Source organism: Arachis stenosperma, chromosome 4 (genome assembly GCF_014773155.1).
Source record: "Arachis stenosperma cultivar V10309 chromosome 4, arast.V10309.gnm1.PFL2, whole genome shotgun sequence".
NCBI classification, from domain to species: domain Eukaryota; kingdom Viridiplantae; phylum Streptophyta; class Magnoliopsida; order Fabales; family Fabaceae; genus Arachis; species Arachis stenosperma.
In genome coordinates, this window is record NC_080380.1 from 13392934 (window position 1) to 13465022 (window position 72089).

A 72089-nucleotide genomic window follows, 5' to 3' on the forward strand; every position below is an offset into this window, starting at 1 on the left:
CGCTTCACTCACGTTTCGACAACGAAAGGTTAAACTGTGAATCCGAAAGCGATATACGGACAAGGCATAAAGGAGATTAAGAGATAGATAACAGATAGATATATATAACGTAAGTAAAATAGCCACTAGTCGCGACCCGCGAAGTTTAGGCCGGCTAGGGTACAGTACGAAAGTAGTTGACAACAATATATCCTAATCTCTCCAAAAGAAAACATGAGAGCCTCTATAGGCAAGTTCCAAAAGAGTTCAATACATAATATAATATTTTCAAAACAAAGATGGAGAGATTCTAATCAAAACACCAAGTAGAGGAAATAAATATCTTCGCCGTCTCTCAGACGAACCGCAGCTCACTTCTGAGCACCTGAACCTGTATCTGAAAAACAAGAGATATATACGGAATGAGAACCCCGGGCCCATGGGTTCCCAGTACGGTAAAAGTGCCAAATAAAACCAATGCACTGCAATAAAAACTCACTAAGCATCCTAAACTCCTTTTCACCAAATATCCAGCCTAGATTCTCACTAATCCATAAATAGGCATCTGACGTAAGGGGATGCTAAATCTAGTTCATATTACACATGTTTTCCCAATCCACTGATTCTTTCACGAATCGGACTCAGAACCATAAGCAAAGCCATTACCAGTTGCTCTGCCTCAGCAGCTCTATATCAATACATCATACCCTCGCCTGGAGCCAGTGAAATCACATCACTACGTCCACCCAGGGGGCTCAAATGATCTCATTCAAAAATCATCATCATTATGCAATCGCATTATCAATTCATCTCATCAAGAACAGCCCCCAACATCCACCAACACCATCATGAGGGATCTCTCAGTTGTACAAACACAAGCAATACAGTCAAGTAATACACAAATAAGGTACAAGTAGAACAAGTAGCATGTAATCAGGTAACATAGCATATATGATATAGAAATCCAAAACAAATAGGCAAACCCAAACAATTCAAACATATGCAAATGATGTATGCCTGCCCTATGGCTAATGATATCATCTGTCGGTTATCAAGCCAACCCGACGTGTCCGGCAGCTAACCCGGGCACAGTCTCTCTGTTGCGTAATAATATCATTAGAGGGAATATGTGCCCTGTCACCATTAGAGGGTATCTGCGCCCTGTCGCCATTAGAGGGTATCTGCGCCCTGTCGCCATTAGAGGGTATCGGTGCCCTGTCACCCTTACAACCAGAGAGAAAACACAAGCATTGACCCGGAGCAAGCGGGACGAACCACAACCCTTGCTACTACCCAGGTAAACTCGTATCTCAGTTAGTGGAAGTGCAATTCACAATTATCAATAATTCAGCATAAACATGCATGAATTCTCATCCATGGATCAACATCCATATCAGCCATCCGGCTCACGGTTAAATCCATAACCAGCCAATATTCATAGCATACACAGCTATTCCGGCTCACGGTTCAATCCAGAACCAGCCAATATTCATAGCATACACAGCTATTCCGGCTCACGGTTCAATCCAGAACCAGCCAATTCATAAACAATTACGGCCCTTCGGCCAATGGCATAACAAGCACTTCCACCACCATCCTCCACATCTCACATAATCCTCAATGATCCTCATTGATTATTCGTTTTCCCCTTGCTTCACTCGCAAGTTACCTCATTCACTAGCCCTTTTCTAATAGCTAGGCATATCATAAAGATTTAAGATATAAGTGGTGAGATCGGAGGCTTAGAAGTATGAGATTTGGCTTTTAAAACTCAAATATCAACTTTGGCATGAAAACAATGCCACGCGCACGCGTACTCCGCGCGCACGCGTGGATGTCCTTAAAAACTCATCGACGCGCAAGCGTCACGCACGCTAACGCGTGGATTAAAATTTGCCAAATCGACGCGCACGCGTCAACCACGCGTACGTGTGGATACTCTCGTGCCCTAGGCACAAAGCTGGCACAGTTCTGGCACAATCTGGAAAAATGGCTGGGCATTGGGTGCAGCACTATCGGCACGCCCGCGCACATCACGCGCACGCGTGGATGGCGTTTTCTGGAAGATCGGCGCGTACGCGCCAAGTGCGCCCACGCGCAAGGGGTTATTCTGCTAAAAATTTTCTAAGTTAAAAACTGCAGATTTCACAGCTTCAACCCCCAATCTTCCGACGGACATAACTTCCTCTTTTTAAATCGTTTTTCACCCGTTCTTCGAACGGCATGGACATCCCGGACCCAATTTCATTTCTAAACAGATTTGGCACAAAACAAAGATCCGTAGTCCAAGTTATGTCCCGTCAAAGTATGCCCAAAAACCATGTTTTTCATATAAAACCACAAAGTGCCATTTTCAAAACAAGCCATTTTCAACTCTTTTCAAAATCAATCAAAACATGCCAATTTCAACCCTTTTTGAAACCAATCAAAATATACCAAAATCAACATCAAGCCTCCTCAACTCATACATTAACACTTTACCCCGAATCACAAAACCATCATATAACCATCTTTACCCATTTCAAGCAAATGGCTAAATTCCAAGCATATCAACATGTCATACGTCCTTCCTCATCTCAATTTCCAACAATACTATTTCCAATCAACCATCATTATACATAATCAATATCATAATCACTATCACGTGGTTCCACCCACAAATCAACCTTAATCATTCCTCAAACATATATCACAATATATACCTCTCATGCATTATCATACCATCAAGGCATCAATAATCATACTCACATATATGACCACATAATAAATCTCAACCAAAATCAAACATACCTCATCTATACTATTTCACCCAAAATTTACCAATTTCCACACTTCAACTCCTCAAACCTCATTATTCAATAACCAACCCAATCATTCATATATTCATTATATGAAATTCATCCAATCACTTGTGTCATCATACAATGCACACATCAACTTACCTTTCTTACCTCTTTCCGGCCTCCGGCCCAAAATATACGGCCTCCGGCCCAATTTCACAATTTAAATGCATAAACCACAATTTAATACTCATTACCCAATACATCAAATTTTCAATACACAAAGCACACAAGGCCACACAATTCTCAACCCAATCATCAATTCACATTACATACCAACTATGCATATTAGCATCAACCATTTACACAATCCAAACTTAATCCTAGGGGCATCTAGCCTAGGAATTCTCATCACACCACACGGTACTTAAATGAAACTTAAACCGTACCTCTTGTAGCCAAATCAATTGAGCCTCTTCTTTGGAAGTCTCCACCAACCTTAGCTCCAAGCCTCACCAAAGCTCCACAAGCAATACCAACCTCCCAATTGTGCATCAAAATCACCAAATACACTAACATAACCAATATCACATACATACATCAACCTAGGGCTCATAAGGATGATAAATCACAAGAGTTTGAGCACTTCTTACCTCAGCCCATATGAAGTAGGGATAGAACCCACTTAGAATCCATGTTGGAGTATCCCTAAACACCCAAAATCACAAGATTTCAACACTAACTTCCCAAAAACGTGTAATAGTGGGGAAATTCGAAAACTGGGCAGAGATGAATGGAATACTCACCACAAAACTTAGATAGAATTGTAGAGGATGAGAAGAGCGACGCGTGGCCGTAAACGGCTCGTCAATCGGAGCTCCGTAGCTCAAGTTATGGTGGTTTGAAGATCAAAGAGAGTTAGGTTTTCTCTCTTCTCTTCTCTCTTCCCAATTTCAGCGCCCCACACCCCTCTTTTAGGGTAAAAATGAGCTGAAATGCTCATAACTAATGTTTATATATGTTGGGTCTTGGGCCCACTTAGGCCCAGTTCACTTATTTTTGTCCGTTGGCCCAATTTTGGACCAAAACCTTTAAGATTAGCGCTCTAAGTCGCACTTCAAATATTTCTACCTCCCCTAATTATAATTCCTCATTTCTTAATCCTATTTACTCATAATTAATTTTCTCAGCTGCAGTACCAGACAGGTCTCAGCCGGTACTGCCGGTCAAAATTCCACTGCGCGCTTTTACGCAAAAAACTATGTCTTCCGACTCGGAAAAACTCACTGAATCCAAATATCATATTTAAATCATCAAATTCCAATTGCCAAATCTTCCAACCATATTCGCTCCTACTTAACTTATTATTTAATTAAATTTCGGTTAGACCGGGTATTACATTCTACCCCCCTAACAGAAATTTTCGCCCTCGAAAATTCCATCAATCACTACGAGTACGCGAGCATAGTCTGCCTTTATATCAACGTATAACAGTTCCAAGGTCCTTTTTACTCTGCGCGCTTCCGTTGCCACACTCTGATCTCTCTATCCCTGAGGGTCTCGGTCGTTCGTTCAACGCCGACCAACAGCCTCGTCCCTTACTTTTACCGGCTCATCAACTCACACCCTATTAAATCTCGAATCATGTCATCAATAAGATTGCCGTCATCGTTAATCATAGCCATTTTTTTTTCACATCACTATAATCAATCAATGATCATCACCACACCTTAATCATACTCCATCACTATCCTCTCTCTCTCTCTGCCAAGCCAATTCCTCTAATCACAGTTCAACTCCAAGCATAATCTCCAAACTTACTTTCTTATTCTCAAACCCTCAAATTTCTTCATGACTTGCTGATATAAAGCCTCTGGCTTATCAATCAAAAACCCCTTTCATTTCTAGAAACCAAATGAGTTCGGAATAGCGAGTTAACAAAATCATAAGAGTTCGCATTTCCTTTAATAATCTATAAAAGCATTTGAGACACATCTCTTTTGTTAAAATTACTCATATCAAAAATCATCTTCAAAACCAAAACCAACACTCTTTCAAATTCTTGGGGAAAAATTTTCAACAGCACCTCTCTAAGAATTAGAGTTTACCACCCGTCACGGGTTCCCTCAAACCAATCTCAGTACCGCATCAACATTTCAATTTAATGGTTTTCACATTCTTCTTTCCAAACCGATCATTATAAACCTCAATCTAAATCCAAGGTTACCATGACCAAACATAATAGCACTCATCTCTCGAACACAACAACTTGCACTCAATCATCATCTAAATCTAATTGTGCATTAATGATAATTTCCTTATCCGCTTTAGAACCATCAAAGCTCGCAGCCGCAATCATTCCCAACTATTTGGGGATCATTACTTGCAGTAACCCTCTTAACCCTTCTAGTATTCAAACATAAGACACTATATTAAACTTTTACAACTCTTATTCGTAGCTATCCTGCGTTACTGCTTCCACAAGTTTCCGTTGCTTTATTCTGACTTCTCGTCTAGTACGAGCTTTATCACTTACTTCCTCAAGTACTCAACCACAACTTAGCATGACCGGCATTCACTAGATTTCTATCTATGATAGCCAAAACCACATACCAACTTAATCGTACCTTTAGCACGTTGTTACCAATTCCCAAACTGTCGGATCTAACGGTATCCCCCGTTGTTGTAGTGAACACACGACCTTGTTGTTGGCTCTTGGTAGTATTCCGGTTGACCTTCTTAGGACATTTCCAGGACACATGTCCAACTCCTCTACAACCATGGCAGAGTCCCAATCTACCTCGACACGGCGTTCCCGGATGATGGCTCTGACATCGCCCACCAGTCATCCCACTCTGAGGTTGCTTTCCGTTAAAGGCCTACCTAATCATTTATGCTCACCAAACCTTCTATTAAGATAACTTAAGGTTATCCAGAACAGATCATAATTTTTCATTCGACCATGTATTATGAGTGAATACCATCCTTCAGCATTATCTAAAGTGGTGAAGAATTAAGTTATCAGTTTTCTTATTACCTCAGGTACGGAAATCGGACCTGGCAATCTCCCGATCCTTCCGGTGTGGGCAATCTCTGACCAAATGTCCTAGCTTTCCGCAATTGTAACACAAACCCGAACCATAACGACACGGTCTATTTGGGTGATGACCTCCACATCTCTGACAGCTCAAAACATCCGAAGCAGCCACTATTTGTTTTTCCCTACCCTTTCCTTGGGAATTCTTATTCGTCGCAAGGTTATTTCGCCTTTGGGGAAAACGTTGTGGGTATCCTCTTCTCTTAAACTCTTGGCTCCTTGTTGGGTAATCTTGATTGTGCTCCCTGCGGTGGAACTCCCGATGGTCATTCTTCGCCTCAACAGCCTTCCTCACACATTCTTCAGCAATACGGCTCTTGTTCACAAGTTCGGAGAAGACCCTAATCTCCATCGGTCCAACGGAGTTCAGGATTTCACTTCGAAGTCCTTCCTCATACTTAATACACTTCCATTCCTCAAAGTCTCCTGGAGCTCCCTGACACATGCGGGAAAACCTGAATAGCTCCTCAAATTTGTCTGTATACTCAGATACGGACTTAGCACCTTGCTTCAGCTGTAGTAACTCCAATTCCTTGGCTGTTCTGGCGGAATTCGGAAAGTACTTCTTATAGAATTCCACTTGAAAGGCACCCCAGGTGATAGGATCATTCCCCTGCTGCAGGAGGCGTCGAGCCCCTTGCCACCAATGCGATGCTTCCCCCGTGAGCAGATAGGTAGCAAATTCAACACACTGCTCTTCAGGCACCAACTGCGCTTGCAGGGCTCGCTCCATGGCCTGAAACCAAGTGTCAGCTTCAGCTGGATTAGTGGTTCCCTTGAACTTAGGTGGATTAACCTTTAAGAAAGTTGCCAGTGTCATCGGGCCTTGAGCTCCTCTTCCACCATTGCCATTATTGTTTATCTGTTGCCCAAGAGCCTCTGCAGTGGTCTGCATAGCAGCAGCCATATTCTCCAAAGCCGCCATAAGGCTTACTGGGTTATTTAGGTTGATTTCTGGTTCCTGAGTACTCGTACGATCTCTCTCACGTCCAAGACCGGGTCCACGAGGCGCTATCTGGTTCCTCTACACACCAAACAATCGATATCAAGTTGATCAGTCTCAATATCGGAAGAATAGTGCTTCAAAGTACCAAAGGTACACTCATGGACTTCATGCTAGATGTATCAGTTAGATACCCTAACTAGCACAGGCACAGACTCAGAGTATGCATTGAAGCATAAGCAGTTCCATCCCTCAGGCTCACGAGGACGAACTGCTCTGATACCATAATGTAACACCCTAATATTCAAATTCTTATGCTCGAGTCATAAGTCAATGATATTACGGTGGTACGACTCTCAGGTGGATTTTTAATATATAAATATAGGTAATTTCGAAAGGAATATTAATCGAGAAGCCTGAAAGGAGTAGAAATAAAATCGCGAAGACGCTTCACTCACGTTTCGACAACGAAAGGTTAAACTGTGAATCCGAAAGCGATATACGGACAAGGCATAAAGGAGATTAAGAGATAGATAACAGATAGATATATATAACGTAAGTAAAATAGCCACTAGTCGCGACCCGCGAAGTTTAGGCCGGCTAGGGTACAGTACGAAAGTAGTTGACAACAATATATCCTAATCTCTCCAAAAGAAAACATGAGAGCCTCTATAGGCAAGTTCCAAAAGAGTTCAATACATAATATAATATTTTCAAAACAAAGATGGAGAGATTCTAATCAAAACACCAAGTAGAGGAAATAAATATCTTCGCCGTCTCTCAGACGAACCGCAGCTCACTTCTGAGCACCTGAACCTGTATCTGAAAAACAAGAGATATATACGGAATGAGAACCCCGGGCCCATGGGTTCCCAGTACGGTAAAAGTGCCAAATAAAACCAATGCACTGCAATAAAAACTCACTAAGCATCCTAAACTCCTTTTCACCAAATATCCAGCCTAGATTCTCACTAATCCATAAATAGGCATCTGACGTAAGGGGATGCTAAATCTAGTTCATATTACACATGTTTTCCCAATCCACTAATTCTTTCACGAATCGGACTCAGAACCATAAGCAAAGCCATTACCAGTTGCTCTGCCTCAGCAGCTCTATATCAATACATCATACCCTCGCCTGGAGCCAGTGAAATCACATCACTACGTCCACCCAGGGGGCTCAAATGATCTCATTCAAAATCATCATCATTATGCAATCGCATTATCAATTCATCTCATCAAGAACAGCCCCCAACATCCACCAACACCATCATGAGGGATCTCTCAGTTGTACAAACACAAGCAATACAGTCAAGTAATACACAAATAAGGTACAAGTAGAACAAGTAGCATGTAATCAGGTAACATAGCATATATGATATAGAAATCCAAAACAAATAGGCAAACCCAAACAATTCAAACATATGCAAATGATGTATGCCTGCCCTATGGCTGATGATATCATCTGTCGGTTATCAAGCCAACCCGACGTGTCCGGCAGCTAACCCGGGCACAGTCTCTCTGTTGCGTAATAATATCATTAGAGGGAATATGTGCCCTGTCACCATTAGAGGGTATCTGCGCCCTGTCGCCATTAGAGGGTATCTGCGCCCTGTCGCCATTAGAGGGTATCTGCGCCCTGTCGCCATTAGAGGGTATCGGTGCCCTGTCACCCTTACAACCAGAGAGAAAACACAAGCATTGACCCGGAGCAAGCGGGACGAACCACAACCCTTGCTACTACCCAGGTAAACTCGTATCTCAGTTAGTGGAAGTGCAATTCACAATTATCAATAATTCAGCATAAACATGCATGAATTCTCATCCATGGATCAACATCCATATCAGCCATCCGGCTCACGGTTAAATCCATAACCAGCCAATATTCATAGCATACACAGCTATTCCGGCTCACGGTTCAATCCAGAACCAGCCAATATTCATAGCATACACAGCTATTCCGGCTCACGGTTCAATCCAGAACCAGCCAATTCATAAACAATTACGGCCCTTCGGCCAATGGCATAACAAGCACTTCCACCACCATCCTCCACATCTCACATAATCCTCAATGATCCTCATTGATTATTCGTTTTCCCCTTGCTTCACTCGCAAGTTACCTCATTCACTAGCCCTTTTCTAATAGCTAGGCATATCATAAAGATTTAAGATATAAGTGGTGAGATCGGAGGCTTAGAAGTATGAGATTTGGCTTTTAAAACTCAAATATCAACTTTGGCATGAAAACAATGCCACGCGCACGCGTACTCCGCGCGCACGCGTGGATGTCCTTAAAAACTCATCGACGCGCAAGCGTCACGCACGCTAACGCGTGGATTAAAATTTGCCAAATCGACGCGCACGCGTCAACCACGCGTACGCGTGGATACTCTCGTGCCCTAGGCACAAAGCTGGCACAGTTCTGGCACAACTCTCTGGAAAAATGGCTGGGCATTGGGTGCAGCACTATCGGCGCGCCCGCGCACATCACGCGCACGCGTGGATGGCGTTTTCTGGAAGATCGGCGCGTACGCGCCAAGTGCGCCCACGCGCAAGGGGTTATTCTGCTAAAAATTTTCTAAGTTAAAAACTGCAGATTTCACAGCTTCAACCCCCAATCTTCCGACGGACATAACTTCCTCTTTTAAATCGTTTTTCACCCGTTCTTCGAACGGCATGGACATCCCGGACCCAATTTCATTTCTAAACAGATTTGGCACAAAACAAAGATCCGTAGTCCAAGTTATGTCCCGTCAAAGTATGCCCAAAAACCATGTTTTTCATATAAAACCACAAAGTGCCATTTTCAAAACAAGCCATTTTCAACTCTTTTCAAAATCAATCAAAACATGCCAATTTCAACCCTTTTTGAAACCAATCAAAATATACCAAAATCAACATCAAGCCTCCTCAACTCATACATTAACACTTTACCCCGAATCACAAAACCATCATATAACCATCTTTACCCATTTCAAGCAAATGGCTAAATTCCAAGCATATCAACATGTCATACGTCCTTCCTCATCTCAATTTCCAACAATACTATTTCCAATCAACCATCATTATACATAATCAATATCATAATCACTATCACGTGGTTCCACCCACAAATCAACCTTAATCATTCCTCAAACATATATCACAATATATACCTCTCATGCATTATCATACCATCAAGGCATCAATAATCATACTCACATATATGACCACATAATAAATCTCAACCAAAATCAAACATACCTCATCTATACTATTTCACCCAAAATTTACCAATTTCCACACTTCAACTCCTCAAACCTCATTATTCAATAACCAACCCAATCATTCATATATTCATTATATGAAATTCATCCAATCACTTGTGTCATCATACAATGCACACATCAACTTACCTTTCTTACCTCTTTTCGGCCTCCGGCCCAAAATATACGGCCTCCGGCCCAATTTCACAATTTAAATGCATAAACCACAATTTAATACTCATTACCCAATACATCAAATTTTCAATACACAAAGCACACAAGGCCACACAATTCTCAACCCAATCATCAATTCACATTACATACCAACTATGCATATTAGCATCAACCATTTACACAATCCAAACTTAATCCTAGGGGCATCTAGCCTAGGAATTCTCATCACACCACACGGTACTTAAATGAAACTTAAACCGTACCTCTTGTAGCCAAATCAATTGAGCCTCTTCTTTGGAAGTCTCCACCAACCTTAGCTCCAAGCCTCACCAAAGCTCCACAAGCAATACTAACCTCCCAATTGTGCATCAAAATCACCAAATACACTAACATAACCAATATCACATACATACATCAACCTAGGGCTCATAAGGATGATAAATCACAAGAGTTTGAGCACTTCTTACCTCAGCCCATATGAAGTAGGGATAGAACCCACTTAGAATCCATGTTGGAGTATCCCTAAACACCTAAAATCACAAGATTTCAACACTAACTTCCCAAAAACGTGTAACAGTGGGGAAATTCGAAAATTGGGCAGAGATGAATGGAATACTCACCACAAAACTTAGATAGAATTGTAGAGGATGAGAAGAGCGACGCGTGGCCGCAAACGGCTCGTCAATCGGAGCTCCGTAGCTCAAGTTATGGTGGTTTGAAGATCAAAGAGAGTTAGGTTTTCTCTCTTCTCTTCTCTCTTCCCAATTTCAGCGCCCCACACCCCTCTTTTAGGGTAAAAATGAGCTAAAATGCTCATAACTAATGTTTATATATGTTGGGTCTTGGGCTCACTTAGGCCCAGTTCACTTATTTTTGTCCGTTGGCCCAATTTTGGACCAAAACCTTTAAGATTAGCGCTCTAAGTCGCACTTCAAATATTTCTACCTCCCCTAATTATAATTCCTCATTTCTTAATCCTATTTACTCATAATTAATTTTCTCAGCTGCAGTACCAGACAGGTCTCAGCCGGTACTGCCGGTCAAAATTCCACTGCGCGCTTTTACGCAGAAAACTATGTCTTCCGACTCGGAAAAACTCATTGAATCCAAATATCATATTTAAATCATCAAATTCCAATTGCCAAATCTTCCAACCATATTCGCTCCTACTTAACTTATTATTTAATTAAATTTCGGTTAGACCGGGTATTACACCTGCTAGCCCTCTTTCTTTCTCTCTCGCTCATAAAACAAAGAACCCAACACTAAATACCCCTCTCTCCGAGTTACAACGCCGCTAGCCCCGCCGTCTCCTCTTCAAGGGTATCCTTGCATTGCTTGGTCTGCTCAGGGTTGCTGTTTGCGTCGCCGTCTTTGCCCTCGTCGTCAAGCCCGCCGATGACCGCTCTGAAGTTGTGTCTCTGTCATTGTGCCATCGCAACCAGAAGTGGTCTCTACAGATTGGTCCTCTTCTCGCCGTTGCGCTCGAAGCTCTTCTCCTTAATTACCATCGTGAAGGTCTCCTCGGAGATCTTCTCCTCGCTGTCGCATCTCTCTCCCACGATTGCTTACTCATAGTAGTAACCCTTGCTTTCACCTTCATCCTCCAACGGTTGTTCAGGTCCACTGATCTTCTGACTTTGAGTTAATTTTTCTGAAATAATTTTGTTGATTGCTGAAGGTACTTCTTTTAATTTTTTTGTTGATTTTTTATTTTATTGTCTAATTGTAATGGATTTTGACTTCTGAGTTTGTCTTTTGAACTTCTAGATGTAATTGTTGATGGTGTTCTAATGATGCATGTGCTGTTAGTTTGTTGATGTGATTAGAAATTGTATAAATCTTTGTTAATAATTCATACTTAATTGTTGACTGTTTTTAATTTGTATAAGTTTGTATTTGTGATTGTTGCTAATTATAAATGTTTATTTTTGAAAATAGAATTTTTAATAATTTTATTTTATATTTAATTAAACCGGTTGAATTTCAATTGAACCATTGAACTAATAATCACCTTATCGATTTATTGATCGGTTCAGTTTTTGGAACCTTGCTATAGACTATCTCTATTGTTACGGTTTTTAAACATGACATAAAAAAACCGTAGCTTAATTAAAGCTAAAAATGTTATAGTGAGTTTCGAATTCAGTGACCATAATTTTAAGAAAAGTGTTATTGCATGGTCTTTCTACGACGTTGCCCTTAATATTATGCCGAATTCAATTTATTCTTAGGATACTTGAGATGATATATATATTGAGGAATATTTGTGATTCTACAGTTTTACAAGTTTGTAAGTTGTGAATCGCACTACTTTTTTATGAAAATATATTTTCCATTGGTAAAATGATGAGGGAGTGACTAGTAATAAAAATTATTCTAGTAGTATAAAATAATATAATCAATTATTATATTATTATTATTTTATTTGTTCAAGCAAGACTACTACTTAATTAAAGACCGGAATCATATATGGTGGTAGACTCCATTATTGTCATCCACCCACCAAACTCCTCACACATCCAGTCAAATTACATCGTCTTTGAATATTGAAATTTATATAAAATGACAAGTTCACCTTAATTATAAATATACTTAAGTACCACTAGTTAATAAATCCGACACAAATATTTTTGCTTCTAAGAGATTTAATTTCAACAAGACTTGGATGTAATGGAAATAATAAGCACGTGTCTGCAACTTTAATTTCAACATGACTTGGATATTGTTATATATATATATATATATATATATATATATATATATATATATATATATATATATATATATATATTTTTTTTATTAGTTTAAACTTTTAAAATAAATGGTATCAAGATATGATATCAAAATTTTATGTCCAAAAAAATTAAAATTCAACCCTTAATAAATTCTAAAAATAAAAAAAAAATTATAAGGTAAATAAAAATTTATGCAAAAGTTAAGTACACTAAAAAAAATTACTTGAAAAAAAATTAAAATATCAAAAATATAATTATTAAAAATCTCGCTAGGGAGTCAATGTGTATAAGGAGCTATTTATTTGGCCCAATATGAGTTAAAAAATAAACATTCAGAGTAAAATACTATTAATTTTTTAAACACAATACACTCATACTATCCAAAATAACCATCCGAGTACCAGAAATAATAAATATCTGATATCCTACTGAATCAAACATTCCTATACTCCCATTATACACATTGTACAGATACTCGATTAGTTCCTATACTTCCTCAATTATTAATTCATGTTATCTCTTGTTGTCAACCTAATGTTTTGGCACCATAGTATCATGATAGATGTAATGGAAATAATAAGCATGTGTGCCCAACTACCTACTGGATGCACCTATTCATATCCTTCGTAATTGAATGCAAATATATAAAATATTAGAGTGCGTTTGATTTATGTTTTTATTTTTTGTTTTTTTTAATATTTTTTATTTTTTAAATTTTATAAAAAAAAACAGGAAGTAAAAATAAAAAAATAAAAATTTATTATTTTTATTATTTTTATAAAATTTAAAAAATAAAAAAAATAAAAATAAAAACGCAAATCAAACTTGCATTGTACCCTTATCTTCCCCTAACAATTGTGCAGCATAGTGCACCCTATCCAACTTTGATTAGATATATGTAACATAAATAACCAGAGCCGCCACACATTAAATAAAAGATTTTTTTATATAATTAGATGAATAAAATAAAAAAAAGGAATTTTTTTACAAAAAATAAAAAATCTCTATATTTCTTACAACAAATAGTTACACATTAAATGCCACAAAATGTTATCCTTTTTATGTAAAATTTTTAAAAAATTCTTTAATAATGTTTTCATGTTAAATGCAAGCTTTAAAAAAGTAAGATATTTCTAACAAACCAAATTAAAGTTGACTGAAAAGAAAGAGAGAAAGAGAGAGAAAGGGGATAGAAATAAATACTTTATTCTACCAACCAAAAAAAATGGACCCACATACATCAATTACTAAAGACGAAAAGGTCTCTAAACAAATAAGCCGCCAATCTGGTCCGCCATCCACAGAATATCATGAATTAAATAACAGTAAAACTACCAAGAATATGTAACATGATACATGCACAATCAATCAAAGTCAAAGCAAAACAATTAAACAACCAAGAAGTCAGAATACTTCGTTTTTGAAGTTAACTAATTAAATAATAATCATTGTCACCCATTTAATTCCACATATGCCCCTACTCATGCATATAAATATTCCCCTTCTCCCTGCCTAAGTCTTCACCAAAATACAAAGCACATAGCTAAAGTTTGCTCTCCCAAAGAACGTAGCTAAGCTTTGTTGTCCCAAAGAACACAGCTAGGAAAAGATGGTGGCTGTTAGTGAGATCCGCACGGCTCAAAGGGCAGAAGGCCCAGCAACGGTACTGGCGATTGGCACAGCAAATCCACCAAACTGTGTTGATCAGAGTACATATGCAGATTATTATTTTAGAGTCACCAACAGCAAACACATGACTGATCTTAAGAAGAAATTTCAACGTATTTGTATGTATTTTTTATTTTTACTTTTGCTTTATTTTATATTTATCAAAGTAAAATTTATTATTTTATTATTATATTAATTAATACACAATATATAACATTTCATATCAAACAGTGAAAAAAAATTTTTTAGTAAAGATAAAAAAGTGAAATTGTCATGCATATTAGTTTCATTAAAAATATCAATAAACTTGTACAACGTATTGGGTAAACTCTAATAATATTTTAAACTATCATTTTATTATTTCACCATAAAGGATTTAGGGAGAAATGAGAATTATTGGCTATTCAAATACAAGGTAAACGTAAAGAAAAAATTTTGTCCATCGTCAAATATTTTCATAGATTTAAACACTGATAATTAAAACAATGAAAAATATAAACTAACTTATATCCTATAGAAATTGGGTTAGTTTAACAAAATTTTATACAAATAAAAATTTACATATTTTACGGTCACCATTTAAATTTTCAAAATTAGAAATAATAACTTGTTCAATACATATATTTACCATTTTTGAAACTTCATCAAGGATATTGATAGATGTGAATTACATATTATTACAGGTGAGAGAACACAGATCAAGAACAGACATATGTATTTAACAGAAGAGATACTGAAGGAGAACCCCAATATGTGCGCATACAAGGCACCATCGTTGGATGCAAGGGAAGACATGATGATCAGAGAGGTACCAAAAGTTGGAAAAGAGGCTGCAACCAAGGCCATCAAGGAATGGGGTCAGCCAATGTCTAAGATCACACATTTGATTTTCTGCACCACCAGCGGTGTTGCGTTGCCTGGCGTTGATTACGAACTCATCGTACTCTTAGGGCTGGACCCAAGCGTCAAGAGGTACATGATGTACCACCAAGGCTGCTTCGCTGGTGGCACTGTCCTTCGTTTGGCTAAGGATTTGGCTGAAAACAACAAGGATGCCCGTGTGCTTATTGTTTGTTCTGAAAATACTGCAGTCACTTTTCGTGGTCCTAGTGAGACAGACATGGATAGTCTTGTAGGGCAAGCATTGTTTGCCGATGGAGCTGCTGCAATTATCATTGGTTCTGATCCTGTTCCAGAGGTTGAGAATCCTCTCTTTGAGATTGTTTCAACTGATCAACAACTTGTCCCTAACAGCCATGGAGCCATCGGTGGTCTCCTTCGTGAAGTTGGACTTACATTCTATCTTAACAAGAGTGTTCCGGATATTATTTCACAAAACATCAATGATGCACTCAGTAAAGCTTTTGATCCACTAGGTATATCTGATTATAACTCAATATTTTGGATTGCACATCCTGGTGGACGCGCAATTTTAGACCAGGTTGAACAGAAGGTGAACTTGAAGCCAGAGAAGATGAAAGCCACTAGAGATGTGCTTAGCAATTATGGTAACATGTCAAGTGCGTGTGTGTTCTTCATTATGGATTTGATGAGAAAGAAGTCACTTGAAGCTGGACTTAAAACCACCGGAGAAGGACTTGATTGGGGTGTGCTATTTGGTTTTGGTCCTGGTCTCACTATTGAAACCGTTGTTCTCCGCAGCATGGCCATATAATGCGCTTAATTATATATCTCTGCATATATGCAATTTTGTTATTTTTTTAATAATTTTCTTTTACTCTAAAATAAGATTCTAAATGGCTCATATTCTTAGATGAGTGAAAAATTAGACAAAGATGTCTAAAGTTAATTCGTTATGCGAAGATTCAATATCAATATTTGTAATTGTTATTACAAAATATATCAAATTCTTTTCAATTGATGAGCAACATGACACATACCAATATTTGGGGTGTAATTTTATCTAAAAACAACTATAAACACCTTTGTATGAGGTTCCATTAAGATAAAGTTTAAAGTATTAAGTATGATAGTACAAGGCTTGATGTTGTATTATGTTTGTAAGTTTTTATATTATCGTGTGTTTGATGCCTCTCATAATTATCTAATAATGTTACTTTTATTGTCTAATTTTTAATATGTTGTCACTTGATACAAGATTGAACATAACAAAATTAATTTTATTGAAAAAGAATACTCATGTTATCTCTTGTATATTCATGTTATCTTTTATTGATAGTTGATTTTGATTTGTTAGATTAGTTTGTTCGAGTTTTATTTTTTATTTACAGAATTTTGATTCTAATTAATATACTGATTTTTAAGGATTTTTGTATTCTAAATATATGAGAAAAAAGATGTGAGACGTTAATTTCTAAAAAAAACACGATGCTAGTTTGTGTGGTAATATAAAAGAAATGGTGAAATGTGTTTTATGGGTAAATACCCACTTTTTTTTCATAAGGTATAGTGCACCTTAACTATCCTTAAACTTCAGTAGGGTCTCCACTCATCAAGAAAAATAGACAATAATAATAAATATATATTTTATACTATTAGTATTATTATTTCATTTCAAAAAAATTACTCATTCAACAACGCTTTTTTTAAGCTACATTTAAAAAGAGTAGTCTATTCATAGAATAGGCTACGCTTTATTCTCTGTGGTCTTTTTTTAGAAGAATAGAAAACATAGTTATGACATCACTTAAAAAGTGTCTCTTTAAATATTAAAAAATCACTTATAAAACATAGCCTTAATTTAATGTCTATGAATATACTTTTTTTTTTTTACCAAAAAAGACGCTTTTCAAGAGTAGTCTAATGGTTATGTTTTGGGTACGCTTCATAAATGTTTCCTAATATAAGCGCGCTATAATAACAATGAATTTTATTTTCTTTTCACACCGGTGCCCTTCTCCTTCGCAGAAAGCTAAGAGAGAGTTCTTTTGCCGTTTTCTTTCGTTTTCACCTTCGTCTCATCATCTCTTCTTCACCATCACTACTCGTCATCGCACTCACCAGGTAAGCATTCTCTATCTGATTCTCCATCCTCTCTTCTCGCTCATTCTCTAACTCCCCCTCTCTGTTCAGTGTCAAAAAAAGTGTGTGCGCGCTTTGCTCTCTCGCGACCCCTCCTACTCTAACGAATAAGTAACTAAACCACCTTTTGAAGGTTGATCCGCTGCTCCGATGAATCTATTGAAGAGTCAATGTTTTTGATGAGGCGAAGCATCAATCCCTAACAAGCGAGGTAAGCGCCTGATGATGATGATGGTGAACAACAATAGCTAGTGAAGACAGAGAAAGTATTTATCAATTTTCAATTCGTTTTGTGAAATTTAGGAGGTTTTGGGTTTTGATTTTAGGGTTTTTAATTAGGGATTTTTGCTTCTGAATCTATATTGTTTCTAAGTTTTAGGATTATAGGTTCTGTTTTGGGTTCTGATTCACCAAAAATAAATTAAGTCAGGGGATCCATGTTTGGTCCGTCAATTGCATTGAGAATATTGGTGCAAAATTGATATATCTGTCTCCATTCATATATAAAATTATAATAATTATTGATGGATAAGTAGATTAAAATTTATATTATTTGAATCTTATATAAGAAATGATTAAAGTATATTTTTATTTCACTTGATTTTTGGTAACTTCGACAGGCTGTCGAATCAATCTTGTATCAAGATTTCAGTTTGAGAAATAAATACGACTCTTCTGAAAAAAAGTGGGCTCGACATAGGAATTACTAAGTGTTGGTGTCAAAACAAATTGCGTCGAAATACTGGTGGCAAATTGTAGCAAATAAAAGGAAGTACAAAAAAAGTAAGCTTTAAATAAATGAAAGTGTAAAATTGAAATTGAAAGAAAGCAAAATAACAATAAAATATTGAAAGCAAAGAAATAAAAAGAAATGAATTAAAATGGAAAAGAAAGAAAACAAAGGAAAATAAAATAAAAATGAACTTCTAACACTCACATACACATGCACTCTATGATCTTCCGTTGCGTCACTGGGACTGAAAATTTTTGCAGAGTTTGGTGTGGTGAAGTGTTTTTTGTTGAAGTCTCTGAACTCTTGTAAACTTCTCCTATTTATAGATGATAAAAATAGACTTGACCATGAAGAATTTTGCCCACGATCTCGCTTCCTCCTTTTTCTCAGGCCATGACCCAGCCTTGACTATAGAGAATCCTGACTGCCAAGTTAATTTTGACATCCCACGTCTTCCTTACGACCTTGGTCTTCAAGTAACTGCTTTTCGACTTCGACATTCTTTGCACCATCTTTTTTCGATTTCAACTTGTTCGTCTCTCCTTCTGTAGTCGAAACAATTAGTAGTCAAAATATCTTGTAGAAAAAAACTATTTTTAGTACCAATAATTTCATAAATAGATAAAAAGAAAATACCATTTACATAGATACAAGAAGGAACTGTCAATATTTCTTTAAGTAATAATTTTTCTGTTAGGATGGCAAAAGAATCTACTAAAATTAGTATCCGTAGATATTATTTGTGACAAAAAATTAACTGAAAACCCTCGAAATATCTACCAGGATGGGATATAGGTATCCACCCCACAAAGATCCACCAAATTTTCATGAATATAAAGTTGTCTAATCATTCAATAAGGGTTTAGCCAACAAGTCAACAAATATTTTTGAATTAGACTTTATACTAAGTAATATAATTAGTAATTATTTAAATTTTATTTTTTAAAAAATATAAAATTAATAATTATTAATTACAGTAATTGTTTAAAATTAACTGATTACAAATAATTATTTTCCTATCCTTTTCCTTATCCATAAAATCCATTCTAACGAAACCGACCATTTGCACGCGCAGCTATTACTTTCGAAATCACACTCTGCTTGCAGTTCAATCTATTATTTTTGCAAGTTGCAACCATTTTTGCCTTATAGAAGCACCTATCCTTTTATATAGGCGACTAGTGAGAAACAGGCATAATAGTAATTCAACGTTTTATTTATTAAGTATATAATATTAATAAAAATGAAACCAGTTAAAGTGAAAGAGTTTATAAATTAACTAAGATATATCTTGAATAATTTAATATTAAAAGTAATAAAAAATACATGTTTTAATAGATATAGATGATAAAAGATACTGTTGAAACAAAAACAAAATTTTATATAAAAATCAAACTCCAATCCCTGTTATATACATTGGTGGTGGTAAGCTTCGTTACAGATTTAGTGACTATATATATTTGATGTTAAACACAACTAAAAAATGAATTAATATAGACAAATTTACAGACAGATTTAGTCTTTATTACAGACAGATTTTTGGTTACCGACGGATTTTGTCCCTATGTAAAAGCCTCATCAGAAATTATTTACAGACGGATTTTTTTCCGTCGTAAAATTACCAATGGATTTTTACCAGTTACCGACGGATTTTTCTCTGTAAATTCTCCCTCCATTTTCCTAAAACGTCGAACTTTCCGACGAATTTTTCGTCTGTAATTACAGACAAATTTTTTGACAAATTTTTCGTCTGTAATTTAAACCTTGGAAAAATCATCTCACACTCTGAATACAGACAGAAAATTCGTCTGTAAATCCGTCAGTAAGTTAAAATAGAATTTTTTTAGATTTTTTCAATTACAAAATAAATATAAATTTAATACAAATTTTTATCTATTTTGTATTCGAATATTTATAATATTTCAAAAAATAAACAAATTCATCGTATTATCAAACTAAAAGAAAAGTAATATAAACAAGCAAGTTAATATAATTCAAAACATAAACAAAGTGTATTAATCATCAACTATAATTCCTAGTATATTATTCAACCATACTAAAACTATCAGCTATAGTCTTCGGTGTCATCTTCATCCTCATCATCATCATAGTCCTCATCCGAAGAGATTGAGGGTGGCGGCGATAGCGGTGATAGTGGAACTGCACTAGAACTACTTGACTTCACTTAGACTCCTAATATAACAGAAATTTCAGCAACTGTTGCTCAATTATTTAAAATGATGTATGGTTACTTGAAAGAAAGATCAAAAAAGGAAAAAAAGAGAATAATAACAATGTGAAATATATAATCAATATTGAAATTTCACTCACCCCAGGAAAAACTATTCCATCGTATAAAAGTACATTATCTGTTGGGCTTATCATCAATATTTGTGACGGTAAATCAATCTTGGCATACTGCAAAAGAATATATATAAGAATTATATATATAAAAAAATAAATAAAATATTGAAGAGAAACTAATGAGTTAATTTTAATTTATGTGTGCAACTCATCACTTTTCTGCCAATTAGAAGACTATATAAGTCAAGATTATTGTACTCGGATACATGGAAGAACACAGAATCTAGCTTCAATTTCAATATTCTGCTTTTCAAATGTATGTGAATATATATAATATAAGAAATTCCTATAAAGAATAATACTAAATACATATGAGATTTAATTTATTTAATCCAAAAATGTTAATTGATTATTTAAAAAAGATTCAATTAATATATTGTCATGTATGTGTGAGTTAGGAGGCACATTGTGCAGTACGTGAGTAACATTTTTTCCATATCATACAAGGATATACATTAATAAACAAACTAAAGAAAAATATTTATCATCACAATGAGCAATATTTTGCCATTAAAATCACCTCTTTGTATGTTTAACATTCCTCTTTTTATATAGTTATGTTTAGTATTAAAAATGATATGATTTATAAGAAATGAGAAAAAATGATGTAAATATTATTTTTTATTATTTTTATTCGTAATTATTTGACACTTAACTTGTGTGGGTCACCGCACGCATATTCTAATTTTGCTACAATTTTATTGAAATACGCCTAGCTGATAGGTGATGGGATGGCAAATTGTAAATTAAATAGGATAATATTAAGGTCATTACCTACTTCTAAATATATTCGAAACTTAGCTTCTTGCATTGCTAGCTTTTCTAAGCAAAAATTCAGGGGTAAAATAAAGGAGGATACACTTACTCAAATGGTGTCAATTTTTTCGGCCTACTTCACAAATCAAAAAATAAAAAAAGAAAAAGAAAAAAATATATGTTAAATTATTTTATAATTAAATTTCATAATTGTTGCAATAGTGCAAGCTTCTTAATAGGGAATATATAGGAAATGGATCAAGATTCTTCTCTCTACTTGAATATAATTATTATTGGAATGAAGATATATTGTGATCTCCACCATTATCATACCTTTGCTTTATAGGAGGACACTCCACCAAAAGGATAAGTACTTGCAATTAAAGATCCCTAATGATGAACAAAAAGAAAAGTATATATTTCAAAATTATCATTATTAGAATAAAATCCATGAATCAATATTAGCAAATTTAATGTTTAAATCTGGATACCAAATCTTGTTCATCCTTTTCATATCAAGCACTAATGGATACCAAATCTTGTTCATAAGATAGAACCTGTATCTTGATTAGTAGACCAGCTCTCTCAGCACTCCTCACTCTAGCTCTTACTTTAAATCCAATTTTATAAGCTCTCTGAAATGAAACTATCACTAGTCAGCATTGTAAAAGAAAAGAAGTTTATTCTTAAAGAACAAGTGAATTGAAGAGTACTAACAAATGTACTAACAAATGTATCTAACAGTTCTTGAACCACCTCCAACAGTAGTACCAGCAACAAATACTAAGTTATCATCCTTGGAATCTGTTTTCTCAGGAATCCTTTCAATTTTTGTTGAACCTTGTATAGAGTATAAACATTAACATTCATATTAGTGATCATCAACACAAACCAAACATGTATAGCAAAATTATATATCTAACAGTTCTATCTGAATCACCTGAAGTTTGAGCTCTAATGCAGTGGAACTTGTGAGGCTTAGTGATTACTCACAATTAAATTTAACCCAAAAAAAGAGAAAGAACCTGGTGGTGCTTCTTTAATCTTTGCTGAGTCTTGAACTAGAACAGGAGTCTCCTTAATAACTGGTGGTGCTTCTTCAATGGCTTTCTGTGCGTCTCACGCTCTTTAACTGCTCTGGCATTTGCTTTATCTACCTGTATTTGCATTTGCTTCATCTACCTGTATTCAAAATCGAATCAACCAAAAAATGGCACTATGTCAAATAAAGTTCACTCGTAGATATACAAAGAAAATACAATACAAAAGAAACTTACAGAGATAAGCAACCCTTGGGTTGTTAGCCTCTACTTCATTAGCAACACGAAGAATGGGAGCTATCTCAACTAGTGAGGAAGGCACCACTTCACTGTCCAAGATTGGGTCTGCCCCCAAATTCCCAGCAGTCTGAGTCCGCAGTATCCGCCTCTGCGGTGGCGGATCAGATCCCCTTCTGCTGTAAGACATCTTGATGTCTCAATTTATCACTTCTAGCTGCTATCACCATAGATGACAAGCATTAAAATATGAAATTCGCCCTTCACAGTTATGTAGATGAATCAATGTTAAATACAGCTGTGCGAAACACAGATAAATATTTTCATTTTGGCTTTTAGCATCAATCAGCGGTCCAATTTTTTACTTCACTCTCACTCCCTATGTGATAAGATATTAAGATTTGGTCAACTAGATGGGAAGAAAAATTTGGCTATACTATTCATATGGTCAGTAACTCAGTATAAAGGGTAAGTTCACCTTCATAATTAAGAAATGAAAATATATATATATAATTTCCCCAGAACCCCGATGTTATGATCACCAAACACAGCTAGAAGAAGAAAAAGATCTGCATATTAAACATACCTAATATAATGCTTATAGGATATAAACAATTTTATTTCAACTAGACTTTTAATTTAAAATTTTTGTAATTAAATTCCTACATTAGACAATAAATTGTACAAAGATAGGGACTTAATCACAATAAAAAGGACCTTATTGAAAACTTTTTATTCAGTACAAAAATTAAACTAAAAATGTTTAAATTATAAAGGTCTTCATTGAAAATTGGAGAAAATTAAAAAACTTCAAGAATAATTAAACAAAACCTTATTAAAACAATATTACTGATGGAATCCAAAAATACAATAGCAGCAAACATAGGTTAGAACAAAACTTCATGTACTAACCCTTTGTAGTATGTTCCAGACATGGTGATAAGTGCTAGAGGATGATGATTCAAATAGGTTAACCACAAAAGCTTACCATTTGTTCTGTTTAGACCAATAACTACAGCAGGGCCATAAATTCCAACCATCAATGAATCAGGATCACCAACTATTGTAGGAGTTGATCTTGACACTGTCCAATTCACATTGGTTGCTAATCTAGGTGCATTTAGACCTGTTAATTCTTGCAAGTTCTGCTTCCAAATAAGGGATCCATTTGTTTCATTCACTGCATATATGTTATCATTCCAACTTGGAAACTCAGTTTTCTGCAGCAGCAACAGCTAATTTGCAAACATAAGAGCTCTCCTGGATCGTATTCTTTCATTTTCAACTTCAAGCAAAACAGGGAAAGAACACAAAATAAAGAACTGTAACTGTTACAAATTCTTATCATAGAATAGCAAATAGAATTAGAGTTAGCGATGGAATTGAATGAAAGAAAATAGTGATAAAAGAGAAAGAAGATTAGGGTTACCTGCATAGCTGAGGCAAGATCGAAGAGAGAAACGCAGCAACACACGGATCGGAGAAGAGCAAGCACTAATGGCAAGATCGAAGAGAGAAATGCACGTTAGGGTTCGAAAGGGAGCGACGTGAACAAGGCCGATAGAAGGGGTGTGACGGAGAAGAACCAGGAGGGGGTACGACAGAGCCTCGGTGCGATGGAAGTTCAGTGCAATGGAGGTTCAATGCGATGGCAGTGCAAGGCTGATAGCGCCGCTGATGGAGCATTTAGAGGGATGAGTGAAGAGGTATGGAAGTGGGAACTGAAACGGAGAGAAGAACGCGATTCCCACAACTTTATTTTAATATTTCTGACGAAAAATTTTAAATTACAGACGGAAAATCTGTCTATAATAATTTAATAAAACTGCAACATTTTGTTCGTTTAATTAAAGATGGAAAATCTGTCTGTAACCATTTTCCACGAAAAAAATTAATTTTTCCGACAGAGGATGGATTTTTTTTCCGTTTGTAATTTATGCTAATTCATTTTTTTTTTTGACAAAAAATCCTCTCAAATTCCGTCTGTATTTCCGTGGGATAAAATCCGTCAGAAATATCTGTTTGTATTATTTTTCGTGCATAATGTCCACAACAGATACACACATAAGGTATTAAATTTGGCTTATAGATGCTGACGGCACAATCAAGCCCGCAAAATTAAGCGTGAGGGAGGCTATAGAACGGCCTAATGGTAGAAAGATCATGCTCAAGTTCAGCAATGTAAAGCAACCAATTGGAGACGAAGTTGGACTGTTAAATGGCGTGCTTGGTCTACTGGGATCTGACTATAAAAAACTTCCTATATGTGAGGAAAGTGGGCGTAAGATTACCACTAAGGACAAGGTTTATAATGAATGTGTCAAGATAAAAGTTTATATCCCCTTTGAATTAAATCTACTTATTTTTACAATTATTGACAAATTGTATTATCTGTGTAGCAAATTTTTCACTTTGATGAAGATAGCGAAGGAACTATCAGGAAAAATATTTTGAAAAGTATGGGGAAGTCTTGGAAGGAAACAAGGCTGAGGTTGTATAATGCTTTTTACGAGCCAATATTCACGACTGAACAAAATATTGAGCACTGCCCGCCGAAAATTGATCGAGAGCATTGAAGATGGTTCCTTGACTATCGCACCAAAGCTGAGACGAAGGTAATCTAGTATATCATTGGTACACAACAATACAATTTATGTTGCATTGAGTCTTTTTAAATCAGTTTCTAATCGCTCTTTGTGTCTGATGGACCAATAGGAGAAGTGCAGAAAAAATGTGAATAATCAATCAAAACAACTATATACCCACACTGGCAGTTCGAAAAGCATCGCACGGCGGATGGAAGAAGAGGTACTTTACCTTTTTATTCACTCTTTGGACTATCTCTATGATTTAATTTTCCTTGATTTTGTGGAATACAATAATGGCAAAAAATTTGTTGTTACAGTCAGAACAACAATGGGGGAGAGTCGGTAGAGGAGAGTTATGGATCACAGTGCACAAAAAAAATATGGCTCCTATATCAATGATGAAACAAGAACAATTAGTGTAAGTACTACTTGTTATAATTTGTCGATAAAATTATGATCTCAAATAGGGTAATAATTTACTTCTATATGAAATGATATATGATCTTTTCTTAATTTTATTGTGGCATTTATAAAATGATATATGATCGACAAACATTCAAATTTGATTTTGTGTAATTTTTAGATTTCATAAACTTTTGGCACCATGTTGATTATAATTTATATAAGCTTTATTGATAGAGAAAAAATGCAATTCCAAATTTCCAATGCAGTTGACACTTTTGCTCTTTTCAAGCCTTTGATAGTCTTTCTCGATGTAAAAAATTTGAGCTTTTTTTTTCTTAGTTTTAGAATTTCTTTTGGTTAAATTGCTATTACTTATTGAATCATTATTTCAAAGCTATGGTTAAAGGAAGATTGAACGCCAAGGTTTTGGTAGGGGCCTTAGCTTGTTGACACTTAAAGGATAAATGCTAAGATATGGTAAAGTCTTGTGGGGAAGGAGATGTTGCTGTTGTCTAATTATCTTAGAATTCATTTAGTTGATTCAACAAATTATGTTCTCTCTCATTTGTTTTTTGGTGATTTATATCTCTAGCTTATTTAATTATACATGTCATGAGATTTATTGTTTGTGTTATTTCTAAACCTAGATGAATGGATAATAGTTAACGAAGATCACAGCAAATTTGGACAGAGACAGAGGAGGTTATTTTTGGTGTGCAGATTAAATAATCTCAGGAGTAATTTGAGTGCATCATGATATGCTTATGGTTGAATTTCATATGTGATTTCATTGATTTATGGATTACAGTTCCTTAGTTATTGCTGCAAATTATATATATGCTACCTAGGATAGTTGTTAGTTAAGCATTAAAAAGACATGTCCTATATTGTATGAGATTTCAATCCTTAAGTAGAGTTTCACATTTCTTTGAAAAATTCTTTGTTTGTTATGTTTGAAATAATTCAGTTTCACTTATCCTTTATTTCTTTTTATAGTGGTTGGCATCCCATGAAACAGATGCTCTATTTTGGTTGTTTTATGTAAATAACTTTTGAGACCAATTTTTTTTCATTCATATTTGTGTGTTTTTTTAATGTGATGTAAGTGACATAGTTAATCATCCTGTTTGGCGTGTTCTTGACATGAGATGGATCCATCAACAAAATGATGGTATTTTCTAATTTGTGTTTGTATGAAAGAATTGAGGAGATTGAGCAACATGATGAGTCTTTTAGAATATTATCTCAAAATGATTCCATTGCTCAGGTTTTCGGAAAAGAGAAACCGGGTAGAGTACGTGGTGTGAGTTTTGGATCGACTCCTAGTCAACTCTTCGGTCTGAATTCACTTTTGTCGGGCAACAGAGTCCAAGTAGAGGAGACCCAGAGGAAGCTGCTTGAACTGCAGGCAGAGCTAGAAGGCAAGTTGAAGAGGAAGGTGATGAGCGGATAATTTATACGCTTTTTGACATTGTTTTTAGGTTGTTTCTATTATGTTTTAGTTACTTTTTAGTATATTTTTGTTAGTTTTTATGCAAATTCACATTTTTGGACTTTACTATGAGTTTGTATGTTTATTCGTGATTTCAGGTATTTTCTGGCTGAAATTGAGGGACCTGAGTAAAAATCTGATTCAGAGGCTGAGAAAGGACTGCAGATGCTGTTGGATTCTGACCTCCCTGCACTCGAAGTGGATTTTCTGGAGCTACAAAAGCCTGCTTGGCGTGTTCTCAATTGCGTTGGAAAGTAGACATCTTGGGCTTTCCATAAATGTATAATAGTCGATACTTTGCCCGAGATTTGATGGCCCAACCTGGCGTCCAAACGCCCACTAGAGACCATTTTTCTGGTGTAAAACGCCAGAACAGGCACCAAAGCTGGAGTTAAACACCCAAATTGGCACTCAAGCTGGCGTTTAACTCCAAGGATCGCCTATGCACATGAAAGCTTCAAAGTTCAGCCCAAGCACACACCAAGTGGGCCCCAGAAGTGGATTTCTGCACTATCTGCACTTAGTTACTTATTTTCTGTAAACCTAGTTTACTAGTTTAGTATAAATAGCACTTTCTACTATTGTATTCGGGGTCTTTGACCTTTTGGGAGTTCTTCAAACCCTTTTTGGAGGCTGGCCATTCGGCCATGCCTAGACCATTTTGTTCTTATGTATTTTCCAACGGTGGAGTTTCTACACCTCATAGATTAATGCAAGTACTATTGTTTTTCCTTCAATTCACACCTACTTCTTCTCCAAGATATACTCTTGTACTTAATTCAGTTAAGTCATACTGAAGGGGTGACCCGTGATAATGACCCACTATCTTTAATACTCGCTTAGCCAAGATCCGCGTGCCTGACAACCACAAAGCGGTCTACATGATGTTCAACGTAGTCATTGGATGCCAGCCGGAGTATACTCTCTTGGGTCTCTAATCCACGGATTTTCATCGTCTCTCCTGACAACAGAGCATCCGACCCCGTGATTAGGATCTTCGTGGTATAGGCTAGAATCAATAGACAGCATTCCTGAGATCTGAAAAGTCTAAACCTTGTCTGTGGTATTCCGAGTAGGATCTGGGAAGGGATGACTGTGAGGAGCTTCAAATTCGTGAATGTTGGGCGCAGTGATAGTGTGCAAAAGGATCAATGGATCTTATTCCGACAAAAGTGAGAACCAACAGATGATTAGCCCTGCAGTAGCTATGCCTGGTATTTTTCATCCTAGACGAGAAATCTGACAGTTGATTAGCCGTACAGAGACCGTAGCCAGACCATTTTCACTGAGAGGATCATATAGCTTGCCATGGAAGGGAGGACGCATGATTAGATGAAGACAATAGGAAAGCAGAGGTTCAGAAGCAACAAAGCATCTCCAAATGCTTATCTGAAATTCCCACCAATGATTTACGTAAGTATCTCTACGTTATTTTCCGCTTTATTTATCTTTTAATTATCAAATCCTCATAATCATTTGAATCCGCCTGACTGAGATTTACAAGATGACCATAGCTTGCTTCAAGCCGTCAATCTCCGTGGGATCGACCCTTACTCACGTAAGGTATTACTTGGACGACCCAGTGCACTTGCTGGTTAGTTGTGCGAAGTTGTGAAAAGTGTGGTCACAATTTCGTGCACCAAGATTTTGGCGCCGTTGCCGGGGATTGTTCGAGTTTGGATAACTGACGGTTCATCTTGTTGCTTAGATTGGATAATTTTATTTTATGTTTAAACTTTTTATTTTTATTTTCGAAAATACAAAAAAATTTAATAAAATCATAAAAACAAAAAATATTTTGTGTTTCTTGTTTGAGTCTAGTGTTAAATTTTAAGTTTGGTGTCAATTGCATGCTTTAATTTTTCTTAATTTTCGAAAACATATGCATTGTGTTCTTCATTGATCTTCAAGTTGTTCTTGATGATTTTCCTTGTTCTGATCTTTAAATTCTCCTATTTTGTGTCTTTTCTTATTTTTCATATGCATTTCAAATCCATAGTGTCTAAACATTAAAAATTTCTAAGTGTGGTGTCTTGCATATCTTTCTTTTCTTAAAAATTTTTAAAAATATGTTCTTGATGTTCATCATAATTTTCAAAGTGTTCTTGGTGTTCATCTTGACATTCAAAGTGTTCTTGCATGCATTACTTGTTTTGATATTAATTTTTCATATTTTGTGTCATTTTGTTGTTTTTCTCTCTCCTCATTAAAAAAAAATTCTTTTCAAGTAAATAATACAGAGAAATAAAGATTCAGAACATACAACAGAGGAATCACAGAAAAAAAGCTGGGCGTTTAGAAAAATGCCCAGTAAGGAAGGAATTTGGAGTTAATGCCAGCCAGGGTATCTGGCTGGGCGTTAAACGCCTAAAGAGGTAGCATTCTCGGTGTTAAACGCCAGAATGGATAGCATCCTGGGCGTTTAACGCCAGGATGACTCAGGGGAGGTAATTTCGTTTCAAATTCAAAATTTTTTTTCAAATTTTCATGTTTTAATTCATGATTTTAAAATCTTATCTTTCTCTTTTAATGCTTTTGAAAATTTTAAAATTAATTTTTCAAAAAATCTTTTACTTAAATTTTCAAAAAAAAAATTCTTGCTAACAATTAATGTTTTGATTCGAAAATTTCAAGTTTGTTACTTTCTTGTTAAGAAAGGTTCAATCTTTGAATTCTAGAATCATATCTTTTAGTTTCTTGTTAGTCAAGTCATCAATTTTTAAAATCAAATCTTTTTAATTCCCTTTTTAATTTTCTTTTCAATCATATCTTTTCAATCAGATCCTTTTTCAATCAGATCTTTTTCAATCATATCTTTTTTTTTAATTTTAATTTCAAAATCTTTTTCTAATTTCTTATCTTTTTCAAAATTTATTTTCAAATCTTTTTCACTTCTCATTTTCAAAAATCACTAACCCGTTTTTCAAAAATCTTTTTAATTAACTAATTGTTTTAAATTCTAATTTTATGTTATTTCTTTTAAATTATCGAAAACTCTTTCTCTCTCATCTATTTCTATTTATTTTATTTAATTGCTAACATTCCTCCTCCACTCATCTAAAAAAATTTTCAAACTCACCTCCTCTCTCTTCTCATTCTTCTACTCCTTTTCCTCTGACACATCAAGGAGTCTCTATACTGTGACATAGAGGATTTCACTACTCTCTTTTGTTCTCTTCTTTTTTATATGAGCAGAAACAGGGATAAAAACATTCTTGTTGAAGCTGATCCTGAACCTGAAATGACTCTGAAGAAGAAGCTAAGAGAAGCTAAAGCACAACACTCCAGAGAGGACCTTACAAAGAATTTTGAAATAGAAGAAGACATGGCAGCCGAACCCAACAACAATGCTAGAGATGCAAGGAAGATGCTTGGTGACTATACTGCACCAACTTCCAACTTCTATGGAAGAAGCATCTCAATTCCTGCCATTGGAGCAAACAACTTTGAGCTTAAGCCTCAATTAGTTTCTCTAATGCAGCAGAATTGCAAGTTTCATAGACTTCCATCGGAAGATCCTCATCAGTTCTGGGCTGAATTCTTGCAAATCTGTGATACTGTTAAGACCAATGGGGTTGATCTCGAGGTCTACAGACTTATGCTTTTCCCCTTTATTGTAAGAGACAGAGCTAGAACATGGTTGGACTCACAACCTAGAGAAAGCCTGAACTCTTGGGACAAGTTGGTCAATGCTTTCTTGACCAAATTCTTTCTACCTCAAAAGATGAGCAAGCTTATAGTGGAAGTCCAAACCTTCAAACAGAAGGAAGGTGAATCCCTCTATGAAGTTTGGAAAAGATACAAGCAATTAACCAAAAAGTGTCCTTCTGACATGCTTCCAGAATGGAGCATCATATGTATATTCTATGATGGTCTGTCTGAATTGTCCAAGATGTCATTGGACCATTCTGCTAGTGGATCTCTTCATCTGAAAACCCCTGCAGAAGCCCAGGAACTCATTGAGATGGTTGCAAATAACCAGTTCATGTACACTTCTGAAAGAAATCCTGTGAATAATGGGATGACTTAGAAGAAAGGAGTTCTTGAGATTGATATTCTGAATGCCATATTAGCTTAGAACAAAATATTGACTCAGCAAGTCCATATGATTTCTCAAAATCTGACTGGATTGCAAGCTACATCCGGCAGTGCTAAAGAAGCCTCCTCTGAAGGAGAAGCCTATGACCCTGAGAATCCTGCAATGGAAGAGGTGAATTACATGGGAGAATCCTATGGAAACACCTATAATTCTTCATGGAGGAATCATCCAAATTTTTCATGGAAGGATCAACAGAAGTCTCAACAAGGCTTCAACAACAATAATGGTGGGAGAAATAAGTTTGGCAATAGCAAACCTTTTCCATCATCATCTCAGCAACAGACAGAGAATTTTGAGCAGAGCCTCTCTAGCCTAGCAAACATAGTCTCTGATCTATCTAAGGCCACTCTCAGTTTTATGACTAAAACAAGGTCCTCCATCAGAAATTTGGTGGCACAAGTGGGTCAGTTGAGTAAAAGAGTTACTGAAACTCCTCCAAATACTCTCCCAAGAAATACAGAAGAGAATCCCAAAAGAGAGTGCAAGGCTATAACTATAACCAAAATGGCCGAACCTGGAGAGAGTGAAAAGGCAGTAATTCCCAGTGAGGAAGACCTCAGGGGACGTCCACTGACCAATAAGGAGTTCCCTATTGAGGAACCAAAGGAATCTGAGGCTCACACAAAGACCATAGAGATTTCACTGAACTTACTATTGCCATTCATGAGCTCTGATGAGTATTCTTCCTCTGAAGAGGACGAAGACACTGTTGAAGAGTAAGTTGCTCAGTATCTAGAACAATCATGAAGCTGAATGCCAAGTTATTTGGTAATGAGACTTGGGAGGATGAACCTCCATTGCTCATCAATGAACTGAATACATAGATTCAGCAGACATTGCCTCAAAAGAAACCGAATCCCGAAAAGTTCTTAATACCTTACACCATAGGTACCATGACCTTTGAAAAGACTCTGTGTGACCTGGGGTCAGGTATCAACCTCATGCCACTCTCTGTAATGGAGAAACTAAGGATTTTTGAGGTACAAGCTGCAAGAATCTCACTAGAGATGGCAGACAAATCAATGAAACAGGCTTATGGACTTGTAAAAGATGTCTTAGTGAAGGTTGAAGGCCTTTACGTCGCTGCTGACTTCATAATCCTAGACACTGGGAAGGATGAGGATGAATCCATCATCCTTGGAAGACCCTTCCTAGCCACAACAAGGGCTGTGATTGATGTTGACAGAGGAGAGTTAGTCTTTCAATTGAATGAGGACTACCTTGTGTTCAAGACTCAAGGATCTTCTTCTGTAAACATGGAAAAGAAGCATGAAAAGCTTCTCTCAATACAGAGTTAGACAGAGCCCCCACACTCAACTTCTAAGTTTGGTGTTAGGATGCCACAACCATGTTCTGAGCATCTGTGAAGCTCTGTAAGAGCTTCCTGTCAAGCTATTAACATTAAAGAAGTGCTTATTGGGAGGCAACCCAATTTTATTTATATATATTAATTACTTCTTCATTCTATTTTCTAGTGTTAGTCTATGTCTTCTTTAGTTTGATAATCATGTGAAGTCACAAAAACAGCTGCAGAATTAAAGCAAGAATAAAAAACAGCATAAAAAATAGAACACCCTGGAGAACGAGCTTACTGGCGTTTAAACGCCAGTAAGGATAGCAAAATGGGCGTTTAACACCCAGTCTGGCAGCATTCTGGGCGTCAAATGCCAGAAATGGCAGCCAGATTGGCGTTTAACGCCAGAAAAGGGTGTCTGGTTTCTGGCTGGCGTTAAACACCAGTAAGGATAGCAAAATGGCCATTTAACGCCCAGTCTAGCAGTATTCTGGGCGTTAAATGCTAGAACTAGCAGCCAGACTGGTGTTTAACACCAGAAATGGGCAGCAGCCTGGCGTTCAACGTCAGAAATGCCACACAGAGAGTGTTTAAACGCCAGAAAGGTGCAGAGATGAGAAATCCTTGATACCTCATGATTTATGGATCCCACAGGATCCCTACCTACCCCAACTCATTCTCACTCCTCTTCACACCATTCCATAACACCCTTCCCCAAACACCATTCACCTATCAAATCCTACCCTCTTCCCCGTAACATCTTCACTACTCATATCCATCCATTATTTTCCATCATACAACCCACCTACCCCCACCCATTCAAATTCAAACCATTTCCCTTCCAAACCCAACCCCTATCACACGGATTTCCTCTCCCCCTTACCCTATATATACCCCTCCTTACTCCTTCATTTTCACACATCATGAACACTCCAAACCCCCCCTTGGCCGAACCACTCCTCCACCTCTATCTCCTCCATTTATTCTTCTTCTACTCCTTTCTTTCTTCTTTTGCTCGAAGACGAGCAAACCTTTTAAGATTGGTGTGGAAAAAGCGTTGTTTTTTGTTTTTTCCATAACCATTAATGGCACCTAAGGCGCGAGAAACCTCTAGAAAGAGGAAAAGGAAGGCAATTGCTTCCACCTCCGAGTCATGAGAGATGGAGAGATTCATATCAAAGGTCCATCAAGATCACTTCTATGAAGTTGTGGCCAAGAAGAAGGTGATCCCCGAGGTCCCCTTCAAGCTCAAAAAGAGCAAATATCCGGAGATCCGACAAGGGATTCGGAGAAGAGGTTGGGAAGCTCTCACCAACCCCATCCAACAAGTCAGAATCTTAATGGTTCAAGAGTTCTATGCTAATGCATGGATCACTAAGAACCATGATCAAAGTATGAACCCGAACCCAAAGAATTGGCTCATAATGGTTCGGGGGAAATACTTAGATTTCAGTCCAAAAAATGTGAGGTTGGCATTCAACTTGCCAATGATGCAAGAAGATCTTCATCCTTTCACAAAAAGGGTCAACTTTGATCAAAGGTTGGACGAAGTCCTCATGGACATCTGTGTGGAAGGAGCCCGTTGGAAGAGAGACTCCAAAGGCAAGCCGGTTCAACTAAGAAGGCTTGACCTTAAACCCATGGCTAGAGGATGGTTACAGTTCATCCAACGCTCTATCATTCCTACTAGCAACCGGTCCGAAGTAACCGTGGATCAGGCTATCATGATCCATAGTATCATAATTGGAGAGGAAGTGGAAGTTCATGAGATCATACCTCTAGAACTATACAAGGTGGCTGACAAGCCTTCCACTTTGGCAAGGTTAGCCTTCCCTCATCTCATCTATCACCTATGCAATTCAGCTGGAATTGTCATAGAGAAAGACATCCTCGTTGAAGAGGACAAGCCCATCGCTAAAAAGAGGATGGAGCAAACAAGAGAGTCCACTCATGGACCTCAACAAAAGCATGAGGAGATTCCTCACCAAGAAATCCCTGAGATGCCTCAAGGGATGCATTTTTCTCCACACAACTATTGGGAGCAACTCAATACCTCTTTAGGAGATTTGAGTTCCAATATGGAGCAACTAAGGATGGAGCACCAAGAGCACTCCATTATCCTCCATGAAATTAGAGAGGACCAAAGAGCCATGAGGGAGGAATAACAAAGGCAAGGAAGAGATATTGAGGAGCTCAAGCACTCCATAGGATCTTCAAGAAGAACTAGCCGCCATCACTAAGGTGGACCCGTTCTTTAATTTCCTTGTTCTTATTTTTTTGTTTTTTGGTTTTTATGCTTTATGTTTTGTCTATGTCTGTGTCTTTATTACATGATCATTAATGTCTAGTGTCTATGTCTTAAAGCTATGAGTGTTCCATGAATCCTTCACATTTCTTAAATGAAAAATGTTTCTGTTTGCAAAAGAACAAGAAGTACATGAATTTCGAATTCTATCTTGAAAATAGTTTAATTATTTTGATATGGTGGCAATACTTTTTGTTTTCTGAATGAATGCCTGAACAGTGCATATTTTTTATAGTGAAGTTTATGAATGTTAAAATTGTTGGCTCTTGAAAGAATAATGAAAAAAGAGAAATGTTATTGATAATCTGAAAATTCATAAAATTGATACTTGAAGCAAGAAAAAACAGTGAAAAAGAAAAAGCTTGCGAAAAAAAGAGAGAGAGAAATGGCAAAAAATAAAGAAAAAGAAAGAAAAAGAAAAAGCAAGCAGAAAAAGTCAATAGCTCTTTAAACCAAAAGGCAAGAGCAAAAAGCCAGTAACCCTTTAAACTATAAGGCAAGGGTAAAGAGGATCCAAGACTTTGAGCATCAGTGGATAGGAGGGCCCAAAGGAATAAAATCCTGGCCTAAGCGGCTAAATCAAGTTGTCCCTAACCATGTGCTTGTGTCATGAAGGTCCAAGTGAAAAGCTTGGGACTGAGTGGTTAAAGTCGTGATCCAAAGCAAAAGAGTGTGCTTAAGAACTCTGGACACCTCTAACTGGGGACTCTAGCAAAGCTGAGTCACAATCTGAAAAGGTTCACCCAGTTATGTGTCTGTGGCATTTATGTATCCGGTGGTAATACTGGAAAACAAGGTGCTTAGGGTCACGGCCAAGACTCATAAGTAGCTGTGTTCAAGAATCAACATATTGAACTAGGAGAATCAATAACACTATCTTAATTCTGAGTTCCTATAGATACCAATCATTCTGAATTTCAAAGGATATAGTGAGATGACAAAACTGTTCAGAAGCAAAAAGCTTCTAGTCTTGCTCATCTAATTGGAACTAAGCTTCATTGATATGTTGGAATTTATTGTATATTCTCTTCTTTTTATCCTATTTTGTTTTCTGTTGCTTGGGGACAAGCAACAATTTAAGTTTGGTGTTGTGATGAGCGGATAATTTATACGCTTTTTGGCATTGTTTTTAGGTAGTTTCTAGTATGTTTTAGTTACTTTTTAGTATATTTTTGTTAGTTTTTATGAAAACTTCACATTTTTAGACTTTACTATGAGTTTGTGTGTTTTTCTCTGATTTCAGGTATTTTCTGGCTGAACTTGAGGGACCTGAGCAAAAATCTGATTCAGAGGCTGAGAAAGTACTGCAGATGCTGTTAGATTCTGACCTCCCTGCACTCGAAGTAGATTTTCTGGAGTTGCAGAAGCCCAATTGACACTTTCTCAATTGCGTTGGAAAGTAGACATCTTGGGCTTTCCATAAATGTATAATACTTTATACTTTGCCCGAGATTTGATGGCCCAAACTGGCGTCCAAACGCCCACCAAAGACCCTTTTCTGGCGTAAAACGCCAGAACTGGCACCAAAGCTAGAGTTAAACGTCCAAACTGGCACTCAAGCTGGTGTTTAACTCCAAGGATGGCCTATCCATGTGAAAGCTTCAAAGCTCAGCCCAAGCACACACCAAGTGAGCCCCGGAAGTGGATTTCTGTACTATCTGCACTTAGTTACTCATTTTCTGTAAACCTAGTTTACTAGTTTAGTATAAATAGCACTTTCTATTATTGTATTCGGGGTCTTTGACCTTTTAGGAGTTCTTTGAACCCTTTTTGGAGGCTGGCCATTCGGCCATGCTTAGACCATTTTGTTCTTATATATTTTTCAACGGTGGAGTTTCTACACCTCATAGATTAAGGTGAGGAGCTCTGCTGTTCCTCATGAATTTTTGCAAGTACTATTATTTTTTCTTCAATTCACGCCTATTTTTTCTCCAAGATTCAATTAAGTCAGACTGAAGGGGTGACCCGTGACAATCACCCACTATCTTCAGTACTCGCTTAGCCAAGATCTGTGTGCCTGACAACAACAAAGCAGTCTACATGTTGTTCAAGGTAGTCATTGGACGCTAGCTGGAGTATACTCTCTTGGGTCTCTGATCCACGGATTCGCATCGTCTCTCCTGACAACAGAGCATCCAACCCCGTGATTAGGATCTTCGTGGTATAGGCTAGAATCAATAGACAGCTTTCTTGAGATCCGAAAAGTCTAAACCTTGTCTGTGGAATTCCGAGTTAGATCTGGGAAGGGATGACTGTGAGGAGCTTCAAACTCGCGAATGTTGGACGCAGTGACAGTGTGCAAAAGGATCAATGGATATTATTCTGACACAAGTGAGAACTGACAGATGATTAGCCCTATGGTAGCTGTGCCTGGTATTTTTCATCCGAGACGAGAAATTTGACAGTTGATTAGCCGTATAGAGATCGTAGCCGGACCATTTTCACTAAGAAGATCATACAGCTTGCCATGGAAGGGAGGACGCATGATTGGATGAAGACAATAGGAAAGCAGAGGTTCAGAAGCATCAAAGCATCTCCAAACGCTTATCTGAAATTCCCACCAATGAAGTACATAAGTATCTCTATGTTATTTTCCGCTTTAATTATCAAATACTCATAACCATTTGAATCCGCCTGATTGAGATTTACAAGATGGCCATAGCTTGCTTCAAGTCGTCAATCTCCGTGGGATCGACTCTTACTCACGTAAGGTATTACTTGGACGACCCAGTGCACTTGTTAGTTAGTTGTGCAGAGTTGTGAAAAGTGTGATTACAATTTCATGCACCAGAAGGCGATGGAAGATGAGGAAGCAGCAGAGAAGAAAAAGAGGCAGGCGATGGAGAGTGCTCTGATTTATCTATTTCCACGGCAGGGTGAGGAGCTGGCACCAGACATTGCTGCAGGGATGAGTTTTGCGGAATGATAGAGTGAAATAAAGTATATTAGGATTGGAGATATTTTGGATTGATTAAAATATTATTTTAAATTAGACTATGCAACTCTTTGCAAGAGATTTGTTTTCTTCATATTTTCATGAATATATTATGTTGTTTTGCAGATAATCTTATTGTTTTTGCTACAAGTTTAGATACTAAGGTTGAAAATATTAACCCTTTAAAATAATAAAAAATCTAAAAAGTAAAAAAATAAATAGTTATATAATATTTTTAAAAAATTGTACAATCTTTTTAGATAAACCCAAATTTTTGATTTTTTAAATCTTTCCTAATTTAGTGGCAGTTTTGAACCGCCAAAAAGTGTCACAGAGTTAGAAAAATCTGTCCAATATTGCAGCAGTTTGCAACCGCCGGTAATTGTTCCAGAAAATTTAGTTCCATTTTGTGACAGTAATAAAACCACCGGAAAACACGCGTCAACTTGAAAATCTCTATGTAAATAGCAGCGGTTTTATAACCGCCAATAAACATGCTAGAAATCGTGTCACTCGCATTTGGCGGCAGTTTGTTGAAACGATTGCCGCGAAATATTAATTTAGTGACGCTTATACCAACGGTTGCTGGAAACTGCCACTAAACCTAATCCTGGCGCCCATAACTATAGCGGTTCAGTTAGCCGCTGGTCATTGATTTTGCGGTAGTTTAAAACCGCCACTATTCAAGAAAAAAGCTGCCGGTATTTTTTGCCTCCCATGTAGTGATACTTGAGTTTCCCTATATCACACAAACCAAGATATTGATACACTTGTAACTAATAACTGCTACAACAGTTGAAACTCTCTATATATATAAGTTTAAACAAATCATAGTACATTTTGTGACTTTGTGTATGAATCATCGGTGATTGGTTAACATCTGCGATAACAAAAATATTATCCTCCACTATAGCCCTATGTCAACAACTTTAACTCTTGTCATTTTCTTTGGTATTCAAAAAACTGAATTATCAAAGTAGTAAGTACTTTCCAAACTTCCACTTTCATGGAAACACAAATCCAAAACTAAATCGCAAGATAAAAAATTGAAACTTGAATACCTTAGACATTTTTAAATCACAGTTTTTAAATACGAGATAAAAAAAATTGATTTAAAGTCTGAAATAATTCTATTAAAAAAGGTGAACATTCAAAACCTTGATCTTTGACATCTATTGTTACATTTTTTTAAATTATGTGACAAAAATCTATTTTCTAAAATCTCTACTCAAAACTGTTACCATAAATAAAAAATTATGACTATAGATCAATATTCTGAAAATCATACCGCACTGACCGGTTTGATCAGGTTAATCAAGAACCGATTTTCTATAGTCTGTCTGATTAACACAAAAAACTACTTGGCAAAAAACTAGTAAAAAAATGGTCGAACCGGCAATAAATCAGTGAACTGATTAGTTTTTTAATGGTTTTTAGAATTTTAATTTACAAAAAAAAACCTCAAGCGGTCAATTAATTAAGTATACTCGCTACCCCTCTTTCTTTCTCTCTCGCTCATAAAAGAAAGAACCCAACACTAAATACCCCTCTCTCTGAGTTACAACATATCGCTAGCCCCGCCATCTCCTCTTCAAGGGTCTCCTCGCGTTGCCAGGTCTGCTCAGGGCTGCTGTTGGCGTTGCCATCTTCGCCCTTGTTGTCAAGCCTGCCTCTATTTTCATCGCGTCGGCCGCTCTGAAGTTGTGTCTCTGTCATTGTGCCATCACAACCAGAAGTGGTCTCTACAGATCGGCCCTCTTCTCGCTGTCGTGCTTGGAGCTCTTCTCCTTAATTACCATCGTGAAGGTCTCCTCGAAGATCTTCTCTTCGCTGTCGTGTCTCTCTCCCATGATTGCTTACTCACAGTAGCAACCATTGCTTTCACCTTCATCCTCCAACGGTTGTTCAAGTCCACTGCTCTTCTAACTTTGAATTAATTTTTTTGAAATAATTTTGTTGATTGTTGAAGGTACTTTTTTAAATTTTTTTGTTGATTTTTGATTTTATTGTCTAATTGTAATAGATTTTGACTTCTGAGTTTGTCTTCTGAACTTTTGGATGTAATTATTCATTGTGTTTTAATGATGCATGTGCTGTTTGGTTTGTTGATGTGATTAGAAATTGTATAAATCTTTGTTAATAATTCATACTTAATTATTGACTGTATTTAATTTGTACAAGTTTGTGTTTGTGATTGTTGCAAATTATAAATTTTTATTTTTGAAAATAGAATTTTTAATAATTTTATTTTATATTTAATTAAATCAGTTGAATTCTAATTAAACCATTAAACTAATAATTACCTTATCGGTTTATTGATCGGTTCAATTTTCTAAACCTTGCTATAGACTATCTCTATTGTTACTGTTTTTAAACGTGACATAAAAAAACCGTAGCTTAATTAAAGCTAAAAATGTTATAGTGAGTTTCGAATTGAGTGACTATAATGTTAAGAAAAGTGTTATTGCACGGTCTTTCTACGACGTTGCCCTTAATATTATGCCGAATTCAATTTATTCTTAGGATAATTGAGATGATATATATATTGAGGAATATTTGTGATTCTACAGTTTTACAAGTTTGTAAGTTGGGAATTGCACTATTTTTTTATGAAAATATATTTTCCATTGGTAAAATGATGAGAGAGTGACAAGTAATAAAAATTCTAGCAGTATAAAATAATATAGTCAATTATATTATTATTTTATTTGTTCAAGCAAGACTACTACTTAATTAAAGACCGGAATCATATATGGTGGTAGACTCCATTATTGTCATCCACCCACCAAACTCCTCACACATCCAGTCAAATACATCGTCTTTGAATATTGAAATTTATATAAAATGACAATCTCAACTTAATTATAAATATACTTAAGTACCACTAGTTAATAAATCAGACACAAATATTTTTGCTTCTAAGAGATTTAATTTCAACAAGACTTGGATGTAATGGAAATAATAAGCACGTGTGTGCAACTTTAATTTCAACATGACTTGGATATTGTTAGAGATATATATATCTATTTATATATTTTTTTTGTTTAAACTTTTAAAATGAATGGTATCATAATATGATATCAAAATTTTATATTTAAAAAATTTAAAATTTAATTTTTAATAAATTCTAAAAGTAAAAAAAAAATTATAAGGTAAACAAAAATTTATGCAAAAATTAAGTAAACTCAAAAAAAAAATTACTTGAAAAAAAATTAAAGTATCAAAAATATAATTATTAATTCATGTTATCTTTTGTTGTCACCGTAATGTTTTGGCACCAGTAGTATCATGATATATAAGATGTAATGGAAATAATAAGCATGTGTGCCCAACTACCTACTGGATGCACCTATTCATATCCTTCGTAATTGGATGCAAATATATAAAATATTAAGGTGCGTTTGATTTACGTTTTTATTTTTTATTTTTATTTTTAAATTTTATAAAAAAATAACAAAAAATAAAAATAAAAAATAGGAATTTATTATTTTTATTAGTTTTATTTTTTTATAAAATTTAAAAAACAAAAAATATTAAAAATAAAACAAAAAATAAAAACACAAATTAAACTCTCACCATTAATTTTATAAGTGGAGTCAAAATTAAATATAAAAGAGAGAACATTAAAAAGTGAGAGATCACAATTGACACTATTCAATTTTTTTTTCATTGGAGAGGATCACTCGGAAATGGATCCTCTCTATTTTTTTTAACGCTTGAGAGAATAAAGTGTGATCTCTCACTTTTAATTCTATAAGTGGGATCAAAATTAAATAAGAGAGAGAACAATGAAAGATAAGATCAAACATTGAATACCATTCAATTTCTTTTTCACTGGAGATGATCCACTCCCAGAATCACTCCCCACTCTATCCAACTTTGATTAGATACATGTAACATAAATAAACAGAGCCGCCACACATTAAATAAAAGATTTTTATTATATAATTAAATACATGAAATAAAAAAAAAGAAATTTTTCTACAAAAAATAAAAAAGAAAAAAAATCTCTATATTTCTTACAACAAATAAAACATGTTAAATACCACAAAATTTTATATTTTTTATGTAAATTTTTTAAAAATTTCTTTAATAATATTTTCATGTTAAATGCAAGCTTTCAAAAACTAAGATATTTCTAACAAACCAAATTAAAGTTGACTGAAAAGAAAGAGAGAGAGAGAGAGAGGGGAAAGAAATAAAAACTTTATTCTACCAACCACAAAAAATGGACCCATACATCAATTACTAAAGACGAAAAGATCTCTAAATAAATATGCCGCCAATCTGGTCCGCCATCCACAGAATATCATGAATTAAATAACAGTAAAACTACACAATATATGTGATACATGCACAATCAATCAATCAAAGTCAAAGCAAAACAATTAAACAACCAAGAAGTCAGAATACTTCGTTTTTGAAGTTAACTAATTAAATAATAATCATTGTCACCCATTTAATTCCACATATGCCCCTACTCATGCATATAAATATTCCCCTTCTCCCTGCCTAAGTCTTCACCAAAATACAAAGCACATAGCTAAAGTTTGCTCTCCCAAAGAACATAGCTAAGCTTTGTTGTCCCAAAGAACACAGCTAGGAAAAGATGGTGGCTGTTAGTGAGATCCGCACGGCTCAAAGGGCAGAAGGCCCTGCAACTGTATTGGCGATTGGCACAGCAAATCCATCAAACTGTGTTGATCAGAGTACATATGCAGATTATTATTTTAGAGTCACCAACAGTGAGCATATGACCGATCTTAAGAAAAAGTTTCAGCGCATTTGTATGTATTTTTATTAATTAAGCGTTTTAGTTTTATTTTATTTAATAGTTATCAAAAAAATTTATCGTTTTACTTTTATATTACTTAAAACAGAAAATTAACATATTATACAATATATTATATTCACTATTTGACATTAATTATAATAATAACTATATAACATTATTTCTATAATTATAAATTTATATAAACTATATATTCAAATGGTATTTAAAGATTTAAGTCACTACAAAAATAACTCAAGAATAACATTATTACTATATATATCATTTTCTAAACTTTATCAAAGGTAATGATGGATGTGAATTATACATTTTTATTTCAGGTGAGAGAACACAGATCAAGAACAGACATATGTACTTAACAGAAGAAATACTGAAAGAAAATCCTAACATGTGCGCATACAAGGCACCGTCGTTGGATGCAAGAGAAGACATGATGATCAGGGAGGTACCAAGGGTTGGAAAAGAGGCTGCAACCAAGGCCATCAAGGAATGGGGCCAGCCAATGTCCAAGATCACACATTTGATCTTCTGCACCACCAGCGGTGTTGCGTTGCCTGGCGTTGATTACGAACTCATCGTACTCTTAGGGCTCGACCCAAGCGTCAAGAGGTACATGATGTACCACCAAGGCTGCTTCGCTGGCGGCACTGTCCTTCGTTTGGCTAAGGACTTGGCTGAAAACAACAAGGATGCTCGTGTGCTTATTGTTTGTTCTGAAAATACTTCAGTCACTTTTCGTGGCCCTAGTGAGATTGACATGGATAGTCTTGTAGGGCAAGCATTGTTTGCCGATGGAGCTGCTGCGATTATCATTGGTTCTGATCCTGTTCCAGAGGTTGAGAATCCTCTCTTTGAGATTGTTTCAACTGATCAACAACTTGTCCCTAACAGCCATGGAGCTATTGGTGGTCTCCTTCGTGAAGTTGGACTTACATTCTATCTTAACAAGAGTGTTCCAGATATTATTTCACAAAACATCAATGATGCACTCAGTAAAGCTTTTGATTCACTAGGTATATCTGATTATAACTCAATATTTTGGATTGCACATCCTGGTGGGCGTGCAATTTTGGACCAGGTTGAACAGAAGGTGAACCTGAAGCCAGAGAAGATGAAAGCCACTAGAGATGTGCTTAGCAATTATGGTAACATGTCAAGTGCGTGTGTGTTCTTCATTATGGATTTGATGAGAAAGAAGTCACTTGAAGCTGGACTTAAAACCACCGGAGAAGGACTTGATTGGGGTGTGCTTTTTGGTTTTGGTCCTGGTCTCACTATTGAAACCGTTGTTCTTCGCAGCATGGCCATATAATACGCTTAATTATATATCTCAGCATATATACAATTTTGTTATTTTTTAATAATTTTCTTTTACTCTAAAATAAGATTCTAAATGGCTCATATTCTTAGATGAGTGAAAAATTAGACAAAGTTGTCTAAAGTTAATTTGTTATGCGAAGATTCAATATCAAAATTTGTAATTGTTATTAAAAAATATATCAAATTCTTTTCAATTGATGAGCAACCTGACACATACCAATATTTGGGTTGTAATTTTATCCAAAAACAACTATAAACACCTTTGTATGAGGTTTCATTAAGATAAAGTTTAAAGTATTAGGTATGATAGTACAAGGCTTGATGTTGTATTATGTTTGTAAGTTTTTATATTATCGTGTGTTTGATGCCTCTCATATAATTATCTAATAATGTTACTTCTATTGTCTAATTTTTAATATGTTGTCACTTGATACAAGATTGAATATAACAAAATTAATTTTATTGAAAAAGAATACTCATGTTATCTTGTATATTCGTGTTATCTTTTATTGATAGTTGGTTTTGATTTGTTAGATTAGTTTGTTCGTGTTTTATTTTTTATTTAGAGAATTTTGATTCTAATTAATATACTGATTATTAAGGATTTTTGTATTCTAAATATATGAGAAAAAAATGTGAGACGTTAATTTCTAAAAAAAAACACGATGCTAGTTTGTGTGGTAATACAAAAGAAATGGTGAAATGTGTTTTATGGGTAAATACCCACCTTTTTTTCGTAAGACATAGTACACCTTAACTATTCTTAAACTTCAGCAAGGTCTCCACTCATCAAGAAAAATAAACAGTAATAATAAATATATATTTTATACTATTAGTATTATTATTTCATTACAAAAAAATCGCTCATTCAACAACACTTTTTTTAAGCTACTTTCATAGAATAGGCTACGCTTTATTCTCTGTGATTCTTTTATAGAAGAATAGAAAACATAGTTATGACATCACTTAAAAAGTGTATCCTTAAATATTAAAAAATCACTTATAAAAAATAGCCTTAATCTAATGTCTATGAATATATATTTACTAAAAGAGACGCTTTTCAAGAGTAGTCTAATTGTTATGTTTTGGGTACGTTTCATAAATGTTTTCTAATATAAGCGCGCTATAATAACAATGAATTTTTTTTTCTTTTCACACCAGTGCCCTTCTCCTTCGCAGAAAGCTGAGAGAGAGTTCTTTTGCTGTTTTCTTTCGTTTTCACCTTCGTCTCATCATCTCTTCTTCACCGTCACTGCTCATCACCGCGCTCACCAAGTAAGCATTCTCTATCTCATTCTCCATCCTCTCTTCTCGCTCATTCTCTAACTTCCCCTCTCTATTCAATGTCGAAAAAAGTGTGTGCACGCTCTGCTCTCTCGCGACCCCTCCTACTCTAACGAGTAAGCAAGTAAACCACCTTGTGAAGGTTGATCCGCTGTTCTGATGAATCTATTGAAGAGTCAAGGTTTTCAATGAGGCGAAGCATCAATTCCTAACAAGTGAGGTAAGAGCCTCATGATGATGATGTTGAACAATAATAGCTAGTGAAGACAGAGAAAGTATGTATCAATTTTCAATTGGTTTTGTAAAATTTGGGAGGTTTTGGCTTTTGATTTTAGGGTTTTTAATTAGAGATTTTTGCTTCTGAATCTATATTGTTTCTAATTTTTAGGATTATAGGTTTTGTTTTGGGTTCTGATTAGCCAAAAATAAATTAAGTCAGGGGATCCATGTTTGGTTCGTCAATTGCATTGGGAATATTAGTACAAAATTGATATATCTGTCTCCATTCATATATAAAATTATAATAATTATTTGAATTAAACCAATAATTATCATTAATTTATATATAAAATTATAATAATTATTGATGGATAAGTAGATTAAAATTTATATTATTTTAATCTTATATAAGAAAGGAATAAAGTATATTTTTGTTTCACTTGATTTTTGGTAACTTCGACAGGGTGTCGAATCAATCTTGTATCAAGATTTCAGTTCGAGAAATAAATGCGACTCTTCTGAAAAAAAGTAGGCTTGACGCAAGAATTACTAAATGTTTGTGTCAAAACAAACTGTGTCAAAATACTGGTGGCAAATTGTAGCAAATAAAAGGAAGTACAAAAAAATGTAAGCTTTAAATAAATGAAAGAGTAAAATTAAAATTGAAAGAAAGCAAAATAACAATAAATTATTGAAAGCAAAGAAATAAAAAGAAATGAATTAAAATGGAAAAGAAAGAAAACAAAGGAAAATAAAATAAAAATGAACTTCTGACACTCACATGCACTTACACTCCATGATTTTCCGTTGCGTCATTGGGATTGAAAATTTTTGCAGAGTTTGGTGTGATGGTGAAGTGTTTTTTATTGAAGTCCCTAAACTCTTGTGAACTTCTCCTATTTATAGACTATGAGAATAGACTTGACCATAAAGAATTTTGTCCACGATCTCGCTTCCTCCTTTTTCTCAGGCTACGACCCTATGTTGACTATAGAAAATCTTGACTCCTAAATTTTGACATTCCACATCTTCCTTACAACTTTGGTCTTCAAGTAACTGCTTTTTGAATTCGACATTTTTTGTACAATTTTTTTTCGACTTCAGCTTACTCGTCTCTGCTTCTATAGTCGAAACAATTAATAGTCAAAATGTTTTGTCGAAAAAAATCTATTTTTAGTACCAACAATTTCATAAATGGATAGAAAGAAAATACCATTTACATAGATCCGAGAAGAAACTGTCAATATTTCTTTAAGCAATAATTTCTCTGTTAAGATGGCAAAAGAATCTACTAAAATCAATATCCGTACATATTATTTGTGACAAGAAATTAATTGAGAACCCTCGAAATATCTACATATCTACAGGGATGGGATATAGGTATCCACCCGACAAAGATCCATTAAATTTTCGTGAATATAAAGTTATCTAATCATTCAATAAGCGTCTAGCCAACAAGCCAATAAATATTTTTAAATTGCATTTTATACTAATTAATTATTATTAATTAATAATTATTTAAATTTTATTTTTAAAAAAATACAAAATTAATAATTATTAATTACAGTAATTGTTTAAAATTAACTGATTACAAATAATTATTTTCCTATCATTTTCCTTATCCATAAAATCCATTCTAACGAAACCGACCATTTGCACGCACAACAACTACTTTCGAAATCACACTCTGCTTGCGGTTCAATCTATTATTTTTGCAAGTTGCAACCATTTTTGCCTTATAGAAGCGCCTATCCTTTTATATAGGCGATTAGTGAGAAACAGGCATAATAGTAATTCAACGTTTTATTTATTAAGTATATAATATTAATAAAAATGAAAACAGTTAAAATGCAAGAGTTTATAAATTAACTAAGATATATCTTGAATAATTTAATATTAAAAATAATAAAAAAATACATGTTTTAATAGATATAGATGATAAAAGATACTGTTGAAACAAAAATAAAATTTTATATGAAAATTAAACTCCAATCCCTGTTATATACATTGGTGGTGGTAAGCTTCGTTACAGATTTAGTGACTATATATATTTGATGTTAAAAAAGGTATTATTGCATAGCTTTTCTATGACATTGCACTTGATATTATGCTAAATTCAATTTATTCTTGAGATAATTGAGATCATATATATTGATAAATATTTGTGATTCCCGAGTTTTATAAGTTTATAGGTTGGGAATTGCACTAATTTTGATGAAAATAACTTTTCCATTGGTAAAGTGATGGGAGAGTGACTAGTAATAAAAATTCTAGCGGTATAAAACTATATAGTCAAACATATTATTGTTTAATTTGTTCAAGCAAGACTACTTAATTAACACCAGACCCATATATGGTGGCAGACTCCAATGTCATGTGATCCACCAAACACCTCACACACCCAGTCAAACACATCGTCTTTGAATGTTGAAATTTATATAAAAATAATGATGACATTTTTGCTTCGAAGAAATTTAATTTCAACAAGACATGGATGTAATGGCAATAAGAAGCACGTGTACCCCGCTAACTATATAAATAACGATTATGTTATGTGTATATTAAAATCAGCTATTAAAGTTAGTTATTGGTATAAAATATATATTAGAATATAAATACACATTAAAAATAAATTAAACCACAGATATATTTATACACAAATATATTAGTAACTGATTTTAATAACTAATTTAATGTACGAATAATATTTTTATATAACTAAACAGGGCCGCCATACATTAAATAAAAGATTGTTATAATATGATTGGATGCATGAGATAAACGGAAGGAATTTTTCCAAAGGAAAAAAAAAGAAAATAAACTCTTTATTTCTTAAAAAAAAATAAAACACATTAAATACCACAAATTTTTTTATCTTTTTTATGTAATTTTTTTGAAAAATACTTTAATAATATTCTCATGTTAAATATAAGCTTTCAAAATCCATACCCAAAACTAAGATATTTCTAACAAAGCAAATCAAAGTTGATTGAAAAAAAAAAAAAGAAAGAGAAAGAAAAGAAATAATAAATACTATATTCTACCAAGCACAAAAAATTGACCCATATACATCAATCGGCAAAGACGAAAAGAACTCTAAACAAATATGCCGCCAATCTGGTCCGCCATCCACACAATAATGAATCACAGCCAAAGTAAAACAATTAAACAACCAAGAAGCTAGAATACATCGATTGAAGTTGACTAAAAATAATTGTCACTACTATTACGACACTTTTGAGTTGAGCCCGTTTTCTATGTAAGTTCCCAATAGTCCATTTAATTCCACATATGCCCTTACTCTCGTGCATATAAATATCCCCGCTCTGCCTGCCTAAGTCTTCACCGAAATACCAAACAACATAGCTAATAAGCTTTGCTATCCCAAACAACATTGCTAAGCTTTGCTATCCCAAAAGATACAGATAAGAAAGGATGGTGGCTGTGAGTGAGATTCGCAAGGTTCAAAGGGCAGAAGGCCCTGCAACCGTATTGGCGATTGGCACAGCAAATCCATCAAATTGTGTTGATCAGAGTACATATGCAGATTATTATTTTAGAGTAACCAATAGCGAACACATGACGGATCTCAAGAAGAAGTTTCAACGCATTTGTATGTATTTTTATTAAGTGTTTTAATTTAATTTTATTCAATATTTATCAAAGTAAAATCTATCGTTTTTCTTTTATATTAATTAATATGCAATAATTAATCATTATACAATATATCATATTTTTGCTGCTTAATATTAATAGTATTAACTATTTAATGATAATATTATTTCTATAATTATAAAATTTGTTTAAACTATTAAAATGGTATCTGATGAAGATTCAAGTCACTACAAGAATAACTCACAAGATTTCAAAATGTGATAAAATATATAACAAAAATAACACTTGTTAAATAAAGAATATACAACTTTTATATTTGACAAATGATTTGTGTCGACTTGAGTTTAAAATGGTCACAATCCAATTATTACTCTATATATAATATATATATTTCAACAAGGATATTGATGGATGTGAATTTCATATTATTATTTCAGGTGAGCGGACACAGATCAAGAATAGACATATGTATTTAACGGAAGAAATATTAAAAGAGAATCCTAACATGTGCGCATACAAAGCACCGTCCTTGGATGCAAGGGAAGACATGATGATCAGGGAGGTACCAAAGGTTGGAAAAGAGGCTGCAACTAAGGCCATCAAGGAATGGGGTCAGCCAATGTCTAAGATCACACATTTGATCTTCTGCACCACCAGCGGCGTTGCGTTGCCTGGCGTTGATTACGAACTCATCGTACTCTTAGGGCTCGACCCAAGCGTCAAGAGGTACATGATGTACCACCAAGGCTGCTTCGCTGGCGGCACTGTCCTTCGTTTGGCTAAGGACTTGGCTGAAAATAACAAGGATGCTCGTGTGCTTATTGTTTGTTCTGAAAATACTTCAGTCACTTTTCGTGGTCCTAGTGAGACAGACATGGATAGTCTTGTAGGGCAAGCATTGTTTGCCGATGGAGCTGCTGCAATTATCATTGGTTCTGATCCTGTTCCAGAGGTTGAGAATCCTCTCTTTGAGATTGTTTCAACTGATCAACAACTTGTCCCTAACAGCCACGGAGCCATCGGTGGTCTCCTTCGTGAAGTTGGACTTACATTCTATCTTAACAAGAGTGTTCCGGATATTATTTCACAAAACATCAATGATGCACTCAGTAAAGCTTTTGATCCACTAGGTATATCTGATTATAACTCAATATTTTGGATTGCACATCCTGGTGGACGTGCAATTTTGGACCAGGTTGAAGAGAAGGTGAACTTGAAGCCAGAGAAGATGAAAGCCACTAGAGATGTGCTTAGCAATTATGGTAACATGTCAAGTGCGTGTGTGTTCTTCATTATGGATTTGATGAGAAAGAAGTCACTTGAAGCAGGACTTAAAACCACCGGAGAAGGACTTGATTGGGGTGTGCTTTTTGGCTTTGGTCCTGGTCTCACTATTGAAACTGTTGTTCTCCGCAGCGTGGCCATATGATATACTTAAATATATCTCTCTGCCTATATGCAATTGTTTTATTTTTAATATATAATTATTTGTTGCTGAAGAATAAGGTCTTGGTTGGCCCATATATATTGTTAGATGTGTGAAAATTTAGACATAGATGTCTAAAGTTTATTCTTTAGGAGAGGATTCAATATCAAAATTTGTAACTGTTAGTAAAAAAATATATCAAATTCTTTCCAATTGAACATGACACATTCCAATATTTGGGTTGTAATTTCGTCTGAAAACAACTATATATAAACACCTTGTATAAGGTTCCGTTTAAGATAAAGTCAAAAGGTTTTAGGTATGATAGTACATAGCCTGATGTATTATATGTTTGTAATCTTTATATTATCGTGTGCTTGAAGGAATATATAATTATATAATAATGTTACTTTTACTGTCTACCTTTTAATATGTTGTTATACAAGTTTGAATATAATAAAATTAATTTATAGAAAAAGAATACTCGTATCATCTTGTGTTGCAGCAAATGCGGAATAAAATTCATTGTCATAGTATTTTGTATTGTTCCAGTCATAGCTTGAGTTACACTTGTTAAAGTAGCTTGTATGGTAGTTGAAATTTATTGGGATAATTTTTCTCTCAGTGGTTCAATATTTGTTTAAGTGACAATTTTCTTTAAAATAGTCGTAGCGAATGTGCAAAAGTAATATTAGTTTTCAAACATATATACTTAAGTAATTTTTTTATTTATTTCTTTCTCGTGATTCCTCGTCATGATCACACTCATGGAGTATCTCATTTAGAACTGGAGCATGAACATTATTAGAAACAATTATACTAATGAGCTATATTATTATTAATAATAGAAACAATTACAAAGAACACATGATACTATAATTTTTCAAGTTAGTTCTATATTTCAATTTGAAAGAATATTAAGAATGATCTCTTGATGTGGCCATTTAAGATCACTGCAGGTGTTTATTATAAACTTATGATTGTTGTTACATACCAGGATCAAGAGAAATAATTTTCTACGGAAGAAATATCATCCATGGTTCTTATTAAAATGCAAGAGATTGCAAAGGTATACTTAGATAAGAAGAACGAGAATAAGTGTTTTATTTTTAAACCGTACAATTTCAAACAAATAAAGATAAGCAAGTAAAAAAAATATGAATAAGAAGACTACTTACTAATGGTGAATTGGAGATTTGGGAATTTACAACATCAAATTATTGTTATACACTACCAGAAACGGCACTGATTAGCCACGGTTTTTGGCCTGTTAGCCACACTTTTTTTATCCGTGGAAACATTTGAATAGCTACCGTTTTTACATTATTGCCCACACTTTAAACCGTGGCTAAATGACAACAATGTAATCAACAAGCATAATTTTGCCACAATTTTTTCTGTGGCTAATATTGGCAAGTTTGACTTTTTTGTCACATTTTTTCTGTGGCTAAACATTGATGGGTTATTTAGCCATGTTTTTTTTTGTGGCAAAAATAACATGTACAAAAAATATTTGGTAGGGGTTTTTTTTCACGCTTTTTCCGTGAAGAATATTAATGGGCTATTTACCAATACATAAATCCGTAGCTATTTTTTTAATTAAAAAAACTCTTAGCCAATTACTAATTGAATGTTTTTTTAAATTGTTATTACATATATTTATTTCTATATACATATAAACATGTTAAAAATATTATATAATAATAAAAACCATCAAAGCAACGATAATAACTATTAAAACAAAAAATAGCAAACTATGTAAAAACGGTAAAGCATATGCATTGTTCATATATATAGTAAAGAAATAACAAAAACCAAGTTCTATAATTCTGTACGACAAAAAATAAAAGTATCTCTAATAACAGTGTAAACTAGATATAAATTAAGATTAAAATAAACATGACATGAGGTGCATCAATTTGACTGAATGTGTGGCACATAATCAGAGAAGGTAGGTACTTCATCACCGTACTTCTGTTGTAAAAATATGTGGAGAGTTGCCACTTGATCTTTAGCTTCTTGAAGTTGCCTCTCTAAATCTGCAACATGCTGTTGCGATGCACTGCTAGAACCTCGCATATTGCCCCTCCAAAGATGTGCTTTGACTTACCAAAACCACTGGAACATGCAGCATTATTAAAATCACGTACTCGCTTACCATTCTCAAGACTATAAACTTTTCTAATTGCATCATCTGGATGAGCCAAGACTTTTGAATAAATACCTTCAGTGGCAGCACGCTTTTGATCTTTAGGCAAATGATATGCTATTTTTTCCTACAAACAAATGCACATCGCATTGGAGTAGAGTATTAAAATAATTAAGGCATATAAAAAAATATATAACCATGTAAAAAAAATTCAGACACTCACAGCTAATCGTTGTCCTTCCCCGCTTACATAACTCTCATCTTTTTTTAGCAAAGTTGATACAATAACCTCGCGTCGACATACAGGCCTTCCCAATTTTTTATTCTAATACAATAAATAGAACATTAAACGTAATCACAAATTTAATTAAAACCGCTAATTTTATAGAAATAGTATAATAGTACTAGGCTCAATAATAAAAATAATAATACCATCTGAGTTGCTCTTCTAACATTGCTTTTACTTCCACCGGCATATGAAACTATAAGCTTCTCATGATTTCTGACGTTTTACAAATATTGTTTCTATGATTTTCAAGAACAAGAAACTAGTAAATAAATGTTACCAGATATCCATAATAAATATTCAATAAAAAAATAAAAAAGCATAGATTAAGTATTTACCTTTGTTTTAGGATCCATATAATGATCCACAAAAGCAGTCCATTCAACAGGCGGTATGTCTGATGGATTTGCAACTAGAATTTCTGCCTTTCTATTGTTAAGAAAGAAGTATTTTCCTCGTAAATTATACTTATGGGCCTTCCATCTATCACCTAAGGTCCTGAGTGCCCATTTGACGCAAGCAGCATAATCAAACTCAAAATTTTTCTTGAAATATTTCATAGAGGAGGTCAATTATTAAAAGACAACAAATCAATAAAAATGCACATCAAAGTGAAATAAACTTACTTCAATAAGTTCCCACAGTCTGTGTTATCTTTTGGCATCTTATTCCATCATTTGATTGATATGGGACAAAATATAATTCGACGAGCTACTTGACCAAGAAATCTCACAAACAGGTTCGAGCCGTTATCTCGACCTTGTCCATCTGCATCCAACTCCATCATAACTTTTTCACTTTTTTTTCAAGGTCCAAACTTGAATCACTGTCATCTTGCGAGTGATGATTTCTCTAGTAGAAGTGTTTGAATTAATGGAAGAACGTTAAGTCAAACTAAACCAAAATTAAAAAAAAAAAGAAAAACAAAATGGCATAGATGACAAACTTAAATTTATCAAATTAATTGCACACATATATATCACTAATTAATCTAAATTACATACTAATCTAATCTAAATTGTATACACATATCAGTACCAAACTAAATATAGTATTTGACAATAAAAGCACGGTGGTTTGGTAAGAAATTGTCTCTAGAATGCTGAACTTACCAATTAAACAAGTGTGGCTTTAATGAAACGGGAAATTAGATTATATGGGTCAAGGTTTTGTTACACTAAAAGAGGTTACCAACAAAGTAAACATGTATATTGCTTGTTTGTCCATGCATGATTAATCAAGATAAAAATAGCATTATTAAAGCAAAGTGTATAACAACAAGAACTAATTCAAGCCAATAATTCCGACCACAACCAGTTACATTTTTATCCCACACATGACTTTTTCCTGATCATGTATAAAATGTATACATACTACAAGCAAAAACACTATATCACAGTATCCAGTAATTTTAAATATATTTATAGTTACACAAATCCAAGAGAAGACAAGAAAAACACAAATATGCTTTGTGTAGAGCAAATAGAGAAGGAACTAAAACTAAAGGGAACAAAAACTGAGTTGTGCAAATTAAAAAATAGGATGAGAAAAAAAACCAGCCAGCACAAGTATAACTTGTAAAAAATAAAATCAACCACCACTGAGCTTTGTCTATAAACTCATTAGAGATTGGTGAAATTAAAAAGCATCTACTACAAGAACACATAAATTGGCAAAATAAACGGATCTGATTTGGCAAAGTGGCCACCTAATAAAAAACTAAATACTCTTAACTTATGGTGAACTAATTGGAGCAAACTAAAGAAGCACATGATTTCAGGACAGTAGACTGGAAAAATAAAGTAACTAGATTTAGTCACATATTGTTATTTCGGTAAAGCTAAACCAAAAAATGAAAATGAAAACTTAAAAGAACAACTATCATTTAATGTTAAAAGACACTGCTGCTCAAGATATAGATCAAGACATAAACAACATTAGGAATTGGGTAACCATTTCAGTTGAAATCAGTTCCGGACTCCGAGATGTCAACACCTCTTAATTTGCTTAAAAAGATATTAAAAAAGCTACAGTGTAATATATGTATTTTATTTTATATACGATTTTAGTTTATGGAATTACCAACATTACTATTAATACCAAGCATATATGAAAATGTTCACATGGAAAATAAAACAAAGCAGAAAACAAAGCATAAAACAGCATCATCAATTGAATTGGAAATTTCAGTACATCATACAGTGATGATCGTATAGCATGTTTAGCTAAAAACCAAATGTAACATCAAATAGAAAGACTAAGCATAGATAAAATTGGAATAAACGGAAAGACTAAGTCTAGATAAAACTGGAATATGAAACTAAGATAGCTAATAATATAGTGGAGTTACGTTCAACGAAACTAAACTAGAAGCACATCATACATAATATTCTTCTGGATACCAAATTTCACAAAATCGTCTAGCTTTCTCATGAGTAATAGGATCCAAATCCTCCTTCCAAAATGGCTTCTTATTGAGATCAAAATCCTTTACTGCAGCCTGAATTTTTGGTGATTCAATTGTAGAGCAAACATATCATCTCTTTTGAAAAAATTTGCAATGTTTTCTCTATGATGATGAATTGTTTTCGACGTGCCCACTCAAACTCACATGCTGGCTTGGTTGTAACGCTTGTCTACATAGATAAAAAATGCAATGATTTATATTCAATTTACAATGTTATATACAGGTGCTAGCAAACAATTTATTTTTAGAAGTTACCTTCAGATCCATTAATATAACATCCACATCCTAGTCAGAAGAAATAGTAAAATATGAAAACCCATGCCTTTGCAGATACTGCATGCTAAGTGCATATATCTCCTACAAGTTTCCAACCAAACCAAATAACTATAGAGAATTATTAAATGGTAATATCATGTTAAATTTGATAACAAAGCGCAAACAGAATATTAAAGACAGCAAACCTCTATACTAGAATCCATAGCAGAAGATGGGGCAAAAGTGTAGAATACATGTGAGAAGGGCGACTTTTCATAGATATTGGTGTGAGCATTGAGGGCTATCATCCAAGAATGCACATTAATCTTGTTACACCAAATGTCGGAGGCCACATCAAGTGCGTGTTGCAACAAGGAGAATGGAGAAGCAGAAGCCATCTCCGTAGCAAACTTGATGCTTCCATAGCATTCAAGCAAGTCACGCTCTTCCATAGTAATCCAGGTTGAATCTTTTCTCCAAGGTCGTGTGGTTGTCATTTTGTGTGACCTAAATAGTAACAAATACATGAAGATTAAAAAGCATAATTAGTCATATTTTTTATAATTAAGACAATTAATCAGAATCATATAAACAAATAAAAGATTGTAAAATTACTAGAATATACTAACAAAAAATTAGTTCTCATTCACTTCGCACCCCAATTCAAATCGTGCTCTCTATCAGAAGGAGTTAAACTATACTAACATCCTGTCATTGTATATAGAAGTAGCCATCAAAACTAAGAGTTAAAGATGAAATAAAGCAGAATTAAAATCTGACCATGAATTTTTGGTGCTCAACGAGAATTAGTTTATAAATTGGTTTCTCAAGACTTATGAAACATAATTTAAATATGTACAATGTATAGTTTTTTCTTTCTTCAACATCGAAATGAATTTAATTAATACTTAGTAATTAACTTAGTTATTATTCCAATTAATCATTGTTACTGGTTTCTAAAATTAGTTAGAGCTACTCCGTTAAACATAAACATGAGAATTCCAAAAGATACTATACCCCTCTCTATCTCCCCTATCTAAAAAATCTTTCACCTTATTAACATTATTATGCATCCCAACTTTAATTTCATTCAGTCAAATAATAATTTTAATCTATATTATTATTAAATTCACTTACTTCTCTTCTACTCAATTTAATTTCAAATCAACTTATACTCCATTTGTAAGTTAATTATAAATATGTATTCATTTTCTTAATAGTGGGTCATCAGAATAAAATAAATTTTGCATGTTCTTTATTATTTGTATTTCTTATCTTTTTATTCTTTACTATTTATTTATGGTGGAGTTAAATTTTAATTCTATTTGAGATGCATACTTAAGAATACAACACAAGAGTCACAACAATCATCACCAAACTATTGAAAGAGAATTCAATGCTATAATAATGATCCATCATATATATGAAAAAATATAATTGATATAAAAAGTGATTTTTAGTCGATAAGTAGTTTATAAAATTAGTTTCTTTTTGTACTCATTTGTACTCTTCTTATAATTTTAACATATATAACATGGATCATTATTATTGTAGTATTGAATTCTCTTCTAATAATTTGATGATGATTGTAGTGACTCTTGTATCTGTACTCTCAAGTATGCATCTCAAACAGAATCAAAATTTAACTCCACCATAAATAAATAGTAAAGAATATAAGGGTTAGAAGTACAAACATAACCACTATAAATAAATAGGAAAGAATAAATTGCATTCGGCCAGAAAGAACATCAACAGGAAAAATGTGCACGGTCAAAATGAAAGAAGGAGTGAAATTGCAAATCATGATCCGCATCTAAGTTTTATACCGCTAATGAACAACATAACCACACTAAGAAATTACTATTTAATCAAGAAGTAAAAATTAACAACTTTAGCAGAAAGTGTGAAAATTGTAAATCATAAACCGCATCTAAAATTAGATAATTAACATACCTTATTAATTTTCAGTGGCAGCACTAGGAAGGAGGGAGAAGAAACCAATTATCAGGAAACTGAAAAAAAAAACAGCACCCTGATATTCATCTGAGGTTAATGTTTAAATTTGAGAAAAATATGAACTGCATAAAAATATTTTGAAAGGGTTGGAGGGAAACACCAAATTAAGCGCGAAATTGGAAGTGGACATCGTTCCATTTCGTCACGGTGATCATTGGGTCTGTCGCAAATGAAAAAACCCATCTCAAGTTGGCCACGAACAAACAAGAACGTTGGAAAACTCCGTAAAATTTGGCCACAGAGATACAATACGTTGCAATTCTTTACCACGGTCATTGAGCTTTGCCTCTGTTTGTCGTTCGTGGGTACCTACCCGTTGGTGACTCTCGTGTTTCTGGTAGTGATAGATGAAGGTGTGTAAATAAGGATTTGAATATAACAGAGAATTAAAGAAAATATATTCACAGAAAAATAAATGAAAAAATTACCAAAGAATATATATGTCTCTCTAAGAAAGTATTTTGTCATTCTCTCTCTATATATTATAGAAACTAATCCTTTTTAATCATTTTTGTATTAATGATCTTTTTAATAATTAAATCTCTCTAATAGTTCTTTATAATAATTTTTTCTTTATTTTATTTACATCCAATTCAATAAGTATGTCTGCTAAGCCTATCCTAGATGCATATGTGACAAAAATATACCCAGTATTGTTTTGGTACTTTGATTTTCATTCATGCAATCCCTACAAAATTCAATTTTAATGTAAGAAATAACATTGAGCAACTAGAATAGCATAGATCAAGTTAATACATATTATTTATAGTGCAACTAAAATTTTTAAGGATAGTATTAGGAGGAAAACTTTTTCCCAAAATACCCTTTATATTTCTTTCCCCTAAACTAAATATGGCTACGTAAAAGACTGCTTAAGTTTTATTAATTCATCTGGCGCTTATTTGTATTTATCTATTCAGTTATATGATACATTCAGATAAAATGCTTTAAATCGTTCGAAGCAAGTGTACACTGGTGGACGAAATTGTGATCATCAATGTTGTACTCTTTGTTGTTGTATGGAATAATTATAATGGCTCTTTACTATGTGTGGTCACAACTCCGTTCAACTAACCAGCAAGTGTACTGGGTCGTCCAAGTAATAAACCTTACGTGAGTAAGGGTCGATTCCACAGAGATTGTTGGTATGAAGCAAGGTATGGTCATCTTGTAAATCTCAGTCAGGCAGATTTAAATAAATTATGGAATTTGGAAAATCAAATAATAGTAAATAAACATAAAATAAAGATAAAGTTACTCATGTATTTCCATGATGGGAATTTCAGATAGGTGTATGGAGATGCTGTACTCCTCCTGAATCTCTGCTTTCCTACTGCTTCATCCAATCCTTCTTACTCCTTTCCATGGCAAGCTATATGTAGGGCATCACTGTTGTCAATGGCTACATCCCATCCTCTCAGTGAAAAAGGTCCAAATGCTCTGTCACAGCACGACTAATCATCTGTCGGTTCTCAATCAGGTTGGAGTAGAATTCCTTGATTCTTTTGCGTCTGTCACTAACGCCCAGCCTTCAGGAGTTTGAAGTTCGTCACAGTCATTCAATCCCAGAATCCTACTCGGAATACTATAGACAAGGTTTATACTTTCCGGATTCTCATGAATGCCGCCATCAATTCTAGCTTATACCACAAAGATTCTGATTAAGGAATCCAAGAGATATGCGCCCGGTCTAAGGTAGAACGGAAGTGGTTGTCAATCACGCGCGTTCATAGGTGAGAATGATGATGAGTGTCACGGATCATCACATTCATCAAGTTGAAGTGCAACGAATATCTTAGAATAGGAATAATTCGAATTGGATAGAAAATAATAGTAATTGCATTGAAACTTGAGGTACAGCAGAGCTCCACACCCTTAATCTATGGTGTGTAGAAACTCCATCGTTGAAAATACATAAGTGAAAGGTTCAGGCATGGCCGAATGGCCAGCCCCCAAAACGTGATCAATAGTCTCCTCAGATGAAGAACAAAATAAAACTGAGACCAAAGATGTCTAATACAATAGTAAATTATCCTATTTATACTAGACTAGCTAATAGGGTTTACATGAGTAAGTAATTGATGCATAAATCCACTTCCAGGGCCCACTTGGTGTGTGTTTGGGCTGAGCTTGATCTATCCACGAGCTGAGGCTTCTTTTAGAGTTGAACGCCAAGTTGTAACGTGTTTTGGGCGTTCAACTCCGGGTCGTGACGTGTTTCTGGCGTTTTACTCCAGACAGCAACATGAAACTGGCGTTGAGCGCCAGTTTACGTCGTCAATTCCCGAATAAAGTATGGACTATTATATATTGCTGGAAAGCTCTAGATGTCTATTTTCCAACGCCGTTGAAAGGGCGCCATTTGGAGTTATTTAGCTCCAGAAAATCCATTTCGAGTGCAGGGAGGTCAGATTCCAACAGCATCAGCAGTCCTTTGTCAGCCTCCTATCAGAGTTTTGCTCAGGTCCCTCAATTTCAGCCAGAAATTACCTGAATCACAGAAAAATACACAAACTCATAGTAAAGTCCAAAAATGTGAATTTAACATAAAAACTAATGAAAACATCCCTAAAAGTAGCTTGAACTTACTAAAAACTACCTAAAAATAATGCCAAAAAGCGTATAAATTATCCGCTCATCACAACACCAAACTTAAATTGTTGCTTGTCCCCAAGCAACTGAAAATCAAATAGGATAAAAAGAAGAGAATATACTATAAATTCCAAAATATCAATGAATATTAATTCTAATTAGATGAGCGGGACTTGTAGCTTTTTGCTTCTGAATAGTTTTGGCATCTCACTTTGTCCTTTGAAGTTCAGAATGATTGGCTTCTCTAGGAACTTAGAATTTCGGATGGTGTTATTGATTCTCCTATTTAAGTATGTTGATTCTTGAACATAGCTACTTATGAGTCTTGGCCGTGGCCCTAAGCACTTTGTTTTCCAGTATTACCACCGGATACATAAATGCCACAGACACATGACTGGGTGAACCTTTTCAGATTGTGACTCAGCTTTGCTAGAGTCCCCAGTTAAAGGTGTCCAGAGCTCTTAAGCACACTCTTTTGCTTTGGATCACGACTTTAACCACTCGGTCTCAAGCTTTTCACTTGGGCCTTCATGACACAAGCACATGGTTAGGGACAGTTTGGTTTAGCCGCTTAGGCATGGATTTTATTTCCTTGGGCCCTCCTATCCATTGATGCTCAAAGCCTTGGATCCTTTTTACCCTTGCCTTTTAGTTTTAAGGGCTATTGGCTTTTTCTGCTTGCTTTTTCTTTTTCTTTCTATTTTTTTTCGCAACCTTTTGTGTTTCACTGCTTTTTCTTGCTTCAAGAATCAATTTCATGATTTTTCAGATTATCAATAACATTTCTCTTTGTTCATCATTCTTTCAAGAGCCAACAGTTTTAACATTCATAAACAACAAGATAAAAAATATGCACTGTTTAAGCATTCATTCAGAAAACAAAAAGTATTGTCACCACATCAATATAATTAAACTAAATTCAAGGATAAATTCGAAATTCATGTACTTCTTGTTCTTTTGAATTAAAAACATTTTTCATTTAAGAAAGGTGAAGGATTTATAGAATTTATTCATAGCTTTAAGACATAGTTACTACATACTAATGATCATGAAGTAGAGACACAAAACATAGATAGACATGAAGCATAAAAACCGAAAAAGCAGTGAAAATAAGAACAAGGAATGAGTCCACCTGAGTGAGGGTGGTGCCTTCTTGAAGGTCCAATGGTGCTTTTTGAGCTCCTTTATGTTTCTTCCTTGCTTCTGTTGCATGATCCCTAGTGATTTTGGTGTTCCTATCCTTAGTTGCTTCCAATAATTATGTGGAGGAACATGTATCCCCTGAGGTATCTCAGGGATTTCTTGAAGAGGGAATTTCTCATGCTCTCTTGATGTGCAGTCAAATGCTCTTCTACTGAGCTATGGACCCTTGAGATGAATCTCTCCATCTCCCATGACTTAGAGGTGGAAGCTTTTGTCTTCTCTTAGTTTCCTCTTCAGAGTCCTTTCAGGTTCAGGATCAGCTTCAACAAGAATGCCTTTTTCCTTGTTCCTGCTCATATAGGGAAGAAGAGAACAAGAAAAGAAAGAGGAATCCTCTATGTCACAGTAAAGAGGTTCCTTATTGTAGTAGAAGAAGAAAGGAATAAAAGTGGGAATCCAATCACAATGGTGAGGATAGAGGCAGTGATTGGAGATGAAGAGAGTGAAGAGAAGTGTTAGTAAATACATAATTAAATAGAAGAAGAGGAGAGATAGAGGATTTCGAAAATAATTTTGAAAAAGTAGTTAGTGATTTTCGAAAATTAAAGATAAGATATAATTAAAATTAAAATTTAAAAATAATTAATTAAAAAAGAATTTTTGAAAAAGGGATGAGATATTTTCGAAAATTAGAGAGGGAAAAGTAGTTAGGTGGTTTTGAAAAAGATAAGAACAAACAAAAAGTTAATTAGTTGGTTGAAAAAGATATTAAAATCAAATTGAAAAGATAAGAAGAAGAAGTTAGATAAGATCTTTTGAAATCAAATTTTGAAAAAGTTAAAATTTTGAAAAAGATATGATAAAAAGATAAGATAAAAAGATAAGATAGAAAAAAATATGATTGAAAAGATTTTAATTTTAAAATTAAAATTTAATTACTTCACTAACAAGAAACTACAAGATAAGATTCTAGAATTTAAAGATTGAACCTTTCTTAACAAGAAAGTAACAAACTTCAAATTTTTGAACCAATCACATTAATTGTTGGTGAATTTTCGAAAATTTGATATAAAGATAAGAAAAATTTTTGAAATATTTTGAAAAAGATTTTTTTTAAATTTTCGAAAAAAAAAGGAAAAAAATTGGAAAAGATATGATTTTTGAAAAAGATTTTGAAAAGATAAAATTTTTAAAATTTGAAATTTTGACTTGACTTGTAAGAAACAACTAATTTTGAAAATTTTTTACTAAGTCAACTCAAATTTTTGAAATTTTGAGAGAAAAAAGGAAAAGATTTTTTTTATTTTTGAATTTTTAATGATGAGAGAAAAACATAAAAATGACCCAAAACATGAAAATTCTGGATCAAAACACATGATGCATGCAAGAACACTATGAATGTCAAGATGAACACCAAGAACACTTTGAAAATCATGATGAACATCAAGAACATAATTTTGAAAAAAATTTTGATGCCAAGAAAACATGCAAGACACCAAACTTATAAATCTTTAATGCATGGACTCTAACAAATGAAAAATGCATATGAAAAACAACAAACAACACAAAACAAGAAGACATCAAGATCAAACAAGAAGACTTGTCAAGAACAACTTGAAGATCATGAAGAACACCATGAATGCATGAATTTTTGAAAAATGCAAGAAAAATTTTTAAAGCATGCAATTGACACCAAACTTAAAAGTTGACTCAAGACTCAAACAAGAAACACAAAATATTTTTTATTTTTGTGATTTTATGATTTTTTTGTATTTTTATTTTTTTTTCGAAAATTATATTAAAAAAACGAAAATAATAGAAAAATATTTTTGAAAGATTTTTGAAAACTTTTTTTTGAAAAGAAAATTACCTAATCTGAGCAACAAGATGAACCGTCAGTTGTCCATACTCGAACAATCCCCGGCAACGGCGCCAAAAACTTGGTGGACGAAATTGTGATCATCAATGTCGTACTCTTTGTTGTTGTATGGAATAATTATAATGGCTCTTTGCTATGTGTGGTCACAACTCCGTTCAACTAACCAGCAAGTGTACTGGGTCGTCCAAGTAATAAACCTTACGTGAGTAAGGGTCGATTCCACAGAGATTGTTGGTATGAAGCAAGGTATGGTCATCTTGTAAATCTCAGTCAGGCAGATTTAAATAAATTATGGAATTTGGAAAATCAAATAATAGTAAATAAACATAAAATAAAGATAAAGTTACTCATTTATTTCCATTATGGGAATTTCAGATAGGTGTATGGAGATGTTGTACTCCTCCTGAATCTCTGCTTTCCTACTGCTTCATCCAATCCTTCTTACTCCTTTCCATGGCAAGCTATATGTAGGGCATCACTGTTGTCAATGGCTACATCCTATCCTCTCAGTGAAAAAGGTCCAAATGCTCTGTCACAGCACGGCTAATCATCTGTCGGTTCTCAATCAGGTTGGAGTAGAATCCCTTGATTCTTTTGCGTCTGTCACTAACGCCCAGCCTTCAGGAGTTTGAAGCTCGTCATAGTCATTCAATCCCAGAATCCTACTCGGAATACCATAGACAAGGTTTAGACTTTCCGGATTCTCATGAATGCCGCCATCAATTCTAGCTTATACCACGAAGATTCTGATTAAGGAATCCAAGAGATATGCGCCCGGTCTAAGGTAGAACGGAAGTGGTTGTCAATCACGCGCGTTCATAGGTGAGAATGATGATGAGTGTCACGGATCATCACATTCATCAAGTTGAAGTGCAACGAATATCTTAGAATAGGAATAATTCGAATTGGATAGAAAATAATAGTAATTGCATTGAAACTTGAGGTACAGCAGAGCTCCACACCCTTAATCTATGGTGTGTAGAAACTCCATCGTTGAAATACATAAGTGAAAGGTTCAGGCATGGCCGAATGGCCAGCCCCCAAACGTGATCAATAGTCTCCTCAGATGAAGAACAAAATAAAACTGAGACCAAAGATGTCTAATACAATAGTAAATTATCCTATTTATACTTGACTAGCTAATAGGGTTTACATGAGTAAGTAATTGATGCATAAATCCACTTCCAGGGCCCACTTGTGTGTTTGGGCTGAGCTTGATCTATCCACGAGCTGAGGCTTCTTTTGGAGTTGAACGCCAAGTTGTAACGTGTTTTGGGCGTTCAACTCCGGGTCGTGACGTGTTTCTGGCGTTTTACTCCAGACAGCAACATGAAACTGGCGTTGAGCGCCAGTTTACGTCGTCAATTCCCGAATAAAGTATGGACTATTATATATTGCTGGAAAGCTCTAGATGTCTATTTTTCAACGCCGTTGAGAGCGCACCATTTGGAGTTCTGTAGCTCCAGAAAATTCATTTTGAGTGCAGGGAGGTCAGATTCCAACAGCATCAGCAGTCCTTTGTCAGCCTCCTATCAGAGTTTTGCTCAGGTCCCTCAATTTCAGCCAGAAATTACCTGAAATCACAGAAAAACACACAAAACTCATAGTAAAGTCCAGAAATGTGAATTTAACATAAAAACTAATGAAAACATCCCTAAAAGTAGCTTGAACTTACTAAAAACTACCTAAAAACAATGCCAAAAAGCGTATAAATTATCCGCTCATCATACACACATACTGTGGTTCTAAAACATTTGCTAGATGAAGAGATGGAGAGGTAATCAATTTCTATTTTGTTTCTGATATTTCTTCAGTTTTGTAATATTCATTTATTAGTTATACGATTGTGTCAATATCAATGTTATTATAAAAGTAATTACAGAAAAAGTACATTAGTAGAGGAGAGATATGGAATATGGTTCATAAAAGAAAGTATGGCTCGTATATTCATGATGATGTGCGTATTGTTAGTGTAAGTATCATTTTAGAATTGTCTACTTCTAGTTTTGTATTTAAATTGCTAAATTTAAAATCATTATAACGAAAATCCATCATGTTTATAACAAGCGATTGCGAATATTTTAGCGTCAGGATGAATCCTCCAAGAAGTTTCATTAAAATGATTCGCTTGCACAAGTCCTTAGAAAGGAGCACCCAGTATGAGTTTGTGGTGTAGATTTTGGACTATGTCTCACCCAACTTTTTGGTAATACTACACAATAGTCCGACTTTAGTGTGCAAATAAAGGAGTTTCAAAAGATGATTGTTGAATTAAATGCTGAAGCAGCAAAATAAAAGATGAAAAGACAAACGATGGAAATCTTTTGAGATACCTCATTCAACAGCAAGGAAATGATTTGTCACCTGACATTACTGCATAGTTGGATTCCTTAGGGAGCACACTGACTTTATCACATGAAAGGCCATCTATCTTCTTTCGGCAATCATAACCTGCGAAAAAAAAAAAATCATGAATTTGAATCCGTTGGTACAAATACTATAGAATTCTATTTGATTTTGTCTTCACTATTTGTTTACCTAAGGATACATTTTTTTTAGTTTATAGCCAATGATGCACTTATGACAAATTACTTCTATATATATTATTTTTGCATGTGTGTGTTTTGATTTGATTGAACGCTATTTATTTTAATTACTTTCTAATAAATTAATCAAAAATAAAAAATGGCACAAAATAAAAGATAGAAAATTATTGATTATGAAATAGAATAAAATGCCTACCAAACCGAGAAAAGAACTAATAACGAAAATACAGAATATGGCGACGGTTTATAAAATCGCTACAATAAGATCGTAATGTTATATTTTCGTTTTAGTTTTAGCGACGGTTGCAAAATATCCACAATACAAACACTAAATTTTTAAACATTATTCAAATATAGCAGCATTTATAAACTGTCACAAAAGGGATCCGCAACAAAGTCCTAGTATGCAACAGTTATTCCAGGGGTTTGCAAAAACTCCCATAATGGCTTAGCAGCATCTAATATTGGAGCAGTTGGACAATCGATGCTATCTATTTTGCGGCGGCTATAAAAAACCTCTATTATCTAACTATAATACTGCCACTATCTACCAGAATTTATCTAATGGTATACGAAATTGTTTTGTCAACAAAATTTAATAATATATAAAAATATAAATTAATGAACTTTTATTTAAAAAAAAAAACAATTTTAGGCACCTCATTAATATAGAAAAAGGTAATAACAAAAATAAAAAAATGTTATTAAATTAAATTTAAATGGGTTCTATATTATCCATAATCTATATCTAAAAGAATATAACAATATGTACAAGGGGATCGCCTCTTCTTACAACCTTTCCCCTCTTTTTGACCTTCATATTATTTATTTAACAATTATCAATAAGATCCATTCTAACGAAACTGACTATTTTAACTTTCATATCCATTGCCATTTGCGCGACTACTTCTTTTGAAATCACACACTACTAATTGCAGTTTAATTAATTTATTATTTTTGCAGGTTGCAGCCTTTTTTGCCTTAGAGAAGCAACTAACCTTCTATCCTTTTAAAGGAGATTAGTGCATAAACCGGTATAATACTAATTCAACGTTTTATCCATTAAATATATAATATTAATAAAAATGAAATCAGTTAAAATGAAAAAGTTTGTAAATTAACTAAGAGATCTTGAATAATTAGAATATTAAAATTAAAAAAATGTTCATTTTGTAACAGATATAGATGATAAAAGATACTATTGAATACAAATAAAATTTTATATACAAATTAAACTCCAATCCCTGTTATATACATTGGTGGTGATGGTAAGCTTCAGTTACGAATTTAATGACTATACTATTAAAACAAGTATTATTGCATAGTCTTTCCATGACGTTGCCTTTAATATTATACTAAATTCAATTTATTATTACGGTAGTTGAGATGATATATATATTGAGGAATATTTATGATTCCAGTTTTACAAGTTCATAAGTTGTGAATGGCACTATATTTTCTTTATGAAAATATCTTTTCCATCCGTAAAATAATGAGAGACTGACTAGTAATAAAAATTCTAGCAGTATAAAATAATATAGTCAATTATATTATATTATTATTGTTTAATATGTACAAGCAAAGCAAGACTAAAAATTAATTAAGGCCCGACTCATGTGGTGTCGTAGATATATAGAGGCGTGGAGTGACTCTCCGGTGTCAGCATCCACCAAACTCCTCACACACCCAGTCAAATACATCGTCTTTGAATATTAAATTTTATATAAAAATAATAAGATTACTTAACTATAAATAAACATAATTAAGTACCACTAGTTAATAAGTAACACACAAACATTTTTAATTCGAGAGATTTAATTTCAACATGACATGGATATAATGGTAATAAAAAGCACGTGTACCCAAAACTATGATATTTCTAACAAACCAAATCAAAGTCGATTGCCATAAAAAGAAAAAAAAAAAGCGAAACAACAAATAAATACAATATATTCTACCAAACACAAAATATATACATACAGCACTATAAAGAATTAAAGAAATATACCACCAATCTGAGCCGCCATCCACAATATCATGAATTAAATAATAAAACAAACAAGAAGTCAGAGAACATCGTTTGAGCACGCTTTTTCTATGTATGTTCCATTTCGTCCATTCAATGCCACATATGCCCCTACTCTGATGCATATAAATATCCCCCTTCCCCCTGCCTAAGTCTTCACCAAAATCCCAAAGAACATAGCTAATAAGCTTTGCTATCCCAAACAACATAGCCAAGCTTTGCTATTCCAAAAAACACAGCTAAGAAAAGATGGTGTCTGCGAGTGACATCCGCAAGGTTCAAAGAGCAGAAGGCCCTGCAACCGTATTAGCGATTGGCACAGCAAATCCACCAAACTGTGTTGATCAGAGCACATACGCAGATTACTATTTTAGAGTAACTAATAGCGAGCACATGACCGACCTCAAGAAGAAATTTCAGCGCATTTGTATGTTGTTTTATAGTTTTGTTTTATTTTAAATATTTATAAAAAAAATTCGTCGTTTTACATTTATATTAATTAATACATAATAATTAACATATTATACGATATATCATATTTACTGCATAATATTAATAATAATAATAATAACTATTTAATGATAAAATTATTTTTATAATTATAAGTTTGGATAAACAATTAAAATAGCATCTAAAGATTCAAATCACTACAAAAATAACTCAAAAGATTTACAAATGTGACAAAATAATAAAAATGGTGATAAACAATTTTTATATTTTACAAATAACTTGATGGATGTGGATTACATATTATTTCAGGTGAGAGAACACAGATCAAGAACAGACATATGTATTTAACGGAAGAAATACTCAAGGAGAATCCTAACATGTGCGCATACAAAGCACCGTCCTTGGATGCAAGGGAAGACATGATGATTAGGTACCAAGGGTTGGAAAAGGCTGCAACTAAGGCAATCAAGGAATGGGGTCAGCCAATGTCTAAGATCACACATTTGATCTTCTGCACCACCAGCGGTGTTGCGTTGCCTGGCGTTGATTACGAACTCATCGTACTCTTAGGGCTCGACCCAAGCGTCAAGAGGTACATGATGTACCACCAAGGCTGCTTCGCTGGCGGGACTGTCCTTCGTTTGGCTAAGGACTTGGCTGAAAACAACAAGGATGCTCGTGTGCTTATTGTTTGTTCTGAAAATACTTCAGTCACTTTTCGTGGTCCTAGTGAGACAGACATGGATAGTCTTGTAGGGCAAGCATTGTTTGCCGATGGAGCTGCTGCGATTATCATTGGTTTGATCCTGTTCCAGAGGTTGAGAATCCTCTCTTTGAGATTGTTTCAACTGATCAACAACTTGTCCCTAACAGCCATGGAGCCATCGGTGGTCTCCTTCGTGAAGTTGGACTTACCTTCTATCTTAACAAGAGTGTTCCGGATATTATTTCACAAAACATCAATGATGCACTCAGTAAAGCTTTTGATCCACTAGGTATATCTGATTATAACTCAATATTTTGGATTGCACATCCTGGTGGACGTGCAATTTTGGACCAAGTTGAAGAGAAGGTGAACTTGAAGCCAGAGAAGATGAAAGCCACCAGAGATGTGCTTAGCAATTATGGTAACATGTCAAGTGCGTGTGTGTTCTTCATTATGGATTTGATGAGAAAGAAGTCACTTGAAGCAGGACTTAAAACCACCGGAGAAGGACTTGATTGGGGTGTGCTTTTTGGTTTTGGTCCTGGTCTCACTATTGAAACTGTTGTTCTTCGCAGTGTAGCCATATGATGCAGATATTATATCTCACTGCATACATGTGATTGTGTTACTTTTTAATAATTATCTTTTGCTTAAGAATAAGGTTTTGATTATATTGTTAGCAGAGTGAAAACTTAGACAAAAATGTCTAACGTAATTCTTTTTGTGAAGATTTATTATTATCAACGTTTGTAACTATTAGTTAACAAATATATCAAATTTTTTTCAATTGAGCAACATGATATATACTAATATTTGGTTTGTAATTTCATTTAAAAACAACTATAAGCGCCTTCGCATGAGGTTTCATTGAAGATAAAGTCAAGAAGTATTTCGTATGATAGTAGTACAAGGCTTGATGTATTATGTATAATTGTAATCTTTATATTATCGTGTGTTTGAACTTTGACATATATATATCAATCCCGCTACGTTACCAATACCATTTCTGCCAACATCTGCCAACTCTTATTTATAATTGTGTTTAATGGAAGTGTCTTTGTGGATGTGTCTAATAAAAATATCTTTTTTATAGCTGTGTTTTAATAGAAATATTTATAGATATATTTTTGGATGTGTCTCTTTATATATGTGTTTAAAATATAATAACTAATCATTGTTGACAATAAATTGGCAAATAATATGTTGGTACTCTATACTTTTCATATATATATAATTATATAATAATGTTACTTTTGTTGTCTAATTTTTAATATGTTGTTATCCAAGTTTGAATACCATAATACATGCAACTGGCATATTAATTATACGTTAATAACACGAGTGAGGAATAGAGATAGGAATGACTCGCTATTGAACCGGTATTCTCTTCTTCTCGTCTTCGTATAAAAATTTTAAAGAAAATTAATAAAAAATATAATTCAATATAATTTAATATAATGTAACAAAATATAACACAATTTAACATAATATCATAACATAATTAAAGTTTAACACAAATTCATGGTTAGTAATATTGAAAATGATCTACGAAGACTGAAATACCAGAGAATGACAATAGAAATATAATTGAACAAAAAAAAGAATTGACTTAACATTAATAGATATATATAAGTGAGAACAATTAAGAAATTTTATATTTGCATCAATTTAAAAAATTTTTGTAGGATGGATACTTAGAATGTTTCCATTCCCATAAAATACTTTATGAATTTTCATATAATTTTCTATCATCAATAATATCCATGGATATTTATTTCGGCAAGTTTTCGTCTTCCATAATAAAAAATACTGTTGCTTAAAGAAATATTGACGCTCTATTCTTCTGCGATATATTTAAATGACATTTTTTTCCATCTATTTATAAAATTTATATTATTCCTTTCTCATTTAAGATTAAAATAATATATACTTTAATTTAATCTATTCGACCATAATATCCATCAATAATTATTAAGATTATATTTATATATAAATTAATGATAATTATTTGGTTTATTCAAATAATAATATAAAAAATATATTTATCATTATTGTAAATTTTACGACATAATATAAAATATTTAACTTATTAAAAAATATTTAAATTCTTTATGTATTTTATAATTAATAATAAAATATTAAAATGAATAAAATTTATCACATTAATAATAAATAAAATTTACTTCCTTAATGATCATGAAATGTAAAAAAATTTAAATTAGATATTTTTATAACAAATTAAAATATTTTATATTATCTGATAAAATATCAAATATAAATAAATATAATACTTTTTTTAAATATTCGTGATTTAGATAGATATTATTTATTAGTAGTTATCAATTTATATTTTTAAATGTTAGAATGCTTAATTTAATTTTAAGTATTTTTATTTTATTTATTTAGTTTAAAAGTTAGACTTTATATTAGTAGGTTTAGGATTTTTTTAATCTTTAAAATAATATGAGGTGTATAAATATCTCTTAAAGTATTGTAACTGTGTGAGAGAAAGAAATTAGAGGTGTGAAAAATCACTTTACAGTTTCATCAACAGTTTCATTTTTCATGATGAAACTATGATAAAAAAAAGTAAAATTGAGCAAGTCTCTTTTTTGTTCCATCAGAAATTGAATAAAAAAGGTTTAATTATTCTATTGGTTCCTATAATTTTTTAAAACTTTTAATTAGATCTCTATATTTTTTTTCTTTTAATTCAGTCTTTGCACTAATTTTTTTAATTGAGTCTCTACACTTTTTTTTTATTTGAGTTCCTACACCAATTTTTTTTTTAGCTGGGTCCCTATACAATTAAACCAATTACTACCAAAAAGGACCTAATTAAAAAAAATTGGTACAAGAACCCAATTAAACGGAAAAAAAATATAAGAACCTAATTGAAAATTTTTCGAAACTATAGGGATCAATAGAGTAATTAAACCTAAAAAAACAAAGGTAAAATGATTCTCTTCTATTCAATTTTATTTTTATTTCAAATCATAGTGTGAACAAGTAAAGTTGGTTGCGTCTCTTTCTTATTACATTA

General features: G+C 34.1%; 3 protein-coding genes, 1 long non-coding RNA gene and 1 pseudogene across 10 annotated transcripts; 4 read left to right on the forward strand and 1 right to left on the reverse strand.

Moving 5' to 3' along the window:
* The first annotated feature begins 14461 nt into the window (after positions 1-14461).
* On the forward strand, positions 14462-16513 carry LOC130976766 (stilbene synthase 1-like). Its single transcript, XM_057901689.1, has 2 exons — positions 14462-14743; positions 15308-16513. Exons 1-2 carry the CDS (start codon positions 14566-14568, stop codon positions 16297-16299), a joined length of 1170 nt encoding a protein of 389 aa, XP_057757672.1. The 5' UTR covers positions 14462-14565; the 3' UTR covers positions 16300-16513.
* A 3794-nt stretch (positions 16514-20307) lies between these two features.
* Positions 20308-23211, reverse strand: LOC130976349 (uncharacterized). Of its 7 annotated transcripts, none has more exons than XR_009084650.1 (7): positions 22758-23211; positions 22421-22662; positions 22210-22320; positions 21972-22115; positions 21814-21870; positions 20692-20778; positions 20308-20553 (listed from the first exon to the last, which is right to left on the reverse strand). It is a non-coding gene; the product is annotated as an uncharacterized LOC130976349 (long non-coding RNA). The 7 variants fall into 7 exon arrangements; XR_009084651.1 differs by having other exon boundaries at positions 22198-22320; XR_009084654.1 differs by adding an exon at positions 21590-21613 and having other exon boundaries at positions 22210-22662.
* Positions 23212-42379: 19168 nt separating this feature from the next.
* LOC130974009 (stilbene synthase 1-like) lies at positions 42380-44296 on the forward strand. The gene is made up of 2 exons (XM_057898715.1): positions 42380-42662; positions 42988-44296. The coding sequence occupies exons 1-2, from the start codon at positions 42485-42487 to the stop codon at positions 43977-43979; spliced, it is 1170 nt and encodes a 389-aa protein (XP_057754698.1). The 5' UTR covers positions 42380-42484; the 3' UTR covers positions 43980-44296.
* Positions 44297-48815: 4519 nt separating this feature from the next.
* LOC130976181 (stilbene synthase 1-like) lies at positions 48816-50751 on the forward strand. Its single transcript, XM_057900961.1, has 2 exons — positions 48816-49103; positions 49543-50751. The coding sequence occupies exons 1-2, from the start codon at positions 48926-48928 to the stop codon at positions 50532-50534; spliced, it is 1170 nt and encodes a 389-aa protein (XP_057756944.1). The 5' UTR covers positions 48816-48925; the 3' UTR covers positions 50535-50751.
* A 17279-nt stretch (positions 50752-68030) lies between these two features.
* On the forward strand, positions 68031-69843 carry LOC130974403 (stilbene synthase 1-like; annotated as a pseudogene).
* The last annotated feature ends 2246 nt before the right edge of the window (positions 69844-72089 follow it).

What these genes read in the sequence shown, in the direction of transcription:
- LOC130976766 (XM_057901689.1), top strand. Translation starts at nt 14,566, where the DNA reads ATGGTGGCTGTTAGTGAGATCCGCACGGCTCAAAGGGCAGAAGGCCCA. An exon ending in GAAGAAATTTCAACGTATTT is followed by an intron (nt 14,744 to 15,307) that starts GTATGTATTTTT and finishes ATATTATTACAG; the next exon opens with GTGAGAGAACACAGATCAAG.
- LOC130974009 (XM_057898715.1), top strand. Translation starts at nt 42,485, where the DNA reads ATGGTGGCTGTTAGTGAGATCCGCACGGCTCAAAGGGCAGAAGGCCCT. An exon ending in GAAAAAGTTTCAGCGCATTT is followed by an intron (nt 42,663 to 42,987) that starts GTATGTATTTTT and finishes TTTTTATTTCAG; the next exon opens with GTGAGAGAACACAGATCAAG.
- LOC130976181 (XM_057900961.1), top strand. Translation starts at nt 48,926, where the DNA reads ATGGTGGCTGTGAGTGAGATTCGCAAGGTTCAAAGGGCAGAAGGCCCT. An exon ending in GAAGAAGTTTCAACGCATTT is followed by an intron (nt 49,104 to 49,542) that starts GTATGTATTTTT and finishes TTATTATTTCAG; the next exon opens with GTGAGCGGACACAGATCAAG.